Here is a 72,089-nt window from a genome sequence, read left to right as displayed (position 1 = left end):
AGTTGGTTTTGTCAGAGTAAGGAGAAATCAAAGAAATCTTAAAAGTGGTGATGGTCAAGAAAGCCTTCCATGAAAAAGTCAGGACATAAGCCAAACCCTGAAAAATTGGTACCATTTAGACAGATGGAAAGTAGTGGTTCTGGTATGCCAGGGTGGGCATACTCTGTCTAAAGACCTATATTTCACTATAGATGAGGTTTTTCCTTTCTGTTTCTCTTTCTGTGTGTCCACAAGTGTGTGCGGACACACACATTGTGGGGTTGTCAGTGGGAGAGAAAGCAAGGGTCATTATTTCTGTGCATGTCTGCTAAGTTGTTTCAGTCGTGTCTGACTCTTTGTGACCCCATGGATGGTAGCCAGCCAGGCTCCTCTGTCTGTGGGATTCTCCAGGCAAGAATACTGGAGTGGGTTGTGGTGCTTCCTCCAGGGGATCTTCCTCACCCAGGGATTGAACTTGCATCTTTTATGGTCTCCTGCATTGGCAAGCAGGTTCTTTACCACTAGCGCCACCTGGGAAGCCCATAATTGGTTCTAATGTCACTTAACGGCATCAGCCGTGTTCAAGACAGAATCCTGTCTTAGACTTTCAGACTCTTCCCTCTCTTTTCGTGCTTATATCTAATCAATTTTCATCTTGATTATATTTTAGATTTCAAATACTTCTCTTCTGTAATATTGTCCTTACTCTTCTTTAAGTCCCTAATTATTTCTTGAATATACTCTGCTATTTCCTACCTCTATGCCTGTGCTTCTGATGTTTGTTCTAGCTGGAATGCCTTCCTCACATTTTTTTTTTCCTCCTGGCTATGTTCATTTTTAAGACTTAAGTGAGGCATCATCCTCTCAGATATCTTCCTTGAGGGATAAATATTTATCTCTAGTCTTCTATGTTATTTTTATTTACCTTTGTCCTAGTAGTTAAAATAAAATCTTCAGATACTTATATTTTCTACTAGACTATAAACTTTTCTAGGGTAAAGGTTGTGTCTTATTCTATTGTGTAACCATAGAGATGACAGAGGCACAGAGTAGTTGTTCAACAAATGTTTGGTAATTTGGGTCATTGTAAAGTGATGAGGGAAATCAGTTCTGAATATTCATTGGAAGGACTGATGCTGAAGCTGAAACTCCAATACTTTGGCCACCTGATGCGAAGAGCTGACTCATTAGAAAAGACCCTGATGCTGGAAATGATTGAGGGCAAGAGGAGAAGCGGACGACAGAGGATGAGATGGTTGTAAATGGACATGGGTTTGGGTGGACTCCGGGAGTTGGTGATGGACAGGGAGGCCTGGTGTGCTGTGGTTCATGGGGTCGCAAAGATTCAGACACGACTGAGTGACTGAACTGAACTGAACTGAACTGAAAGTGATAAGAAGTTTGAATCTCAGTCTATAATTCCTATTGGGTCCAAGGATGAGTTCAGATATACAATGATCTAGGTGAAAATTTTTTTCATATTGCCTTCTGGAATTTTAAATACTTTCTTTGTTAAATTATTTTAATGGTATATTATCTTACTTAAACTATAATTTAACTCTAAACAAATATGTTATTGAATTCTTCAGTACACGATCAAGAACTACTAGTCATCAACTTTGCTAAGTTATGGTGTCTATGGTCTATGATTGCTTCCCATTAATACAATCTTAAATTTGTATTTTGGAGATTACATTATAGAGACCTGTCTGTATTTGTACTGGGCTTAGGGTGATGTTGAATGTGTCAAAACAATGTATAATTTAGTTTATGAATTCATTAGTTTTGCTTTTATCATTGCCTGTTATGGGGCACAAAAACCAAAGTACTTCTGTTACGGAGACTCATTCAATGGAAACATAAAGCCCCTGGAAACAATGAACACTTTACATTGGTCAGTGAAAAGCACAGAGAAAATAACATGTTTTGAAGAGGGTCTGATTTAAAGTCTACAATTTTACCAAGGCTAAAGTTTTCTTTAATCTACAGTCTTTTTAGATCTATCCTACAAATTTGCTTTGATAATGTCTAGTAAAAAGAAAATAACATAATGGGTAACTTTGGTGAATCCATTTCTCTTGGAAATGTGGAGCTTATTTATAATTTGGAGCAGAATGAGACCAGAATTAGTCTCTTTAAATGATATCATACACTTCAGAATTGCTTTTACATTTATTCTAATAATCTAAAGCAGGTAATGAGGGATATATTTTCTTTCAACATGTGACTGAGTAAAACTACCGGGTGGCTCAGTGGTAAAGAATCTGCCTGCCAAGCGGGAGACGTGGGTTTGATCCCTGGCCTGGGAAGATCCCCGGCCTGGGAAGATCCCCTGGGAGAAGGAAATGGTAACCCACTCCAGTATTCTTGCCTGGGAAATCTCATGGTATATGAGGAGTATATGAGAGGAGTATGGTGGGTTACAGTCCATGGGGTCACAAAAGAGTCAGACAAATGACTAAAACAAATAACAACAACAGATGTCTTAGTGATCAGAGTTTCGGATTTTCACATATTATGCATATGTAGATATTTTGTGGGCTTTTTTTTGAAATCACAAAGTTGACTTCTTCAAAATGGTTAAAGTTTGGTTAAAAAAAGTTCAGTTGGGAAAAAAATGTCATCTACTCTGCCTATAGAGGGAGTGCTTGTAATGCTTGTAAATACATCTGGTTTTATGGATTTGTTGAAGAATGATGTCCACTCTTCATTCTCCTCTAGCATACATGGCATCAGAAATTTTGAGAAGAATCTCAAAGAAGTCTCTGAATGTCCTCTACTTTAGAAGAGCCAGAATCTTGAATTAACATATCTTCAATTAGTGTTTCAGAAAATAGGGGCTTCTCCAGTGGTTCAGCAGGTAAAGAACCCACCTGCAGTGCAGGAGACACAGGAGACATGGGTTCAATCCCTGGGTCAGGAAGATCCCCTGGAGGGGCATGGCAGCCCACTCCAGTATTGTTTCCTGGAGAATCCCATGGACAGAGGAGCCTGGTGGGCTATAATCCAAAGGGCTGCAAAAAATTGGACATGTCTGAGCAACTAAGCACAAGTTGCAGAATAGAAATATGCCTTTAAAAATAACCATGTAATATGAAAATTCATGTAAAAGATATAATATGCAATAAGTATTTTTTAGTGTTTATTCTTTAAAATACATTTGTAAATAGCAAATAATATACATTTATCTGCATAATAAAATATATGCATGTCTTGAAATGTATTAATATATATGTCTTTAAAATAAATGAATATACGTATCATATAAATATATACCTTCATCTAAGAAGAGTAATTTGATTGTGACCAGCCACATGTGAGAATGCCTTGCTTCCTAAATCCTTGCCAACTTTGGGTATCATCACTGAAAAATATTTTCTGCTTTGATATGTGAGAAAAGCATATTATTATTATTACCATTAGTATTTCAGTTTTTAATTCCTTATTGTGATCAAATTTCTTTTTAATATCTTGATTTTTCTTTTGAAGGTGATTTTCCACATACATTGCCTATTTTAATATGGAAGAGTTTATCTTTTGCTTAATGTGTCTATACTCTTTATGTATGGTATGGATATTAAGCCTTTCTCAGTCACACATGTGAATTCTTTTTTGTTAGTCTCTTGTTTGTTTTTCAACTTTGTTTAAGATAATTTTTTGAAATATGGTCATTCAATAAACTAGTGAAAAAGTCCTAGTTACACTTTGAAATCGACTGGACCCTTAGAGAACTTTTAGAGAATCTGGTTCTTGGAAGAATATTAGTGTTTTCAGCTGCCTATCTCCCAAACTCCCTAATTTATAATCATTCTTTCTTGTGTCTATGACCAATAGTCCGAGGGTTCTATTGTCCATTTACAGATAGTGAAATAAAAGCAGAGTCCCAGCTCTTTTAGAAGTATAGTTTATCCTAGGCATGGAGTGTTTTTGCTGAAATCCTTAATATTAGAACATAGTTTAGTGAGCTGTATTCACCAACTTTAGCTGGTAATAAATGACAGATATCATCCAATTGCCTAGAGAGCAGCTTGATATTTTTTGAAAAAAAAAAAACACAAGATATTAAATGCCTTGTAGTATATTGATGAATGGCTCATCTGAAGCTAAACCATATCTGGAAAGTTCTTAGTTTTGAATCCTACTTGTGTCCACTATATGGCGCAGATTCTTAAGTGTGGCACAAATACTGAAGGAATGGGAAAGGGAGATTTTCCAGGCCAGAAAAACAAAGTGAAGACTGGATTCAACTTACCAGTTTGCTTGTGGAAAGAGAGTAGGGGCTTTTCAGTGGAATGTGAATTCTTCCTGGTGAGTGGGCCATCAAAGGTTTGATGATGTATATATGTAGGAATAAAGTGGAATGAATGCAAAACTTTCATCCTTTCACTTTTCTTTGAAGAAGTGACATTCTCTTTTTAAAAAAAAAAAAATTTATTTTTAATTGAAGGATTATTACCTTACAGTATCGTGTTGATTTCTACCAAACATCAACAGCCATAGGCTTACCTGTGTTTCCTTCCACTTGAACATCCCTCCCACCTCCCTCCCCATCCAACCCCTCTAGGTTGTTACTAAGCCCGGTTTGAGTTTCCTGAGTCAAGAGCAAATTTCCACTGGCTATCTATTTTACATATAGTAATGTAAGTTTCCATGTTACCCTCTCCATACATTGTACCCTCTCTTTCCTCCCCCGCAGCCGTGTCCGTAAGTCTGTTCTTTATGTCTATGTCTCCATTGCTGATCTGCAAATAGGTTCATCAGTACTCTTTATAAATTCCAAGGAAGTAATGTTCTCTTTGAAGTATCTCTTTTTAAGAACGCTCCTGCTGCTGCCAGTATTTAAGAGAAGAGTTCAGTTCAGTAACACAATAAACAGGCATCCTTAAAAATAGAGGTCTGCAAACTATTGGATCTAATGCCTGATGATCTGAGGTGGAGCTGATGTAATAACAATAGAAATAAAGTGCACAATAAATATGCTTGAATCATCCCAAAACCAACCCTCCCTCCCAGTCCGTGGAAAAATTGTCTTCCACGAAACCAGTGCATATTGTGTGCTGCTAAGTCACTTTGGTTGTGTTCGACTCTTTGTGACCCCATGGACTGTAGACTGACAGGCTCCTCTGTTCATGGGATTCTCCAGCCAAGAATACTGGAGTGGGTTGCCATTTCCTTTTCTAGGGGATCTTCCTGACCCAGGGATCAAACCCATGTCTCTTATGTCTCCTGCATTGGCAGGTGGGTTCTTTACCACTAGTGCCACCTGGGAAGCTTTAATGAAAGCAGTGCCGGGTGCCAAAAAGGTTGGGGACTGCTGCTTTAAAAAGTGGCAGCAGAGGGGTACTGGACAAAAACTGGCAAGGAAATGGGCAGTTACTGATGGAAAATTTAAAGGCATATTGTGTCAGATCCCAATCTAATGTGAGTTGTTGGAATCTTTTGTCCTTTTCCAGAATTGTGGGTCCTGATAATTGTGGGTCAGGAATAGCGACTCCTAGTCCCCAGAAAGAGTGATGGATTGGCGTTGATTTCTACTTGAGGATCACCATCTTAGGTCATCCTGCTCAGGCTGCTAGAATAATGAAAAGGCAAATGTCTTGGTTCTGTTGCTGTTTACTTTTCTTCAAGACACAGGCATGAGTATTATACTTTCCTCTAATTACAGGGCATTAAGTCAGAACTAGCAGTATACACATGACAAATGAATCTATGTAGCACATTTATCACCTACTTAATATCAAAAGTCAAAGTTTTATTATACTATATCACATTCCAGAGATTTTGTAAATTGAGATTTGGTAAAATCACCATTGTAAAATATACCATATAGATCAAATGGGAAGACCCAAGATACAACTTACTAAGATTATTTTTTAATAAAGAAGCTAGGCTTGAATAAGAATAGCTGTAATATGACAGCCGGTATATGGACACTAACTGATTTATAAAATCTTTTGGCTTATTAATAGATACTTAGGGAAAGAAGTGTTGCTTTAAATTTTAAAAAATGACATGCTGTTAGAATAAAAGCTGAGGTTTCACTGCACCCTTCGGAGAAGGCTATGGCACCCCACTCCAGTACTCTTGCCTGGAAAATCCCATAGATGGAGGAGCCTGGTAGGCTGCAGTCCATGGGGTTGCTAAGAGTCGGACATGACTGAGGGACTTCACTTTCACTTTTCACTTTCATGCATTGGAGAAGGAAATGGCAACCCACTCCAGTGTTCTTGTCTGGAGGATCCCAGGGACGGGGGAGCCTAGTGGGCTGCCGTCTATGGGGTCGCGCAGAGTTGGACACGACTGAAGTGACTTAGCAGTAGCATTAACATTAGAAGGATTTGGAGATGACCAATCAAAATTGATACTGTGCTGTTAATGTACATGCTAAAGAAATACTGGAATGGGGACTGGGAATAAGTGGGGAGAAGAGAGGAAAGTGCTTATTTTGGGTTAGTGGAATAAGGCTAATCACAACAAGTAAAAATTTCAGAAACTGATTTGTTAAATATTCACTTGACAGAAAAAGAACTATGTAGATTTTGATTTCCTCAGAAAAGGAATAGGGAAAAAGAAAGTAAAAGTGAAAGTCAATGAGTCGTGGCCAACTCCCCATCTTAGTTCCTTGACCAGGAAGTGAATCCATGATCTCTGAATTGGGAGCATGGGGTCCTCACCACAGGATCACTAGGGAAATCCCAAGAATATCTAGTTCAAACTGTAGCCTGACAGTCTCCTCTGTCCATGGAATTCTCCAGGCCAGAGTACTGAAGTGGATTGCCATACTCTTCTCCAGGGGATCATCCCAACCCAGGGATTGAACCCAGGTCTCCTGCATTGCAGGCAGATTCTTTACCAACTGAGCCATCAGGGAAGCCCAGGGAAAAAGAATATCTAGTTGATTTATTTATTTTTAAACATATTATTTTACTTTTATTGAATAAGATCTTTACTACCCTTTTTTGGTTCATTATAAGCCTTGTCCATTATTTTTTCCCAGCATATGGGATCTTGGTTCTCTGACCAGGGAGTGAATCCATGATCTCTGAATTGGGAGCATGGGGTCCTCACCACAGGATCACTAGGGAAATCCCAAGAACATGTAGTTCAAAAGATAGTAATAATAGTGATAATAACAATAAAACAACTAAGCATATAATATAGGTTATGGATTCTAGAAATGCATTTTTACAATGTTAAATCAATCAAATTATATTAGCAATTTCACCTAGTAGGAATATTTGGAAAAACTATTTTAATAAGCAAGCAAATTGAATTATATTTAACAGGTAATTTTTGTATAAATGGTGCTTTTAGCAACAAATTATTTTGTCTTACTCTTTCATTTATACTATGTATTGGTATAGATTAGTAAATGCTTAATAGATGCATGATTTTTGAGGGTAGTTAAAATATTTCCTCATAGCTCTTCATTAAGATTCTTTTCAGTCATCAAGTTTATATTGAGTACTTGCTGTGTTTCTGGCTTGGTATTAGGTATTTTGTAAATATATGAAAAACATAACTCACTTTCTAGTGAGTCAGAGGATTTTCTTTTACAGCTTTATTGAGGTATAGGTGACACGAAATAGACTTAACTTCTTTAAAGTGTTTAATTTGATAACATTTTACAGTAACATATATATGTGAAATAACCCCTACAACCCAGATAATGAGCAGTGCCCGTCACCTTCAAAAGTGTCCTGACCCTTTTGTAATCCTTCTTCTGTCCCTCTTTTTCCTGTCCTCAGGCGGCCATCAATTTGAGTTTTCCCCCTCTAGTCTAGTTGGCATTTTTTGGAATTATACACAAATGGGATAACATATTTGGTACTGTTTTGTCTCACATCTTTTACTCAGAGTGTTTATTTTGATATCCATTAATGTTGTTATGTATCAGTAGTAATTTCCTTCTGTTGCTGAGTAGTATTCCATGGTATGGGTATACCAGTTGTTTTATCTATTTACTCACTGATGGACATGAGTTGTTTTTTGTTTTGACTAGTCTAAGGCTACTATGAATATTTTCGTACATCCTTGTGTGGACACATGCAGTCATTTGTTTTGAGTAAATACGTAGTGAAGGAATAGCTAGGTCATACGGTAGGAATATGTGTAACTTTTAAAGAAACTTCCAAACTGTTTTCCAAAGTTGAACTATTTAAATTCCCACCAGCAGTGTATTAGAGTTCCAATCATTCCTCACACTCTCCAGCACCTGGCTTAGTCAGTTATTTTTAACTTTTGCCATTATTTCTTTAGTGAGCATGGGCTTGAGTTTATTAATCTGACCCACTTATTAAATAGCATTATCTTTGTCATAAACTAAAAATCAGGAAATCACTATCAGATGATGAGATTTAAATATTCATCAAATTTACAAAAAACCAAAGCAAATTTGAAAATTTGGTAACAGAGGCTTTAGGACTGTTGGAAGGACTGTTGCTGAAGTTGAAGCTCCAATACTTTCTGATGCGAAAGCCAACTCATTGGAAAGTATTAGATATACGTTAAAAAAATCATAATATCAACAGTTGTCTCTAATAGAATTTTTAATCATCTATTACAATCCGGACTGAATAAAATTTAAAAAAAAAGCTTTCTTCTAAACCTATCCCAAGCATTTAATTAAATGCACCAAATATAAATGGCAAATTTATTAATCTGGTCCCCCAAGAAAAAATGTCAGAAAAAGCCTTTTACTTTTTATTAATTAAAAGATTGGAGAAGGAAGTGGCAACCCACTCCAGTATTCTTGCCTGGGAAATCCCATGAACAGAGGAGTCTGGCAGGCTACAGTCTATGGGGTCGGATGTGACTTAGTGGCTAAACATCAACTCTATTAATTAAAAAATAAACAAATCTCTAGGAGAACAGAGAATTTTGGCTATTCTAATAGGTGTTATTATGGATTGTATTGTTTCTCCCCACAGAAGTCCTAAGCACCTTAGGATGTGACTTTATTTGGAAATAAGGTTGTTGCTATATTAATTAAGATGAAGTCATGCTGAAGTAGAATAGGCCCCAGAACCAATATGACTGATATCCTTATAAATAGGAAAGATTTTGGCATAGAGATTCACACACAAAAAGAACACAATGTAAGGACTGAAGTTCTGCTGCCGCAAGCCAAGGAATCAGCAGAAGTTAGGAGAGAGACCCAGAACACATCCTTCTCTGGTGTATGTTTAACTTTTTAAGAAAAACAAGTGTTTTCTAAATCAACAGTGCCATTTTACACTTCATTGGCACTACACAAGAGTTCCAGGTCCTCTGTAGTCTCATCAGTACTTGATATTTTCATTAAAAAATTTACTTTAGCCATTCTAATAGCTTTATAGTGGTACTGCACTGTGCCTAAATCTATTACATTTTGCTAATGTTGAATAATGTTGAGTATACTTTCAAATGCTTATTTGTCATCTTGTATCTTCTTTGATGAAGTAGCCATTCAAAGCTTTTATTCTTAGTGTGTCTGCTTATCTGTGAATGGACACCTGAATTGTTTCCACCTTTTTGCTACTGTGAATAATGCTGCTATGAACATTGATATACTACTTCAGTCCCTGCTTTGAGTACTTCAGGGTATATATCTAGAAATGGAATTGCGGGGTCATATGGTAATTCTGTCAGAGAAGGCAATGGCACTCCACTCCAGTACTCTTGCCTGGAAAATCCCATGGACGGAGGAGCCTGGTAGGGTGCAGTCCATGGGGTTGCTAAGAGTAGGACACGACTGAGCGACTTCACTTTCACTTTTCACTTTCATGCATTGGAGAAGGAAATGGTAACCCACTCCAGTGTTCTTGCCCGGAGAGTCCCAGGGACGGGGGAGCCTGGTGGGCTGCCGTTTATGGGGTCGCACAGAGTCGGACACGACTGAAGCGACTTAGCAGCAGCAGCAGCAGCAGCAGCATGGTAATTCTGTATTTAACTTTTTGTGTTTTTATATTTAAACAGGGCATTTGTGTAGTTGGAACTTGCTTAAATATCAATTTAGCATTTTATGTGTTATAATTGAGATGCTTTAATACTTTCCTGCTTGGTCCATAAAAAAGTTGATTCATAAAGAAGGCTCAACCTCAAATTGATGCTTTTGAGTTGTGGTACTGGAGAAGACCCTCGGGAGTCCCTTGGACTGGAATGAGATCAAACCAGTCAATCCTAAGGGAAATCAACTCTGAATATACATTGGAAGGACTGATGCTGAAGCTGAAGCTCCAATACTTTGGCCACCTGATATGAAAAGCTGACTTATTGGAAAAGACCTCGATGATGGGAAAGATTGAGGTCAGGAGGAGAAAGGGGCGACAGAGGATGAGATGGTTGGATGGCATTACTGAGCAAACTCCAGGAGACAGTGGAGGACTGAAGAATGTGGGGTACTACAGTCCACGAGGATGCAAAGAGTCAGATATGACTTAGCGACTAAAAAACAACAACAAAATTAGTTTTCTGGGAAAATCATAACAATGTGCCCATATATTGGTGGCTTAAAGCAACAAAATTTATTCTTTCACAGTGTGGAGAGTAGTAGTCCAAAAATCAAAATATTATCAGGGCCATGCTCCATCTGCTATCTCTGCAGGAGGGTCCTTCTTTGCCTCCCCCAGCTTCTGGTAGCCCCAGGTATTCTTTAACTTGTGCCTGCATAACTCTAATCTCTGCTGCTGTCTTTACATGGATTCTGCTTGTGTTATGTATAGATGTGAGAGTTGGACCATAAAGAAAGCTGAGTGCTGAAGAATTGATACTTCTGAACTGTAGTGTTGAAGAAGACTCTTGAGAGCCCCGGACGGCAAGGAGATCAAACCAGTCCATCCTAAAGGAAATAAGCCTGAATAGTCATTGGAAGGACTGATACTGAAACCGAAGCTCCAATCCTTCCGCCACCTGATGTGAAGAGCGATCTCACTGGAAAAGACCCTAATGCTGGGAAAGATTGAAGGCAGGAGGAGATGAGGGCAAAAGAGAATGGGATGGTTGGATGGCATTGCTGATTCTATGGACACGAGTTTGAGCAAACTCCAGGAGATAGGGACAGGAAAGCCTGTCATGTGTGGTATAGAACTTAATACATTCCCATTTCCTCCTTGGTTTTTTTAAATGTACATTTTATGTCATGTCACATATTTCACAATAGAGTTTTCTTATTTTTCTTCAAGCAGTCAGTTATTAAAGATATACAAATATAAGAAATAAATCTAAAATTGACACACATATTCTATTTTGGGGGTTTTTCGTTGTTTTGTGTAGATCTAAATTTCTATCTGGTGTTGTTTTCTTTCTATTAAATGATTTTCTTTGCTTTATAGTTCATTTTTATTGATTTTGAATTCTTTTAATTTTCACATGTCCTCTTTTTTAACAGTTTTATTTTGATATAACCATAAACTGCATAGAGTTGCAAAGAATAGTACAAAGAGGTTCCTTTTACCTTTCACCCAGGTTCTTTAAAAGGTAACATCTTTCATAAATATAGTACAATATTAAAAAAATTTAAATCTATTGTTTATTCTATTTTATTATTGGAGTATAGTTGCCTTTCTTTGGGACTGGAATGAAAACTGACTTTTTCCATTCCTGTGGCCATTACTGAGTTTTCCAAATTTGCTGGTGTATTGAGTGTAGCACTTTCACACCATCATCTTTTAGGATTTGAAATAGCTCAACTGAAATTCCATCACTTCCACTAGCTTTGTTCTTAGTGATGCTTCCTAAAGCCCACTTGACCTCACATTCCAGGATGTCTGGATCTAGGTGAGTGATCACACCATCATGATTATCTAGGTTGTGAAGATCTTTTATGTATAGTTCTTCTATGTGTTCTAGCCACCTCTTCCTAATATCTTCTGCTTCTGTTAGGTCCATATCATTTCTGTCCTTTATTGTGCCCATCTTTGCATGAAATGCTGCCTTGATATCTCTAATTTTTTTGAAGAGATCTCTAGTCTTTCCCATTCTGTTGTTTTCCTCTATTTCTTTGCATTGATCGCTGAGGAAGGCTTTCTTATCTCTCCTTGCTGTTCTTTGGAACTGTGCATTCAAATGGGTATATCTTTCCTTTTCTCCTTTGCCTTTCGCTTCTCTTCTTTTCATAGCTATTTGTAAGGCCTCCTCAAACAACCATTTTGCCTTTTTGCATTTCTTTTTCTTGGGAATGGTCTTGATCCCTGTCTCTTGTACAATGTCATGAACCTCCGTCCATAATTCTTCAGGCACTGTCTATCAGATCTAATCCCTCGAACCTATTTGTCACTTCCACTGTATAATCGTAAACAATTTGATTTAGGTCATACCTGAATGGTCTAGTGGTTTTCCCTACTTTCTTCAATTTAAATCTGAATTTGGCAATAAGGAATTCATGATCTGAGCCACAGTCAGCTCCTGGTCTTGTTTTTGTGGACTGTATAGAGAGCTTCTCCATCTTCGGCTGCAAAGAATATAACCAAACTGATTTTGGTGTTGATAATCTGGTGATGTCCATGTGTAGAGTCTTCTCCTGTGTTGTTGGAAGAGGATGTGCCATGACTAGTGCATTCTGTTGGCAAAACTCTGTTAGCTTTTGACCTGCTTCATTCTGTATGCCAAGGCCAAATTTGCCTGTTACTCCAAAAAGCAAGAGAGTTCCAGGAAAACATCTACTTCTGCTTTGTTGACTTTATATGCCAAAGCCGTTGACTGTGTGGATCACAACAAACTGTGGAAAATTCTTAAACAGATGGGAATACCAGATCACCTGACATGCCCCCTGAGAAATCTGTATGCAAGTCAAGAAGCAACAGTTAGAACCAGACATGGAACAACAGATTGGTTCCAAATCAGGAAAGGCATATGTCAAGGCTGTATATTGTCACCCTGCTTATTTAACTTATATGCAGAGTACATCATGAGACAGGCTGGACTGGATGAAGCACAAGCTGGAATCAAGATTGCCGGGAGAAATATCAATAACCTCAGATATGCAGATGACACCACCCTTATGCAGAAAGCAAAGAAGAACTAAAGAGCCTCTTGATGAAAGTGAAAGAGGAGAGTGAAAAAGTTGGCTTAAAACTCAATATTCAGAAAACTAAGATCATGGCATCTGGTCCCATCACTTCATGGTAAATAGATGGGGAAAACAATGGAAACAGTGAGAGACTTTATTTTCTTGGGCTCCAAAATCACTGCAGATGGTGACTGCTAGCCATGAAATTAAAAGACTCTTGCTCCTTGGAAGAAAAGTTATGACCATCCTAGACAGCATATTAAAAAGCAGAGACATTACTTTGCCAACAAAGGTCCGTCTAGTCAAAGCTATGGTTTTTCCAGTAGTCACGTATGGATGTGAGAGTTAGAATATGAAGAAAGCTGAGCGCCGAAGAATTGATGCTTTTGAACTGTGGTGTTGGAGAAGACTCTTGAGAATCCCTTGGACTGAAAGGAGATCCAACCAGTCCATCCTAAAGGATTTTCCAGGCAAGAATAGTGGAGTGGGTTGCCATTTCCTTCTCCAGGAGATCTTCCCATCCCTGGGATTGAACCTGGGTCTCCTGCATTGTAGGCAGACACTTTACCGTCTGAACCACCAGGGAAGTTCTAAAGGAAATCAGTCCTGACTCTTCATTGGAAGGATCGATGCTGAAGCTGAAACTCCAATACTTTGGCCACTTGATGCAAAGAGCTGACTCATTTGAAAAGATGCTGATAATAGGCTCCAGTTTCATCCACATCATTAGAACTGATTCAAATGTATTATTTTTAAAGGCTGAATAATACTCCATTGTGTATATGTACCACAGCTTTCTTATCCATTCATCTGCTGATGGACATCTAGGTTGCTTCCATGTCCTGGCTATTATAAACAGTGCTGCGATGAACATTTGGGGTACACGTGTCTTTTTCAATTCTGGCATTGAAACATGTGTAATATTATTTATGAAATGAGTCACCAGTCCAGGTTCGATGCACGATACTGGATGCTTGGGGCTGGTGCACTGGGATGACCCAGAGGGATGGTACAGGGAGGGAGGAGGATGGAGGGTTCAGGGTGGGGAACACGTGTATACCTGTGGCGGATTCATGTTGATATATGGCAAAACCAATACAATATTGTAAAGTTAAAAAAAAAAAGACACTGATGCTGGGAAAGATTGAAGGTGGGAGGAGAAGGGGACAACAGAGGATGAGATGGTTGGATAGCATCACCGACTCAATGGACATCAGCTTGAGTAAACTCTGGGAGTTGGTGATAGACAGGGAGTCCTGGCATGCTGCAGTCCATTGGGTGGCGAAGAGTTGGACTTGACTGAGCAACTGAACTGATACTGATAATTGCTTTACATCGCTGTATCAATTTCTGCTGTACAACAAAGTGAATCAGCCATGGACATGCATATATCCCCTCTTTTTGGAGTTCCTTCTCATTTAGGTCACCACAGAACACTGAGTAGAGTTTCCTGTGCTATACAGTAGGTTGTTAATCATTTTCTATTTTATACATAGTAGTCTATATATTGGAGAAGGCAATGGCACCCCACTCCGGTACTCTTGCCTGGAAAATCCCATGGACGGAGGAGCCTGGTAGGCTGCAGTCCATGGGGTCGCTAAGAATCGGACATGACTGAGCGACTTCACTTTCACTTTTCACTTTCATGCATTGGAGAAGGAAATGGCAGCCCACTCCAGTGTTCTTGCCTGGAGAATCCTAGGGACGAGGGAGCCTGGTGGGCTGCCGTCTGTGGGGTCACACAGAGTTGGACACGACTGAAGCGACTTAGCAGCAGCAGCAGCAGTGTATATATGTCAATCCCAATCTCCCAATTCATCCCACCTCGCCTTCCCCTTGGTATCCATACATTTATTCTCTATGTCTGTGTCTCTCTTAATGGCTTTGTAAGTAAGATTATCTATATAATTTTTCTAGATTCCACGTATACACACAGAAGTCGCTCAGTCGTGTCCGACTCTTTGCGACCCCATAGATTGTAGCCCACCAGGCTCCTTGGTCCATGGGATTTTCCAGGCATGAATACTGGAGTGGGTTGCCATTTCCACATATATATGTGTTAATATACAATATTTGTTTTTTCCTTTCTGACTTACTTCACTCTGTATGACATCTCTAGGCCCATCCACATCTCTGCAAATGACACAACTTTGTTCCTTTTAGTGGTGAGCAATATTCCGTTTTAAGTGTGTATATATATGTGTGTGTGTGTGTGTGTGTGTGTGTGTGTGTTAGTCACTCAGTCATCTGACTTTTTATGACCCCATGGATTGTAGCCCACCAGGCTCCTCTGTCCATGGAATTTTCCAGGCAAGAATACTGGAGTGAGTTGCCATTTCCTTCTCCAGGGATGTGTGTGTGTGTGTGTGTGTGTGTATAGCATCTTTTTTATCCACTCCTCTGTTGATGGACATTTGGGTTGCTTCCATACTGGCTATTGTGAATAGTGCTGCAAGGAACATTGGAGTGCATTTGTCTTTTGAATCAAGGTGTTCTTTGTGCATATGTTTGTGTGTTTAATGTTGTCCCGAAAGTCTCTGAAACTGTCCTCAATTCTTTTCATTCTTTTTTTTATTCTCTGCAGGAGTCATTTCCATCATTTTAGGTGCCCTCCTATTCTGCTATTTGACCCCTATAGTACAATATTAAAATCAGGAAATTGGCATTGATACAATCCATATACTTTACTAATATTTTCACTAGTTTTGCATGTACCTGTGTGAGTGTATTGTTCAATGCAGTTTTACCACACGTGTGTCCCATGTAACTGCAAAGACCCCTCCTGCTATTCCTATATAGTCACACATATGCCTCTAATCCATCCTGTCCCTAGCTAGAGGGAACTATTAAACTTTTCTCCATCTCTGTAGGTGTTGTTATCTTTTAATGATATTTTCAGAATTAAGAACTTAAAAAATCTTTCTCCACTGTGGGCTGGCTTGCATAGTTCCTGAGCAGTCTGTGTTATTCTTTGCTCGTTTTATGGAATGGTATCTTCCCTCTGTCTGCTTTTAATGTTTCTCTTTGTCACAATTCTAAGTGTTTTGATTTTGATGCCGCTTGTTGTAGTTTTATTCATGCCTGACATTTTTGGATATGTGAGTTAATAATTTTCATCAAATTAAAAAAAATCATCAGTCATTATCTCTTAAAACTTTTTTCGTCTCCCTTCTCTCTTCTCTCTTTATGTGTATATCAGGTTACTTGAAATGGTCCATACCTCTAGAGCTCTGTTTATTTAATTTTTTCTTTCTTTGTTTCATTTTGAATTGCTTTTATTACTATGTTTTTAATTTCACTGATCTCTTCTTGATATGCTGTTAGTTCATCCACTGTAACTTTCAACTCAGAAATATTTTTCATCATCCCAAGTTTGATGGGTAATTATTAGATAATCTATTTCCCTATTTAACATGATCAGTCTTTCCTTTTTTTTTTTTAATGCATGGAATGCAGTTATAATTATTTTTAAAGCCCTTGTCTGTTACTTTTATCATCTGTTTTATTTACAGGTCTATTGCAATTGAAGAATCATATTGTGTGACTTCTTTGCATCCTTTGTAATTTTTATATTGAATATCAGAACGTGCCTTTTATTGAATGTGAATTCACCTTGTTGCATACTGTATGTTTTGTAGTCTATGAATACTTTTGAGCTTTCTGGGACAAAATGAAGTTCCTTGGGAAGCATTTGATCTTTTTAAAGCTTGTTTTTACATTTTTCTTTTTCTTTTTTTGACTTCCCTGGTGGCTCAGACAGTAAAGAACCTGCCTGCAATTCGGGAGATCCAGGTTCAATCCCTGGGTTGGGAAGATCCCCTGGAGAAGGGCATAGCAATCCACTCCAGTATTCTTGCATGGAGAATTCCATGGACAGAGGAGCCTGATGGGCTACAGTCCATGGGCTTGCATAGAGTCAGACCCTACTGAATGACTAATACACACTTTACATTTTTTAGAGAAGATCATAAAGTTTTATTTTATGTCTTTTGTTGTTGTTGTTGTTGAACTGGGACAATTGCATCTGACTACTCTACCTGATGCCTAATGTATTATGAAGTTGTCTACCCTAACTGGTGAGAACATATAGCATTCCCAGCCTTGCGTGAGCCACAGGGATTCTCCTTCCACAGAGTTTATACAGATATACTGATCAGTTCTCCTTGAGGACTCAAAGAATGCCATTTGCAGATCTCTCAAGCCCTCTCTGTGCAGTTCCCTTCTCTGTGGTGCTCTACCCTGTCAACTCTAATTGCTTTGGCCTCCTAGGCTTCCAGCTCTGACTCTTTAACTCAAGGAGAGTCCTGGAATCCACTTGTATTCTAGCTCCCTCTGCCAATATTTGAAAAGTCTCTGAGTAGTCAAATGAGGTAATCATAGGGCTCACGTCATTGGTTTCCTTTTTCTCAAAAGTCACGGTCCTGAAATCTTGATGTCCAGTGCTTGAGTATCACTATTCCTTATATCTGTCCTTAGTTTTTGTGTTGAATTAAAATACAAAATGAAACAAGAACAGACTCACAGACAGAGAACAAACTGATGGTTGCAAGATGGGAGGTGGATGAGGGAACAGGCAACATAGGCGAAGGAGATTAAAAGGTCCAAACTTTCAGTTGTAAAAGTCAAGGAAGAACGTAATGTACATCACAGGGAATGTAGTCAGTAATACAGTAACTTTGTATGATATCAGTAGTAACTGAGCTTACTGTAATGATCATTTCATAATACATTTTGTCCTTTTTAAAATTAAGCTTTTAATTTCTTTCCCAGGTGGGAAGAAAAACCTGGTCCCTGATACTCAATCTTGACTGAAACAGACATCCCAATGCACACTTTTAAATTAATGTCAGTAGATTTACTCACTACATGTCACTTAACTCTGATTATTTCTTTCAAAGCTTTTACCACAATTTAAAATTATGCATTTATTTTTTGTTTACTTGGTTATTTTTTGTCTCTGTAACTATGCCATAAGTTCAAAGAAGTACAAACTATTTATTACTCACTAATATATATAACACAATGTTATTTCATTGTCTGCACTCAATATATTTATTGAATGAATGCATAAGTTAAAGATTCTTAGAGGAAGGTTTTTAGGCATAGGTAAGGTGTAGCCTACCTAGGACATAAATTATCAGAATTCAAGCATATGGAATAGTAATTATTGAAGTGATATAAGTATGAATTGACAGAGAAAATATGATAAAAATTATTATTATTTATTTCCAATGACTCACAGAGCAAACTTAACCTTTGAAGTAGTATATAGAAAATTACTTGCATAAAAAGAAAAAATTAAGTAAGCAGTAAGTGTAAGAAACTTGCTGGTTTTTTTCTATTAGATAGAAGTTTTCTTTTTGTCAGTGAAAATCTGTGTTTTTTCATTGCCACTAAGGCTGCAGAGCTGTGCCTCATTTAAATTTCCATCTATGTACATAAAATAGCACATTATCTGTATCAAGGTAAATTTATTATTTCATCAGTTCAGTTCAGTCGCTCAGTCATGTTCAACTCTTTGTGACCCCATAGACTAGCCTACCAGGCTCCTCCGTCCATGGGATTCTCCAGGCAAGAGTACTGGAGTGGGTTGCCATTAGCCTGTGAGATGAGTGCAATTGTGTGGTAGTTTGAGCATTCTTTGGCATTGCCTTTCTTTGGGATTGGAATGAAACTGACCTTTTCCAGTCCTGTGGCCACTGCTGAGTTTTCCAAATTTGCTGGCATATTGAGTGCAGCACTTTCACAGCATCATCTTTCAGGATTTGAAATAGCTCAACTGGAATTCCATCACCTCCACTAGCTTTGTTCGTAGTGATGCTTTCTAAGGCCCACTTGACTTCACATTCCAGGATGTCTGGCTCTAGGTCAGTGATCACACCATCGTGATTATCTGAGTCATGAAGATCTTTTTTGTACAGTTTTTCTGTGTATTCTTTCCACCTCTTAATATCTTCTGCTTCTGTTAGGTCCATACCATTTCTGTCCTTTATCAAGCCCATCTTTGCATGAAATGTTCCCTTGGTATCTCCAATTTTCTTGAAGAGATCTCTAGTCTTTCCCATTCTGTTGTTTTCCTCTATTTCTTTGCATTGATCGCTGAGGAAGGCTTTCTTATCTCTTCTTGCTATTCTTTGGAACTCTGCATTCAGATGCGGTATCTTTCCTTTTCTCCTTTGCTTTTCGCTTCTCTTCTTTTCACAGCTATTTTTAAGGCCTCCTCAGACAGCCATTTTGCTTTTTTGCATGTCTTTTCCATGGGGATGGTCTTGATCCCTGTCTCCTGTACAGTGTCACGAACCTCATTCCATATTTCATCAGGCACTCTTATTTATCAGATCTAGGCCCTTAAGTCTATTTCTCACTTCCACTGTATAATCATAAGGGATTTGATTTAGGTCTTACCTGAATGGTCTAGTGGTTTTCCCTACTTTCTTCAATTTTGTAAAAAAATCATATATAAAATTCATTTTTCTTTTTTCATTTGTTAACTTTAATACCTCTCTATTGGAAGGACTGATGTTGAAGCTGAAACTCCAGTACTTTGGCCACCTGATGCAAAGAGCTGACTCATTTGAAAAGACTCTGATGCTGGGAAAGATTGAAGGCAGGAGGAGAAGGGGACGACAGAGGATGAGATGGTTGGATGGCATCACCAACTCGATGGGCATGGGTTTGGGTGGACTCCAGGAGTTGGTGATGGATAGGGAGGCCTGACATGCTGTGGTTCATGGGGTCGCAGAGTCAGACATGACTGAGCAACTAAACTGAACTGAATACTTCTTTAAAGACAAACTTTCCTAATTAATTGTTTGTTACCCAGGGGAGCATTTCATACAGTAAAGGTGGGATAAATGCTTCATTCCCTTTATTTATTGGTTTTCAGATTGCCTCGGTGACTTCCTAGAATCCTGTGAAAGCAAAAGTATTAGTTGCTCAGTCCTGACCAACTCTTTGCGACCTCGTGGACTGTAGCCCATCAGGCTTCTCTCTTCATGGAATTCTCCTGGTAAGACTATTGAGTGGCCAGCCATTTCCTTCTCCAGGGGATCTTCTCAACCTAGGGATTAAACCTGGGTATCCCACATTACAGGCAGATTCTTTACCATGTGAGACACCAGGGAAGCCCTAACTGTGACCAATTAGTCTTTTAACAATGAGAGATTATTTTTCTAGAATAATAAAGCCATCTGGTTATCTCTAGTCTAACTCATTGATTCTTATAAGGGTTTTTGGATAACATTAATAACAGTAGAGAGGTAAAGAAACATAAAAACTAATATAAAAGAAGGCTTATGACGTACTGTGTATGCTAAATTGCCTCAGTTGTGCCCAACTCTTTGAGACCCTATGGACTGTAGCCTGCCAGGCTCTTCTCTCTATGGTATTCTCCAGGTAAGAATACTGGAGTGGGTTGCCATGCCCTCCTCCAGTTGATCTTCCAACCCAGGGATCGAACCTGGATCTTTTATGTCTCCTGCATTGGCAGGAGAATTCTTTACCACTAGTGCCACCTGGGAAGCACTATGATGTATTAAAAAATAAAATACATTAAAACAGATGGCACAATGACCTTTGGCCTCCCCTATCCCAGCTGATACACTAAACTAGAGCTGTAGCTTTACATTTGAAAACTTAAAAAAAATAATCTCCATTTTACTTAAAATGGCAAGATATATAACAAGTAGCTTGGAAAAAGTTTATGTTAAAAGTAAGTTGAGTACTCTGAAAATTATAGCAGAGTGGTCAGATATATAGATGCACAAGTCTTGTTGGTTTTTCTTCTGGCTCTTTGACTAGTTTTTTTTTGGCACTTGAGGCAGAGTAAAACCCACTGTTTGTATAAGTGGAAGGTGTCAGAAATCACTGTCTGTGAAATATGTCCAAAATATCACAGAATAATCTGTGAATAGCAGACCACGAGCCTTTAAGGTATTCCCACATCCAGTATTGAATTTGCAGATATATGGAATACTTGATGCATTATACACCTAAGTTATAAAATTCACACTAGTTAGCCTGTGTATTTCCTGGCTTCTTGTGAGTGCCTGCTCAGTTGGTCTGACTCTGTGACCCCATGGACTATAGCCCAGCAGACTCCTCTGTCCATGGGATTTTCCAGGCAAGAATACCAGAGTGGGTTGCCATTTCCTACTCAGGGGATCTTCACCACCCAGGGATCAAACCCATGTCTCCTTTAGCTGCTGTATTGGAAGGTGGATTCTTTACTACTACACCACCTGGGAAGCCCATGTTGCCTGGCATCCACCCTCAATTTCATGCCTTCCATTTTTATTGACAGGGGATTTAGGTTCCCTAGGAATGACAATGGAGAAGGCAATGGCAACCCACTCCAGTGCTCTTGCCTGGAAAATCCCAGGGACAGAGAAACCTGGTAGGCTGCAGTCCATGGAGTCACTAGGAGTCAGACACGACTGAGCGATTTCACTTTCACTTTTCACTTTCATGCATTGGAGAAGGAAATGGCAACTCACTCCAGTGTTCTTGCCTGGAGAATCCCAGGGACGGGGGAGCCTGGTGGGCTGTCGTCTATGGGGTTGCACAGAGGCGGACACGACTGAAGCGACTTAGCAGCAGCAGGATTGACAAGTTGCAGGCTCTAGTTACTGAATGAAATAATGAACACCTGACTTTTTGTGTCATGGGTTTTTAATTGCTATCAACATATGCATTGCCCAGGACACCAGAAAGTCTTCCACAGGAAACACTTCTTCCATCCCTATGGTTATCTATTGTTTTAGATAATAAAAACATCATTATAGCAATTATCAGTTCAATTTATTTGTGTTAGTGACAAGAACATGAGAAGTACATTAACCAACAACTGCCTAAATGGTACATAGCACAGAACTTATGCGCACTGTTAGTCTTACTTGGATGCCTTTTGTTCAGCTTGATTGGAGCTTTAGTTCTTGTGTTTGGAATTATATCCATCAGTTAAGCGCAGATGACCGTGTTCAAGTGGCAACATCAGACCAATTTCTGTCCAAGAAACTCAAGGATGATTGGTCCCGTTCTCACCCTTCATCATCAATATAATCATGGTCATAGCAAACACTTGCTGGGTGTTTACTGTGGATGAGGTTTTGTTCAAAGAGTTTCACATATATTCTGTTATTTAATCACTGCAAAAACTTTGTGAAGTTTATTTGTGTTGTCCGTGTGTGCTCAGTCGCTTAGTCATGTTTGACTGTTTGAGATGCTTCAGGCTGTAGCCCTCCAGGTTCCTCTGTCCGTGAGATTCTCCAGGCAAGAATGCTAGAGTGGGCTGCCGTGTTCTCCTTCAGGGGATCTTCCTGACCCAGGGATTGAACTGACATCTCCTGTATGTCTCCTGCCTTAGCAGATATATTCTTTTATCACTGAGCCACCTGGGAAGCCCCCCAGTTTTGTTTGTGGACCAGACAGTGTATAATCAGCCCCTCACCTCACTATGAACTAATCTGTCTCTTCCAAACTGTGGGAGATCACTGTGCTTCAGTTTCTTGATCTTGAAACAGGATAATAATATATCAGCCTAAAAGGATTGTTTATATGCAAAATGCAGAGAATTGTGAATACTCTGTAATTATTAGCTGTTGTGGAACTACTGGACACAAAAACAATATAAATAATGGACAGTTAGTTTTGACTAAAAAGGAACTTGGCATTATAAGAGTATTCTCCGTGTTATTAAACTTGACTTTGTACAAGCTGTAGCATGCGGTCTCCTATTCCCTTGGCATTGACACCTTGTCACCTGTGGTTCAGCCTCTGTAGCCCCTGGAATTGCAGCAGCTAAAAAAGGGAATTGGGGTTGGTGCTTTAGGTGAGGTGACAAAAAAATATTTATAGTCTCTGCCTCCTGGAATTCAAAGAGTATCTTTATTTGGATCATTTTAATAATTTTCTATAGTACTGAGAGCCACTCTGTATTAGTCAGTAGAAGCCGGATTATTCTTCAGTAACAAAGCAAGCCTGAAATTGCTGTGGCTTAGCGCCAAAAGATTTATTCCCATTGGATTATTTCCAGTCACCAAGGCAGAGAAAAGTGCATGAACTTTTTACTATTGTAGCTCAGAAGTGATGCATGTTCACATTTAATTTTCTGGAACGAGAATATGTTTTTTTGCCCAACTATAAAAGGGCCAGGAAATGTAGAGGAGAAAATGGAATATTTAGCCTTGCCTTTTCTGCACACACTTCAAATGGCTCCTGAATACTTATTGACTATAGGTCTAAGCATCTGCTCTGAGTGACCCTGAAGTTGTCCATAAGCAAGGAGAGATAGGGCAAACCACCTGTTGGGTGGACTTCATGCTGTCCATCTAGGAGTTGGTAATGGCAGTAACTCTCACTCACTGATTGGATCACAAATGGTGATACTGATACTGATAACAAATGATTATTTTCTAAAGAAAAGAAAGGGTTTTTGTGTTTTGCTGAAACATTTTCCTATCATTTAGACTTGAACTTTGGTCAAGAACTGTGCTGTCCTTAGTCTTTCAGTTGTGTCTGACTCTGTGACCCCATGGACTGTAGCTCGTCAGGCTTCTGTGTCCATGGGGATTCTCCAGACAAGAATACTGGAGTGGGTTGCCATGCCCTCCTCCAGGGGATCTTCCCAACTCAGGGATCAAACCCAGGTCTCCTGCATTGCAGGCAGATTCTTTAGAACTAAGGCATTGTTTTTTCTTTTCACAAAACATAATTAAAAAATTCTACTTGAATGTGCTATTCCAGCATCTCACGGTGGCAAGTTCCAGGATGATGTTTGTCCAGTTATTATATTTGTTGTATAGAAAATATAGTGAAGTTCAGAGACATGAAGCAACTTGTCCAAAATCCACAGCTAAGAAATGTCAAAAAATTTGAACCCAGATCTGTCCGACTCTAACATGTTTTTTCTCTATCATCTTACACTGCACTTCCCTTGCTTGGCACTTTCTCCTCTCTTTTTCTTTTAAGTATTTTGTTTTTTTTTTGTTGCAATATCTCTTTTGCTAGAATGTTATATTTCTCATTCTTCATGTCCTATACCAAATATACAACTTTACTTAATATAAAGTTCAAAAGGTCTGACTTACAATATTATAAGAAGAAAAATCTAATTTAGGGTTAAGCCTTAAAAGCTAATTAAAGTTTTGCATTATGAGCCCCAGAAAATACTAGGATGTAAAATTGTGTGACGGAAGTTGCTGTGTATATGGTATCTACCCTGTTGAACAGGCCACTCCTCATGCAAAATTCACTCATGAATGGTTGCCTATACACAAGGCTGGTTGCCTCTATCATGCAACATTGCCCCACCCACGGCTGATTTGACAAAGAGGTGGCGTGAATGTGAGGGTAGTCAGTCAGTGACCTAAACTCTGTAATTAGTCCTGATGTGACTCTTTGACCAATGGAAACTTGATATTTATGCAGAAAATCAATAAGTGATTTGGTGGCAGTTTTATTGTGGGGCTTGATATTTGAAGAGGAGGCAGCACAAAATCAGATGGGAAGTCCAAGTAGCAACTGTGAAGGACCGGAAGCCAGCAAAGAGAGTATGGAAAGAAGTGCATAGTCTCAGGGGCTGCAGGAACAGAAATGGAGAAGGCAGTTGAATCATATTCTCTGTTGTGATATATGAAAAAAAGCTCAATAAATACTATGTGTTTAGGGATGGTAGGATAACCCTTTTGTTGAAGCTATGTTGGATTCCAAGTGACTACTCACTTCCTACACTGGGGTCTAATTCTTTCTATAAAATCTGGTGGTCAGATTTGTACTAACATGGGTGGACCTAGAGATTATTATACTAAGTGAAGTAAGTCAGACAGAGAAAAGCAAATACTGTACGATATCATGTATATGTGGAAGCTAAAATATGACCCAAATGAACTTGCTTACAAAACAGAAATAGATTCACAGACAGAGAAAACAAAATTAAGGTTATAAAAAAGGAAAGGAGTGGGGAGGGATAAATTAGGAATTTGGAATTAGCAGACACAAACTACTATACATTATTAAAACAGAGAAAAAAACCAAGAACCTACTGTATAGCACAGGGAATTATATTCAGTATCTTGTAATAAACTATAATGGAAAAGAACATGAAAAAGATTATATCTATAACTGAATCACTTTGCTCTACACCAGAAATGAACACATTGTAAATTAACTCTTACTGTATAAAGAAAAAAAGCTAGTGGTGGGACTTTTCTGGGCTAATGTAAGGCTGGCTGTGTGGTTGGCATTTCTGTCTGTCTGATTTCCATGTGATGTTACTTGTTTCTACAGAGAACTACACTACTTCTTATAAACAGAGCCTAATATTGCTCCCACAATTATACCCCCTATGACTCTGAAAGCAGGGTAGTTTTGCAATTTGGCAGCTTATCTTTATATTTACTTGCTATAACTGAATTTAGGGAGGGCAGGGATGTGGGTCAAGTCAATGAAAGTATCAGATTTATGTCTAGGCGATTTCTGAATGGAAATCAACAATTCTTTTTTCAAAAAGCAGAAACTAATTCTTTAGTTTTTTCCATCAGTTCAACTGAATGTTTCTCATTGAGCTTTCAATATGTTTTGCTTCTGGTGTGTTTTCCCCTTAAGCATCTATTGACAAAGAAAATCTTTACCTATCTTTTCTCCCACTTGTATTTTCCCAGTTGTATCCCTCTTCACCAATACTATACTTTTCTTTATATTTTTAAATGATTTATAAAGAATTCCTTTCCATTACTTCAGAGATCCTTCCTGTAAATGAAAAGCAGACCTAACTATACCAGAAAGTGAGTGTTAATACTTCAACTGGTATTAATAGAATAGGATTTTAGCTTATCTTGTTGACATTAAGCAACACATTGGCTTGGAGCTAAAGAAAAGAAGTCCTTCTACATTTTTTAAAATTTTAACTCTGGTATGCAGAAGAATCTTTGGTTGAAATAATTTTATTCATATTTTGTAGGAGAACTTTACTGTTATAGGGGATTCTGGCCAGGGAAATGAAGGTTCTGAGGAATACCAACATTCTCTTACATCTGATGGGCGGTGTGTGATGCTCTGAAAAAATTGATCTTCACCTGGATGTCATTGAGTTTGCACTTTTCTAGTGAGCAATTGATCACTATGTGCAGAATTCTTTTATTGAGTTTACATTTTTACTAAGTCTGACAGAATTATGAGCGATATTTCGGCTACTTATTTATCTACTCATGTCAAAAGAATACTCAAAAATGTCTTTAAAGATTACCCCCAAGTCTCTCTCCAAGGCTATAAACAACTAGGGCAATGCTTTTGGTGACACCCTTTGATGTGAGATGTGTCATGTTCAGCGGAATAAATGCAGATATTTCCATTGAAAAGGAACTTGAAGACCATGACCTATGGATACATCTTTTCTTGTCCTTCTGAATTTTTATTTTGTATTTATTACAACCTTTTTTCAGACTTCTAGTTCTGACATACTTTTGTCAACTACAAATTGGCACTTGCCAGCAGCATTTGCCAGCGTCTGAACAACAACAGCGAGAGCCTTTGCCTCCTGCCTGTGCTGCTGCAGCTGCTGACTTTTGACACCCTTGGAAAGGACTTCAGGGTGGAGAGTGAGGCACTCTGTGTCTCAGGGAAACTGGTGGAGCAGGTCTTTAGACAGATATTTTTAGGAACTGATTTCATGATCCTAATCCTGCCATCTCTTCATACCTAGAAAAGCACTAAATCCCTTTATCATGACATCAGCTCCTCATGACTAGCAGGAAACATTTTGCAAAGTAAACACTTGATTACATTGAACTCCTCCTTCACCAAAATCTTATATGTTGACGTTCCCCCACTACCTCTTTGAAGGAGTCTCTCAGAGTTATCTGAGGTGCTCTCTCTGGGGGCTGCAGTCCTCATTTCAGTTCAGTTCAGTTCAGTCCCTCAGTCATGTCTGATTCTTTCCGACCCCATGGACTGCAGCATGCCAGGCTTCCCTGTCCATCACCAACTCCTGGAGCTTGCTCAAACTCACGTCCATCTAGTCGGTGATGCCATCCAACCATCTCATTCTCTGTCATCCCCTTCTCCTCCTGCCTTCAAATTTTCCCAGAATCAGGGTCTTTTCCAATGAGTCAGTTCTTCGCATCAGGTAGCCAAAGTATTGGAGTTTCAGCTTCAGCATCAGTCTTTCCAATGAATATCCCGGACTGATTTCCTTTAGGATTGACTGGTTGGATCTCCTTGCAGTCCAGGGGACTTTCAAGAGTCTTCTCCAACACCACAGTTCAAAAACATCAATTCTTTGGCGCTCAGCTTTCTTATAGACCAACTCTCACATCCTCATTTTGCCCCCAGTAAAACTTGGCTCACAACTCTCATGTTATGCATTTTTAGTTGACACTTTAAATACAGAAAAAAATACACTATTACTGGAAGAAACTGGTCAAGATTTCTATGATAGTGACAACTACATCTCTTAAGATCCTCCTGATTTCAGAAATATTTAAATACTCACCACCTTATTTATGAGGCAGAACAATTCCCAATGCTATTAAAACTCTTGTATATACAACTCTGATGACACCTTCCTCCTTTCTAGAGATAACTGTGTTCCTTTAATTTTGCCAAGTATGTACTTTAAATAATTTGGTCTTGCCTTGGAAAAATTTTTTATTTATTTTATTTTTGGCCATATGGCATGTGGGATCTTAGTTCATTAATCAGGGATCAAAGCTGCGTTCCCTGCATTGGAAGCACAGAGTCTTAACCACTGGACAGCCAGAGAAGTCTTGGTCTTGCTTTTGAACTATTCTATAAACAAGTATAATACGCATATTATGTGACTTAATACTCAACAGCATGATGCATCCATGCCAGCGTAGCTGCCATTGTTGCATGGTACCCCACTGTATGCTGTAATTTATCAATTTCCAGTTGGTGGACTGACTTTCTGTGACTCAGTGGATTGTAGCCCACCAGGCTCCTCTGTCTATGGGATTTCCCAGGCAAGAATACTGAAGGTTGCCTTCCCTTTGTCCAGGGAGGTCTTCTGAACCTGGGGACTGAAATGGTGTCTTATATCTCCTGCACTGGCAGGTGGGTTCTTTACCACTAGCGCCACCTGGAAAGCCAACCCAATATATACTTAAAAGTATACTTTTTACTCCAGGGTATATTCCCAAAAGTGGAGTTGTCAGGTCTAGATGGTGGCCTTTCCTATTCTGATTGCCAGCAAATTCTGCTGTGCCCTCTTCCCATCCCTGAATATCTGGAGGGTATGTGAATCCTGTTTGTGCTTAATGATGAGCTAGAATTAATTTTATAATTCAGGGGCCCTCAGAGGAAAGAAGAAGAATAGGAAAGGAAGATGGTAGTGCTTTCCAGGCTATAGATTGACTTTCAGACATAGCCTGGGGGAAACTGAGGCAGACTGTAGTTGAGACAGATGAAGCACTCCATTGGCCCTGCTCTCCTGAGACTGTCAGGCTGTAGCAAAGATGATGTCAGAGATGATGTCACAGACCCTCTGTGAGGTTACCACTGTGCTATGCAATATGGAAATTTGAACAGGTAGCATTTCATTCCCAGACTGTGTGGCTTGATTTATTTCAGACTCAAGAAGCTGATAGCATCACCAATTCAATAGACATGAACTTGGGCGAACTCCGAGAGATGGTGAGGGACAGGGAGGCCTGGTGTGCTGCAGTCCATGGGACTGCAAAGAGTTGGATACAACTGAGTGACTGAACAACAACCAAGAAGCTGAGTTGGAAATAGCTGGGTCCCTGTGATCTGGCTCCTGTTGATGGACTTCAAAGTTTCCTGTCTCCTTGGTCTCAGATATCACGGTACTAGTGATCCTTGTCCCTTGTCAGGCTCTGCTGACTGCATGTGGCCTCTTTGCTACTTCCATAATCTCAGATATAACTTCCACCTCTGAATCATGTACGGCAAGCTTTGAGTATGGCAATCAAGTGTGGCAGCTTTGAGGTTTTATAACAGAGTCAATCCTGCTGTGTATCTTGTCTTTGGGGCCTGGGGAGACTGTGGTTAAGTGGGCTTTGAGGGTCTTCTGGGGCTATTGGAAGACCCTAAACTAATTTAGATGGTCTCCTCCCCAATTTTTGAGATAACTGCCAGGCGCCTCTGCCTCAAACACAGGTGTATCCATTATGGCCCCAGATGGGATGGATGACTTGGGTACCGGTGTAACCTGCCACTGGTGAGCTCAGGAAGTAAACAAGTTTTTTTTTTTTTTTTTTCTTCAATAAACGAAAAGATCTCTCGCATATAAACGGATAAACAGCTGAAGGTAGAAGAACAACCAGTAATAAGCTCAAGGCAGATCTGTTTTTCATGGTCATGAATGGATATCTTTACAGACTTCTAGAGAAGCAGCTCTATGGTCTCCATAGGTTCACAGCCTTTCTCTGGATGCTCTTTTCCAGCTCACAGCTGGGGGACCAGAGCATGACCCCTGTGGTGGGAGTCAGAGCAGGTGCATGTGACAACCACAGTCATCAGTCACACTTGGTGTGCACTTTGCTCACTTCTCTTTCCCTGATGAGGGTGAATTGCTCTCAAACCTGGGTGATATTTGAATATAGCATACTCTCCCTACAGAGTGTACTCTCACCTACAAAGCGTACTCTCACCTACAAAGGTGGTCGTGGTTTCCCCATGGTGATAATAAATATGCCCCATGCTATTAATGGCTCTTATTAAGACAACTCCTGAGGCTCCTCAATACTTGTAAGAACAGATTGCAGGGCATCTCAGGCTGGCAGGCGTAGAACATGGTCTTTCTGCAGGTCCTCTTTTTTTTTTTTTTGCCTCTGGAATCTCCAGGAGGGAAGGGCCAACCAGAGTGACTAAATACAGGGTGGGAACATGCGTGCTAGGTCGCTTCAGTTGTGTTTGACCCTGTGGACCTCAGCCTGCCCGGCTCCCTTGTCTATGGGATTCTCCAGGCAAGAATACTGGAGTGGGTTATCATGTCCTTCTCCAGGGCATCTTCCTGACCCAGTGATGAAGCTTGAGTCTCCTATGTCTTCTGCATTGGCAGGCAGGTTCTTTACCACTAATGCCACCTGGGAAGCCCAAAGATAAGGTAGGGGATCCCATTTGCAGACCCCTCAGCTTTTTGTGCCATGAATACTCTGGTTGCCTGGATCCAGAAGGGATTGTGCCCAGGGCAAGGTGAGCTGGGGAGTGGCCTCCCCTGGGGGACACACCCACCTACTCACCACTGTTTCTACATTTTGGGATCGCAGGGCTAGCAGCCAATTGCCAATCTGAAATTGTTCATCTCTCCCCAGAACCTCCAACTCTGCCTAAATCACCTCATGTGGCCACTTTCATCCTTTCCAGCCCACTGTGACCTGTGGGCCCACCCTTCCCTTTGTCCTTGTCCTCACTTGGCTGATCTCATGAGCAGGGACACTGTTCCCCCTCCTTCCAACAAGCCTCAAATCAGGTGACCCTGCCTTTAGTTCAGGCTAAGTCCAGATCCCCCTTTTTTGAATGATCTCTTGCCTCTTGGAAATATTGTGTGGAATAAAAATGAAATCAAATTCTAAAGACTGACTTCCTTTCAGAGGGTGTGAAATAGTTGGTATATTAATCAACTGCTAGTTGGTAATTGGGTATTTGATCTGTTAATAATGGGACTTATAATAAAGCTAAGGATAAAGAGTGAATAGTAAGCAGATTTTATGAATGAAAAATTTGACAGTGTGAAAGTATATGATATTCTCCCCAGAGGCAGATTCTTTGTGAAGCTTAGCAGCTCAGTCTCTAAGACTTGCTTAAGCTTCTTCCAAGAACCTAGGAGGGACCCTAGCAATTGTTACATACTGTACATTCTTTTTTAATTTGCAAAAGTATGCTTTTTAAACACAATCAGAGCTGCTGTTCAATTCTACTAAACTTCCCCCCCATTTATGATGGGTGGTAGCAGAGCACCCAAAGAAAGCATTTTGGTGGTTCAGTGGTCAAAAATCCGCCTGCCAATGCAGGAGATGTGGGAAGATCCCCTGGAGAAGGAAATGACAACCCACTCCAGTATTCTTGCCTGGAAAATCTCATGGACGGGGAGCCTGGCAGGCTACAGTCCATGGGGCTGCCAAAGAGTCGGACACGACATAGTGACTAAATAACAGTAATAACTTTAATGGGGCACAGATTTGAATTTAGTGGGGGGTTATTTAGGTGCTTTTCATTCTTCTACACATGTCACAGTTATCCATGAGTATTCCGGTTTGATGTGACTTCCAGAAGTACTCCCAGAACCTTTTGGGCTAGTTCACCTGGATCTTAAAAAAATTGCAGTACCAGAGGTTGCATTATGATCTATCATGTTCTATTATGTCTGGGCATGGGATGTATAGAGGAAAATAAATTTTGAAATATATGGGGCTAGACATTCATCTAGAAAGTCTTCTGATCATCAGATGTATACAAGTAGAGATGGAGGATTTAGTGCTCAGATATGCCCAGGAAAAACAGGAAGTCCACTCTTCAGGAATTTGCAGTCTTTGCATAAAAGTATCTTTTATTTCTATCCTTTATTTGATGGGAGTCATGTGAAGTAGAATTTACCAGAATTCTTGTTTCTAAGGCACAGATTTTTATGATCACAATGTACCTCTATATGTAAAGTTGCATGTCTTATGTATTCTGATGCATTCAACTATGTCTTAAGTGTATTCATGCATCTTATCAAGATGAAATCTGGCAGTTCTAGATAAAACCACACTCAGCAAAATGGCCTAAAGGAACTAGTATTCAAGAGACAACACACCGATGTGTATTTGTTGACAAAGCAATGCATGTTGAATATGAGCAATTTGATCATGACATTTTGTGGCTTAATACAGTGTAATGGTGATTTTGAAATTAATTTGAATTGCTTTTATGCAGGTCTGAATTCTAATTACTTTTGCTACTTTTTCTAGAATTATTAATCTGGTTAAAATTCATATAAAATGGGAAAATATTGTGGAAATAGAAACTGAAATAAGTCTGGCAGAAACTACAAGGTGTCAAAAACTCTTCAATTATATCAGAGTGGAAGTGAAACGTTTGATGATTGGAATCATGAAGATTAAGAAAAAAAAACATGACGATCCCAGAAGTAGATAATGAAAAGGAAAAAGAGGACTTGTATCAGTACTTGGTTTTACACCTAAATTTGTATTTGGAATTTTTATCTCATTTTGTTTGTTTTTTTTTTTTCATAACTGAAGTCTCCTAAATTATATAAACTCTAAATATGGGAAGGTGGACCTGCTGAGTCTCTCCTCTTTGGAGATGGAGACAGGTAAGTGGATAAGAGCTGCCTGAGAAAGAAATTGATGTGGGAGCCATACAGAATGTCAAGTTTTATATATCTGAATATAAACATATATGGCATTTATAAAACATAAAAGTGTTATATATATAAAATATATCACCTGGATGGCCAACATTTAAATTGTTGATATCATAAATCAATATTGCATTATGTACTTATGCTTTTATTTCTGTAGTATGCATTCATAAAAGTAGGATTGCTGGGTCAAAGGCTATATACATTAAAATATTAATTTCTTTGACCAAATGACTTTTATCAACAATGTAAGCAAGTATTCCTTAAGTTATGTTCTTAATATTCTGGATGTTGTCAGTTATTTGAAGTGAAAGTCACTTAGTTGTGTCTGACTCTTTGCGACCCTATGGACTATACAGTGCATGGAATTCTCCAGGCCAGAATACTGGGGTGGGTAGCCTTTCCCTTCTCCAGGGGATCTTCCCAACTCAGGGTTTCAACCCAGGTTTCCCCTTGATGGCTAAAAATATTTTGCTACTATTCTCTGATTTTTGGTAATATTGAACATCCTTTTCATGTATTCGTTGTTGTTCAGTTGCTAAGTCATGTCTGACTCTTTGTGAATCTGTGGACTGCAGCACACCAGTCTTCCCTGTCCTTCACTATCTCCCCGAGTTTATTCAAACTCACCTTGATTGAGTCTGTGATGCCATCCAACCATCTCATCCTCTGTCACTGCCTTCTCTTCCTGCCCTCAATCTTTCCCAGAATCAGGATCTTTTCCAACAAGTCGACTCTTTGTATCAGGTGGCCAAAGTTTTGGAGCTTCGTAGATTTTCATATTTGCTCCTAGGCAAATTGCTTATTTATATAATTTGTCCTTTTAAAAATTTGATTGATTTTTTTCTTAACAATGTATAGGATCTTACCCCATTACAACTAAAATTGTTACCTTTTGAATTTGTTCAGGTTTTCTCCCTTCAATACTGAAATTAAACAAATATTTACATAATCAGATCTGTCAATTTTTTCCTTATAGCTATGTATTTTATATGCTGTTTTGGATGGTCATCTTAATCATATTATTATAAGACTATTCTTCAATATTTTCTTCTAATACTTTAACTTTTACATGTATATATTCAAACTTAAGTTGAAAATTATTTATGGTGTTATATGTAATTTTTTTCTTCCATATGGTTAGCAACTTTTCCCAGCACTGTTAATTGAATAGTTAATTTTTCTCTCAAGGAATTGACAATCCACCTTTTTCATAAATAAGGTTTTTTCAAACACCTGTATTTGTTTCTTGACTTTTGAATTTGCTCCACTGATGTTTATGTCTATTTATCTACTCTTGTGTTTTTATCACACTGTAGCTTCACAGTGAGTTTTGATAATATACAGAATATACATCCAGCCACTAATCTTCATCATTGAAAATTTATTGACAGACTTCATATTTTTATTTTTCCGTACAAATATTTGATACATTTCATCTAGTTAAGAAAAGCTAGTGGGATTTTGCTTGTAATTATATTAAATTTATATATTATTTGGGGAAGAATTGTTTTTATTTTGCCTTATTTACTCATGTTTTACACTGTCCATTTATAAACTATTATGCTTTTAAAAATATAGATTATTTTGATTTTGCTTATCCTTGGGTATGTTATAAATTTTTTTGCCATGAATTAATGTTTCACCCCCCTTATTTTTATACTAATGTCTAGTGCTAATTAGCTTGGTATTTAAAAAAAAATTCTTAAGTATATTTGTGACTTTTCCAAGCTTCCCAGGTAAGCCCTAATATTTTTTATTGAGATACAATGGACATATAACATTGTGTAAGTTGAAGTTGTACTTGTTTGACTGGATACATTTATTTATTGCGATATGTTCACTGTTGTAGTTTTAGCTTATACCTCTATCACATCAAGTAATTATTATATATTTTTTTGTGTTGAAGACAATTTAGATCTAGTCTCTAGTATTTTTAAAATAGAATTTCCTTTACTGGGAGGGAAAAAGGGAAATAAACTTGTGATTAGGCTGTCATTTCTCATCCCCTTCCACTCCCCAACATAGGGAAGGAGAGTCTCAAGCCCAGAGGAGATAAGTGAATTGCTCAGGATCACAAGACTAGTAAATGGGATTAGGAATTTAAAAATATACTAAATGACTGAAGAAATGTAGTAGACATAGAGGTACTTATTATTGATTCAAATTTACCGAAGTGCAATGCTCTAACCATCACTGAAAAACAGGTGGCTGTAAGAGTCACCTTCAACTTCAGGAGCAATTTGATCAGGGTTCACATATGGTCCACTTTTCAACATTAAAAGGACTTCCCATGGTGAAAATCCTCTGGGCTCGCATATAATGATGTCAACTTAATAGAACACATTTTCCTAATGAAGAATGAGGGATATCAAGTTGACTTGAACCACTCTGTAGGTGAGTAGCTGTTATAGGCTGAAGCAATCAGCATTAAATTTATTAGTGACAATTAGTATGCACAGCTTCCTCATCATTTTCAATTTGCACCTTAACGTATTTGGATTATATTAAGTGAGAGATGATCTTTTAGTATAATTAGGAAGTGAAGTGGGAAAAAATGTCATCTGAGACTTTCACTACGAGGACCCTGTTAATTTGCTGAAATAACATGAACTTCTAGATATTTGGTTGATTTCCCTTACGAAAGCTAGGAATATCTAATGGAACTGTTTGTAATGATGGAAATATTCTGATGTCCAAGATGGTAGCTGCTGCTGCTAAGTCCCTTCAGTTGTGTCCGACTCTGTGCGACCCCATAGACGGCAGCCCACCAGGCTCCCCCGTCCCTGGGATGGTAGCTACTAGCCACATATAACTAGTGGGCACTTTAAATAAGGCTAGTGTTGAAGAGCTGAAGTTTTATTTTAATTAGATTAAATAGCCTCACGTAATAACATGATGCTGCTAAATCACTTCAGTCGCATCCGACTCTGTGCGACCCCATAGACGGCAGCCCACCAGGCTCCTCTGTCCCTGGGATCCTCCAGGCAAGAACACTGAAGTGGGTTGCCATTTCCTTCTCCAATGCATGAAAGTGAAAAGTGAAAGTGAAGCCACTCAGTCATATCTGACTCTTAGCGACCCCATGGACTGTTACCCACCAGGCTCCTCCATCCATGAGATTTTCCAGGGAAGAGTACTGGAGTGGGGTGCCATTGCCTTCTCCACACGTAATAGCATAGACTACCTTCAGATCTTTCGAGCTGCCAAAGTAAACCATTCCTCTTGTGTGAGGAGGAAGATAACTTTTTTTGGACAGTATTTTATACTGACACAATGTTTTAAAATTCATAAAATCTTCACAGTGACCCTGTGAAATAAATATTATTTTAACTCTGTAGTTGATGAAATAAAAAGATAACTTTACAAAGCCATTCCATTAAGTGTATTTTTACTTTGAGTTTTATTATTGATTTCTAGTTTTATTGCATTATCAGAGAATTCTGCCTGTATTCTTTTAACATTTTCAAATCAGTTATGATTTTCATTGTGGCCTAATATAAGGACCATTTTTTATGACTCTTCTATGAAAAAATGAGTTGTAGTTTTTATATCAGGGAATAGAATTTGATCTATATTAATTAGCCTATTTTTATATCATTTAATTTTTTATATTATTTCTTACTTTTTCCTTCTTGATGTGTCAGGGACTAAGAGAGATGAATAAAATTCTACTATTTTGTGTTTTTCTTTATAATTCCTATAGTTTTTGCTTAGTGAATATTGATGCTATATCTCTGGTGCATTGCCAGTCTTTTTTTTTTTAAGTCTTCATTGTGAATATCTACTTTTAACATTATATAGTGACCTTTTTGTCTATTTAATATTTTATAACATGAATTCAACCTGGCATGATACTAAGGTTGCAACCTGTTCTTCCTCTTTCTTCCTTCTTTTCTTGCTTTTCCCCTCCCTTCCTTCATTCCTCTTCTTCTCCTCTCTCTTTCCCTTCCTCCTTTCTCCTTCCCCTTTCCCCCTGAGTTCTTTCTCTTTCTTCATTTGCCTTGTATACCTTATTTATCCTTTTATCTTATTTCTTTTCTTAAAGATATAAATTTAACTTGTTTATATTTATTGATATGATAGGTATATTTGAATCTAATTATATTTCTTTGAAATTATACTTTATGATTTTGCTATTTTCAAAAATCACATTTAGTTCATAGTTTAAACTTTACTTCTACTATGTAATTTCTAAATAATGTGGTATTTAAGAAGGTTTATATTTGTGTTCCAGTGACTAATTTTAGAACTATTAAGGTATATAATTTCCTTAGTTATTTAATACTTGAGACATTATCTTTTACTTTCTTCCTCTGAACAATCATGAAACTAAACTAGTGTATTTTTTTCTTTTATCCTTTCCTCCACCATCTAATTTTTCATTCTTAGTACTCTTCTTCACAATAATATTTATTTTTTTGTTATTTCCGTTGAGGGCTTTAATGACATCTTGAATTCTAGCTGTTACAGATAAATTTCATGGCAATATTTAGAACTTTCAAATATTTCAAAAATTTTTAATATTTAATAGATGTAAAACCTTTTTTTTTCCTCTTAAGAAAAATTATCATCACATAAAATAGATCTAGAACTGTGTTTAAATGAGAGTGTGAAAGGGTGACATTATGGAAAAGCCAGAAACCTGTCCACTCTCCCGACTCCTGATGTTATCCTTCAGTTATCCCTGAAGAATCCTAGGGCTCAGAAAAATATGGTTATACAACCCTCAGAATGTTAAAGATACCAGTATGTTGAGCAAGCAGATTTACAAATTATTCTTCTAGTACTTAGGTGGTGCAGTGGTAAAGAATCTGCCTGACAATGCAGGAGATGCAGAGACTTGGGTTCAATCTTGGGTCAGAAAGATCCCTTGGAGGAAGAAATGGCCACCTGCTCCAGTTTTCTTGCCTGAAAAATTCCATGGATAGAGGAACCTGCCTGTTTACAGTCCATGGGGTTGTGAAGAGTCAGACGCCACTGAGTAATGGAGCATGCGTGCACGTACTACTAGAACTTACTGCTCAGGTAGCACCTGAATCTTTGTAAGTGGGATATTTTATGTTCCTAAATAGCTTTTTAATTTTTATTTTAATATCTTGAGATGCTTGAAAATGATGAAAGATTCATATAAGATCAAATAATTACTTAATGCATCAGACAATATTTTTGAGAGTTAAAAATAATTAATATATATGTGCCTTTACAAGGTTTTTGGTTCAGAAAGCTTTTTGAGATTAAAATAAGCAAACAGAACCTCCGTGCTGATAGAAATCCTAATTGACTAACCCAGAAATCTAGTCTGGAAAGAATACTAATTGGAAACATTTTTTCTCCTCCACACCATCCATCCATGGAATCATACATTTGTTCACACTATTTCCCCTATTTACTTTATATTACTGTTAAGGTATTTTAATATTTGGCCAATTTTATTGTAGATTGAAGTTCTTCCTAATGGTTAATGTTCAGTTAAACCCCAGTAGTCCCATGGGACCTAAATACTTATAATCTACGTAGATTTAGTAAAACTATTGAAATTAGTATCTAACATTTGTTGAGAACTTGCCAAGTGCTAGTCCATGAGCTAAATTTTGTGCATATATTAGCTCATTAAATTCTTACATGATATATCCCCATTTTATTCAGGAAGAACCTGAGGCACAAAGACATTAAGTTGATGAAGGTTAAGTTGGAAGGGCTACGACTGAGCAACTAACACACGCCCTCTTGTGAAATACACTATCTAGCTGATAAGACTTTGGCTCATTTGTCCTGCTCTTTATTTTTAAAATTATTTATTTATTTATTTTTGGCTGTTCTGGGTCTTTGTTGCTGAGAGGGCTTTTCTCTAGTTGTGGCAACAGGAGAGTACTCTCTAGTTGTGGTGCACGGGCTTCTCATTGAAGGGGTTTCTGTTGTTGCTGAGCATGACTTTAGGGGCTTCAGCAGTTGTGGTGCAAGGGCTCAGGGGTTGTGGTTCCTGGGCTCTAGAGCACAGGCTTAGTTGGTCTTCAGCATGTGGGATCTTCCTGGACCAGGGATTGAACCCATGTCTCCTGTTGGCAGGTGGATTCCTTACCGCTGAGTTACCAGAGAAACCCTGTCTTGCTCTTTAAATGTAACCCTTCCATATATACATCGTGCCATTACTTTTTTCTCCGTTTAGAACATACTGAGGTCTGCTTCTTAATTAAATGCCCCAACACATTGATTGCAAAACCAATGAACCTCTGGACTGTGAAGATCAGAAGAATTATTCAGCTATAGGGAATTCTGAGAATTGGTGTGTATCTGAGTAGTTGCAGTTGAGAACTTAGTTCCATTAGCTTAAAAGAAAACTTGTTTCTTATACAGAGGTGAACACATACCTGGCAAGCCGGATAGCATGTTGAACATTTGTTCAGCCTATTCTAGTTTGAACCTGTTTGCCTATGTTATCACACTTTAGCTTCAGACATCTCTGAAAGTACAACAGCCAAAGTTTGCAATTTCAGGATAGCCATGCTGTCATAATCAGGAAGGACATAGACCTTTCATTCATGTGCTTAACCGCTTGTTGGCTTTCAGAATATTTTACAACTTTGCTAATTACAGACATCTGCAGGGCACTCAGCCTCTGGCAATTAAACTCGAAGTAATTTGGTAGAACTCTGATGTTGAAAATGCATTTAACTTTCTGAGTATTTTTTTTGACTAGAATTTATAATATGCTCTAGTGGCATGCTAGAGTGTCACAGCAATGCTAGAAATACTTGTGAGGAATTCTGGGTGGAAAGTGCTTTGCTAGTGATACCATTTTCATGCTTTAATTTTTTTTCTAAATATTTTCTAAATAAAGCCCCAAACACAGAGATCAGTCTCTTGAAATTTGTATCTGAGAGTCAGCAGAAGTAATTATTTTCTATACTTCCCAATCCTTGACCTATTTTTTTGATTCTCCAAGTTTTACCATAGGAATGTATAATGTTCTAATTTATAAGGCAGAATATTTATTTTATTCCAAATGCATGCCACATTGCACTGTCATTATAAATATGATCTGCAATACATATTTAGTAGTTTTGGGATAACTTTGGCCAGATTGATATTTTTACTGAGCCAAAAAGAGAATGTTTTTAACTTCATGGTTTAACTTCATGGTAGGGTTGTGCTGATGAGCTCATTTAACTCAGAATCTACAAAAAAAAATCTTCTTTATGACTCTCAATGTTATAAATATGTTTGGATCAATATTTTACTGATCTTACAAAATTTTCCTAGTTTAGGTTTCAATGTACATGTAGCTCTCCATCATCTGACAAAATGACACCAACCTTTTATATTTCTTCAATGCTAACCCATTATATGTTTTGAGTTTTCTAAAAGTTTCTTTAGAAATGAGAGGGTTCAGAATCCCCAACATAAAAGATCCATGGAGAATGGAAGACTGGAAAAAACGTCTGCAAGCCTCCCAGGGGTTAGTTTGATTGGGTCTGCTTGGTAGTCATGGAATTTAAAAAATAGATTCCTTTGACTCAGTTTTTTTAGTTCAGTTCAGTTCAGTCGCTCAGTCGTGTCCTACTCTTTGCGACCCCATGAATCGCAGCACGCCAGGCCTCCCTGTCCATCACCAACTCCAGGAGTTCACTCAGACTCATGTCTATTGAGTCAGTGATGCCATCCAGCCATCTCATCCTCTGTCGTCCCCTTCTCCTCCTGCCCCCAATCCCTCCCAGCATTAGAATTCTCAATTTTTCTTTTTGAAGCCTTATTATTATTATTTCTTGGCTATGCCATGTGGCTCTCAGGATTAGTTCCCCAACCCAGGCCCTCAGCAGTAAAAGCTTGAAGTCCTAACCACTGAACAACCAGGGAATTTCCCAGAAGCCTTATTTTTGAGACATATAAAGTCTGAGTTATCAGCAAATCAATTGAAGGGAAGAGCATGATCAGAGGAGGTGAGAGAGCAAGACAGAAGGCGGGTGATGATGCTGCTGGTTACTCTGGTCCAGCCAGGAATCCTGAGAGTGTAGAACAGAGATCTGGGAAGTAGCGTAATAACTCCTGAGACTTATCAGGTAAACTCCTACTATATTCCATAGATAATTTTGATATGTGTTTTTAGTCAGTCAGATAGAATATTTTGGGCTTACCCAAGGGCTCGGCAGGTAAAGAATTTGCCTGCAATACAGGAGACACAGGAGACTTGGATTTGATCTGTGGGTCAGGAGGATCCCCTGGTGGAGGAAATGATACCCTACTCCAGTATTCTTGCCTGAAAAATCCTTGGCTACTGTCCAAAGGGTCACAAAGAGTTGGACATGACTGAGTGAAGTAGGCAGGCATAGAATATCTTGCAAATGTAACATCTAATTGGATATCTCTCTTTCTGAAAATGATTTTGTATGTGTGTATGGTTGTGTTTCCATTTGGGGTGAAAGAATGAAATAAAAAAACAAGAAATATTATGAAGTCCCTGTATATGTATTTTCCCCCTTTTTTGACCAGATGAGGACCATCTGGGAAGAAGAGTCAGACTACCTATTTAAATTTTATATCCAGGTTTCCCCAAACGTATTCATTTTCTGATTGGAAGTTTGTCCCTTTGATTAACATCTCTCCAGTTAAGCTGGCCTCAGCCCCTGGTAACCACCATTCTATTCTGTTTCTATGAATCCTTCTTTTTCAGATTCTATATACAGGTGATATCATAAATTATTTGTTTTTCTCTGGCTGGATTATTTAAGACAGCACAATTCTTAGCATAATTTTCTCAAGGTCTATCCATGTTGTTCAAATGGCAAGATTTCCTTCTTTCTCGTGGCTTTGAGAAATCTTGACACTGCTTTCCATAGTGGCTTTACTTATTTGTATTCCCACCAATGGTGCACAAGTGTTCTCATCTCTCCAAATCTTCACCAACACTTGTTACCCTTTATTTTTTTGATGATAGCTATTCTAACAGGGATTACATGGACACAACTGAGCATGCGTGCATCATTTATTGTGCAATCAGCATTGTTTGCAAATTAAAGGATTGTTGCTGTTGTTTAGTTGCTTTATCCAACTCTTTTGCCATACCATAGACTATATAGCTCACTAGGCTTCTCTGTCCATGGGGATTATCCAAACAAGAATACTGGAGTGGGTTGCCATTTCCTTCTCCAGGGGATCTTCCCAGCCCAGGGATTGAACTTGTGTCTCCTGCATTGGCAGGTGGATTCTTTACCACTGAGCCATCAGGGAAGCCCAAATTAAAGGATATCAATATTTTAAAAGTAAATTAACTGAAGATGCCCACAACTCCTGAAAACAACACATTTTTGTGTGTTTCCATCCTTCTTCACATTTATATATATATATATATATTTTTTCTTAATATAGAAGCATTTTCTATTTGTATTGTTCTACTAGTATTTGATATTATATCAACAGTCTATTTTTCTTTGAAATTATTATTTTTAATAACTACATAAGAGTTCACTGCCTTTTCTCAACCATTCTCTGGTCATCATATAACTTGTCAGTTTTTTGGTGAGTAAAAAAATTATGAAATAAAACCCCTCATACTTATAACTCTTTTATACTTTTAATGTAATTCTTAGGAAAAATTCACAGCAATGGGATCACTGAATGGTCAGATATGAATTTTTATTTCTCTTGATAGGCATTGCCAAATGGCTCTCCAAAAGCATTGTACCAATTTATATTGCTATTTTAGTAATGAATGAGTTTGACCTTAACTATGCTGACATTAACTTTCCATTATCTTTATCTACCTCTCTTGTTTTCATCTGTACTCATATGTGATAGATTTTAGGCCATGTTTGTCTCTGAAAAGCTCATGCATATCAATGAATTTTAAAGAAAACATAAACAGCATAAAAGAAATATAGCATGGAAATTTTATCTGTAAATGAATTAATCTAAATTTATATAACAGGTTCTATGTAATTCCCTTGATGTTGAGTCCTTCTCAAGTTGTCTTCTTCAGAAGGAAGTTTGTAGCTATAGCTTAGCTTCCCCCTCCTCACCCCCCACCTCCATACCTCTTGGTATGGAACTGTGCACTTAATCCTTTCTTATTATTATTTGCATTTGTTTATTTAATATTATTTTATTTATTATTTGACAAAGGTGGACAGAATTTGCTTAACTCCCCCTTTATTGAATTTGTACTAAGAGCATTAGTCTCCTGTTTTAAATTCAAGAAATGCTGACTTGTGTAGAGAAGAGTTGACCTTGCATATATCAGATTCCAGGAAGCAATATAATTAACTCATAAATACTCCAAATAAAAATTAAATTATTGATTCGTAGAGACAAAGAATTCAGGTTCAAATAACTGACTAGTCTCTTCCAAGGGACATGAGGTTCTTATGAGGGCATACATTTAACTTTCTTCTTCTATCTGGGAAATTTGACCTCATTTTCTTAACTTGTCACTTTAGGAGGGTATTGTGAGAGAGAGAAAGAGTATCTCTTTAAGTATCCATATCAACCCAAATAAAACCAGAAACCATTATTGTTACAGATGTCATAGCTTGATAATCCTAACATGTTGTGGTCATTTATTGTTGTTTAGCAAATTACCCCAAAACTCAGAGGCAAAAGCAAACCATGAATTCTATGGGTCAGTAATTTGGAGAAGGCATAATGAGACCAACATGTCTGTGCTCCACAGTGTCTGAGGTCTTAGCTGGAAGACTTGAAGGCTGGAATCTGGTATCATCCAAATGCTCTTTTACCCACTTGTTTGGTGTTAGATGCTGGGTTTTGGCTGGCTCAGTCCTCAAGAGCCAACATCCAAAAAGAAAAGCCCTGTGGATGATGCATATCTTCTTGTTGACCTAGCCTTGAAGTCATATGACACCACTTAAATCATACTTTACTGGTCAGAGCAAGCACAAGCCCTACCTAGATTCAAGATGATATAAGACATGAATGACAGTTCTTGGTTGGAGGGGTGCTAACGTCATTTCGGAAAAAACCAAAAGGGATGGGAAAGATGTTGTGGTCACTTAGGAAAACAAAGTCTGCCACATAAATGATATGAAAAATAGATTTGACATATACTATTTTTTTTCTGAGAGCTTCCTAGGTGGCTCAGTGGTAAAGAATCTGCCTGACAATGCAGGAGACGCAGGACACGTGGGTTTGATCCCTGGATTGGGATGATCTTCCAGAGGAGGAAGTGGCAAGCCATTCTAGTATTTTTTGCCTTAAAGGATCCATGAATAGAGGAGCAGTCCATGAGATCGCAAAGAACTGGACATGACTGAGCACACATGCACATTTTTTTCTGAGCCCTTAAAAAATTTCATTTTGGAAATGGGTGCATATTCAAGAATGGCAAAGCAGTCCCTATTGGCCCAACGTTCCTACAGATAACAGTTATAAAAGTTAAATAGTTAAAAGTATAAAAAATACAACCATTTAAAGAAGGGAATGACACTGGTTGGGCCTTTGCCTAAGTTAGACTCCTGTTAGTGTCAAGTAGGATGGCTGACACTGGCAGGCCTATGCAGTCTTGCTGACTTGAAAGACCAGAGGATAGGGATTGGATTGACCACAACAAATACAAAATAATGGGAATTTTAATCCCAGGAGGAGGAGAATTGGAGAGCAGAAGTCCTACATTCTACACGTGAACTGTTTTCAAATCTCTGGCTCACCTCTGAACTATGTATGTGGATGCCAAGCAACCTAGATAAGGGTGAAAAACTTAGAGATTTCAGCTTCTACCCTTCAAAGCAGAGACAAATTTGGGGATTTTAGTCCAGTTAAGCTATCTACTAAAACAGACCAATCAACAAACTACTACCATTACTATAATTACGATTTTTGAGAAAAGTAACCCAGAGTCCAGAAAGTCCATAGGTTGGGGTTTCATACCTTTTGAAATGCAGACATAGCCCTCTGGAGTTGGGTCAATCATCTTAGCTGTACAGGTTTAATTACTTTATAATGACTAAATCTTAGTCATACTAAATGACTTACTTTTAACTGAGGTACCAAGTTTCAGCAAAATTTGATCAGAAAGCTCCAAGTGTCAGAAAAACAAATATATATTTTCTACACCTTGTGGTTATGCTGTATGATTCCATCATATGACTTTCTAGAAGTGGCAAGCTGAGTTTTTGATAAAATACTCATAGGAGTGGTTGCCTTCAGAGTTGGTGATATGAACTAGGGCTCCCCATCCCCTTTGTTAGGAACTGGGCCACACAGCAGGTGAGTGGTGAATGAATGAATGAAACTTCATCTGTATTTACAGCCACTCCCCACCACTCGCATTACAGTCTGAGTGCTGCCTCCTGTTCGATCAGTGGCAGCATTAGGTTCACATAAGAGTGTGAACTCTACTGTGAACTGTGCTTGTGAGAGATCTAGATTGTGTGCTCCTTGTAAGAATCATCCTGAAACCATTCCTCTCCCACCCCATCCGTGGAAAAATTGTCTTCCACAAAATCAGTCCCTGGTGCCAAAAAAGTTGGGGACCAGTTGTGTAAACCAATTGGGAAGGATCATGCGGGAAGTTTCTGAGGGTAGATTGTTATATGTCTTGACAGAGGTTTGTGTTAAATAGATGCACATATTTTTTAAGTAACTTACTAAAAACATCCACTGAAGATCTGTACATTTTACTGTATATAATTTTATTTCAAAATTGTTGAACTCTTAAAAAAAATTGTTGAACTCTTGTTAATAAAATGAAGTGTTCACAGATGAGATACACTTTAAAATATATTAAAAATTAAGATGAATTGTTGGGCATATATAAATGTGAAAAAACAGAGTAAATTTAATGGTGGTATCTGGGTAGTGAATGTGTTTGGGGCTGGGACCAGGGACAGGCAAGAAAGGCACCCAGAGCATAAACTTTAAGGAGAGGCTCACTCTAGACGCAGGCAAGTGCAGGGCTGGTGCCTGAAAGCAAGTACCTCTTTGAATTTTGCATTCTGGTTGCCTCTTATTAGTACCAGGCCTGTTAATATTCTATACAGGATCTAGTCACCTTACCCCATTGTTAACATGGGAAAACTTATGGAGATCTAATGCATATGGCGGCCATGGAGGAGTGCTGCTCAGATGTCACAAGAGAGAACTCGGTGTGGGGAGTGCAGTTAGCTAACAATCCCTGATACAGTTGTCCTCAGGATCTTCCATTTGAAAAAAACTACGAGACAGCAAAAGAGACACTGATGTATAGAACAGTCTTATGGACTCTGTGGGAGAGGGAGAGGGTGGGAAGACTTGGGAGAATGACATTGAAACATGTAAAATATCATGTAAGAAACGAGTTGCCAGTCCAGGTTCGATACACGATACTGGATGCTTGGGGCTAGTGCACTGGGACGACCCAGAGGGATGGTATGGGGAGGGAGGAGGGAGGAGGGTTCAGGATGGGGAACACATGTATACCTGTGGCGGATTCATTTTGATATTTGGCAAAACTAATACAATTATGTAAATTTTAAAAATAAAATAAAAACAAATATTATTGTGGTAAAAGTCACACAACACTCTAATGGCAGAAGGTGAAGAGGAACTAAAGAGCCTCTTGATCAAGATAAAAAAATGGAGAGTGTAAAAGCTGGCTTAAAACTCAGCATTCAAAAAAATAAGATCGTGGCATCTGGTTCTATCATTTCATGGCAAACAGATGGGGAAAATGTGGAAACAGTGTCAGATTTTATCTTCATGGGCTCCAAAATCACTGTGGACGGTGACTGCAGCCATGAAATTAGTAGATGCTTGCCCCTTGAAAGGAAAGCTATGACAATCCTAGACAGCATATTAAAAAGCAGAGACATCACTTTGCTGACAAGGCCCATATAGTCAAAGCTCTTGTTTTTCCAGTAGTCATGTACGGATGTGAGATTGGACCATAAAGTCTGAGTGCCAAAGAATTGATGCTTTCAAATTGTGGTGCTGGAGAAGACTCTTGAGAATTCCTTGGACTGTGAGGAGATCAAATCAGTCAATCTTAAAGGAAATCAACCCTGAATATTCACTGGAAGGTCTGGTGCTGAAGCTGAAGTGCCAATACTTTGGCCACCTGATGTAAAGAGCCAGCTCATTGGAAAAGACCCTGATGCTGGGAAAGACTGAAGGCAAAAGAGAAGAGGGCAGTAGAGGATGAGATGGTTAGACAGCATCATTGACTCAATGAACATAAATCTGAGCAAACTCCAGGAGATAGTGAAGGACTGGGAGATCCTAGTATGCTGCAGCCCATGGGGTCACAAAGAGTTGGACATGACTTAGCAACTGAACAACAACAAGTCACACAATATAAAACATACTATTTTAACCATGTTTAACCGCACAGCTCAATGGCACTAAGGACATTCACATTGTTGTGCAACTCTCACCATCATCCATCTCCTTAATTATTCACCTTCCTAAACCGAAACAGTCTCCATTAAACAATAACACCCCATCGGCTCTTCCCAGGCCCTCAACCCTCGGCCCCTGTCATCTACCAATGTACTTTCTGACTCTATGCATTTGACTATTCTAGGTGCCTCATACAAATGGGACCAAACATTACCTAGTTTATATCCAAGAGATGGTGATGGACATGGAGACCTGGCATGCTGCAGTCCATGTGGTTGCAGAGTCAGACACGACTGGGTGAATGAAATAGCAACAGCTTGTATTTAAATTGGAATGAATTTCTAAGGTTAACAATATACGTCCTAGAGCCAGATTGTACCTTCTTTTTTCCCCTGTGCTATACAGTAGGTTTTCATTAGTCATCTGTTTTATACTTAGTAGCGTATATGCGTCAATCCCAATCTCCCAACCTATTTCACTTCCTTTCCCCCACTTGGTGCCCATGTGTTTGTTCTCTACATTTGTGTCTTTGTCTGCTTTTGAGTTGTGTCTTGTGCTTCCCTGGTGGCTCAGATGGTAAAGAATCTGCCAGCAATGCATGAGATCCAAGTTTGATCTGTGGGTCAGGAGGATCCCCTGGAGAAGGGAATGGCTACCCACTCCAGTATTCTTGCCTGGAGAATCCTATGGATAGAGAAGCATGGCAGGCTATATAGTCCATGGGATTGCAAAGAGTTGGACACGACTGAGTGACTAACACTACTACTTTTTTTTTTTTTTTAACACTACTACTTTCAAGGTAGCCCTCAGCTAATGACTGAGCATGGTGATGTTAAAGGGGTTTTCTGTTTATGGCTTGTGATGGACACCTCCCTGGACAGCCACTGGGCTAGTTGAGACTTTCATGAAACTAAATCACGGAGTCTCTTCTTGCCAATCCTCCTTTCCCCTTTTCTGTCACTTGTGTCAGACATGCATCTGGCTTCATCTGGTCTGAGATTTTTTTCTTCCTGTCCAGCTCCCTTTCTCCTTTATATTTCACAGCCTTTAGTCCCAAGTGTATACACTGAAGTCCGTCTTAGTTTCTGCATTCCAGAGGACCCAATCAGTGCAGCGTAATCACTGCCCAATTTCTGTGTACCTGTCTAGTTCTAGGTCTCTGCCTTTTTGCCTATATATTGTTCACACTTTTAAATTGTTCACACTATTGCTACAATAGTTTACACTTTTAAAATGAGCATTAGTCCTCTGGCTTACTACATGGATCCTCAGGCAAGTTCCTCCAGAACTGGATTGCCTTTTTTTTTTAAACAGACCAGCTCCAGCACCTATCCTTTGGCAAATTTCTTTGCCATTGTCAGGCTGCATTGCTCTCTGTACTTCCTGCTTCTGCACCCATTATAATCACATTTTTCCCTTTTAATAATTCATTGCTTTTCACTAGGTAAGTGACTCTTTGTATTCAAATTTCCCTTCTCTAATTTCTGTATGGATTCTGTTTCCTGACTGGGTATGAACAGATATAGGATTGATGATGAGAGTAGTCCTGGAAGAAAGACCTTTAAAGATGGGATATTGAGGGGATTGGTCTGATCATGTCCTTGGGCTTTGGTGCAGTGCTGAGGTTTTAAAGACACAGGATGATAATCCATGACATGCTGTGGCATAACAAGTAATACAGTCATCATCTGTCATTGTGATGAAGTGCCACTTTGAACCAAATGCCTTGGGAGCCCAAATGGCTGCTGCACTTGACTGTTCCAGTAACAGTGATGACTGCAAGAGCTATCGTACTTTTAAATTTAATTAAAGCATTTGCAGGAAGAGAAATCATAAGCTCAGGTCCTTAAATTCTCTGCTCATGTCATGATCTTGGAACCAGAGGAATTTCATGGCTGAAAATCAAACACAAAATTTAATTGCAAGCATTACAGAATTATAATATCAGTTGAACCAATGTCTCATGAAAGCTGTGAGGACATCTGGTTGGAATCAGATGAAACAGAATATTGAGCTTCCCCAAGTCCATCTGAGTCTCTCTTGACAGTGGAACTGGCTTTCCCTCCTGTGTCTGAGGATATAAGGGTTTCTTTGCTGGAAAACTCTTGATAAAGGGCTTGCAAGGGGGATGTACATGTTCTCTCATATCTACCTGCTGTTGTCACTTGACGTAATTGGGGCCAAGTCTCGGTATGCTTCAGGGAATCAGGTACAGAGTATTACTATCTATGAATTTGGAAGTGGGTTCTAATGGTCAGAGGAGCCTGCCAGACTACAGTCCATGGGGTTATAAAGAGTCAGACGTGGCTGAGTGACTAATATACTTTCTAAGGGTGTTATACCAAGGAGGATGGTCTAGAAAAGCTGGGCCAAATGCATCAATATGGGTGCAGTTACTGAACATTATGGATTTAATATACTAGCTCATGGAGTCGGTGGTGCTTCTAATAACTTACTTGGATGGTTGACCAAACCTTGAAGTCAGTGGCGGCCTATTTTAATGAGGCTGAGATCCAGAGTTTATATAATATGATGTGGAAGAAGGAATTAAAAAGCTCAGAATTCAATCCCTTCACCAGAGAAGATGTGGATGCATATATTGAGGGGACCAACTGCATCCCTGAAAAGGTCTGGGTTGCTCTCCTTTGTATCCAGGTATCATGGTCAGTAACACCACTATTTATTTGAGTTCTTTTATTTTAATAGAGAAAATGGGATGCCAGAGTATGAGGTCAAGCAGCCAACTGACAAAGTAGGCACGTTTACTAGAAAGGCCAGCAGGCTATCAGTTCACTTTAGTCTATAGGATCCATTGACTGTAATTGATCACAGTGTCCCTAGGAATAAAATAGACAGGAAATCTGTAAAAACATTGCCTGAATTATAACAGAAAATCCTCTGGTATTGGTGATTATGTGCTTGAGGAGAGTTGTGGGCTTTCTGTAGGTTTCTAGACCTAAGCCCGATCATAGTCCCGGAGTTCCTCGGGTTTGTTGAAGGAGAAGGGAAGGTCAGTTTTCCTTAAGTGGAAAGTAAAATTCTCTTGTGGAGGAACCCTGAAGCATTGCCGTAAGTATATACTGTGAATCTGTCTTTAAGTCTGCATAAATTTACCAGAATGACTGTGCACTGGGGAAAAACAGCCAGACCTTTGTTGTTGTTGTTGAGTCACTCAGTTGTGTCTGACTCTTTTGCAACCCCATAGATAGTAGCCTGCCATGGTCCTCTACCCATGAGATTTTACAGGCAAGAATACCAGAGTAGGTTGCCATTTCCTCCTCCAGGAGATTTTTCTGACCCAGGAATCAAACCCAAGTCTCCAAGGGTACTGCATTGCAGGCAGGTTCTTTTATCACTGACTCACTGGGAAAGCCCGACCCAGACCTTTGGAGATTATTAAATACTGATTCTGGATCATTGCCAATTTCTGATGACCCAAAATATCACAGTAGCTGTGGTTACATGATATACACAGAGTCAACCCAGATGTGACTCACTGAGTACCCAGTTAGTTCATAGGCACTGTGTTGATGTTTCACTAGTTTCTGAATGTGTAATCGGTTTAGAAATACTTGGCACCTGGAAGAATCACACACCAGAATTACCCCTTTGACCTGTGGGTTTCAGTCATTATGGTGGGAAGGGCAAATGGAAACTTCCGAATTTTTCTGCTCCCCACCAAGATAGTAAACCAGAAGCAATGCCACATTTCTAGGGAGGTGTTCAGATATTAGTGACAGCATCAAAGACTTAAAAAATGAGAGATGGTGATAGGTATCATATTGCTCCTTAACCTGCCAATTTGTCCTGTGCAGAGATTTGTCCTGTGACGATTTCAGAGAATGGCTGTAGATCCTTGTAAACTTTATCAGGTGGAGGTCTGCAGTATTTAGATGTAGTCTTTTTACTGAAGAAAATTAGCATAGCTTGGGTACTTGATATGCAATTATGACCTGTTAAGGCTTTTTTCTCCATATTGTAAGGACCACCAGAAGTTGCTGTTTTACCTGGCAGAGACAACATTGTAAGGGTACCATGTTGCCTGTCAATCTCTCGGCTCTTTTTACCAAAACAGAGACTCCAGAGACCATGACTGCACTGATATTTGACAAATTCTAATGATCCACTACATTGGGTGATTATGCCTACTGGATATAATATGCACAGAGTGGTGGAGTGTGTTTCATGCCTTAGCAAGACCTACGTGAACCAGAGGGTGGGAGAAAAGCCCCACAGAATTTCAGAAGACTGCCGTCTTAGTGAAGTTTTTAGAAACCCAATGGTCAGGAGCGTGTTGAGACATCTTTTGCAACGTGGAGGACAAGTTGTAGTACTTTGCATAACCTATAAAGAAAAAATAAAAGGTGTATTTGGTGGGCTTTTTCATTTTTCAATTTAAGTTTTAGATTTATACAAAGCGTGAACAGACGATACAGAGAATTCGCATATATTCCCTGCCCTCCACTCCCGCATCCAGTTCCCCTTGTTATTAATGACTTGCATTACTGTGGTACACTTGCTACAGTTAATGAACCAATCCTGATACATTATTATTAACTAATGTCCATCATTTATTCAGATTGCCTTAGTTAACCTCATGTCCTCTCTTTGTTTCAGGATCCCAGTCAGTATAACACATTACGCTTCATTGTCATGTCTCCTTAGGATTCTCCTGATTGTGAAAGTTTCTCATATTTCCTTTGTTTCCAATGATGTTGACAATGTTGTGGAGTATCATTTAGATATTTTGCATAATAATCCTAATTGCGATTTGTTCAATAATTTTTAAACTAGACTAGGGTTATGGGTTTTGGAGAGGAAAACTGCAGAGGTAAAATGCCATTCTTATCACATCATATCAAGGGACAATGCTGTCAATATGACTTATTGCTGTTGCTGTTGACCTTGATCACCTGGCTAAGGTAGTGTTGTCAGATTTCTCCACTGTAAAGTTTCTTCCTGATGTTGTGAAAAAAAAAAAATCCTCTTTGTTCCCTCTTTTGCTTTCTTGTCTGTACTTCTGGAAAGGACAAGCATCCTTCTTGAGGGTAAATTATCTAAGTAAATTATTTGGAATCCTTCTACAGAGATTTGTTTATTCTCTCCTATTCATTCTTTTTATTAAGATTTTTTTAAAAATATGGACCATTTTTAAAGTCTTTAGTGAATTTGTTACAATATCACTTTAGTTTTATGTTTTTTTTTTCATCATTTTTTTCTTTTTTTTTTTTAACTTTTATTTTATTTTTAAACTTTACAATATTGTATTAGTTTTGCCAAATATCAAAATGAATCTGCCACAGGTATACTCGTGTTCCCCATCCTGAACCCTCCTCCCTCCTCCCTCCCCTACCCTCCCTCTGGGTCGTCCCAGTGCACCAGCCCCAAGCATCCAGTACCGTGCATCGAACCTGGACTGGCGACTCGTTTCATACATGATATTATACATGTTTAGTCTTATGGACTCTGTGGGAGAGGGAGAGGGTGGGGAGATTTGGGAGAATAGTTTTATGTTTTTTGAATTTTTGGCCGCAAGGCATGTGGGATCCTAGCTCCTCGATCAGGGATGAAACTGCACCCCTTGCATTGGAATACAGAGTTTTAATCACTGGACTGCCAGGGAAGATCCTCCCCGATTCATTCTTAAATTGGTTAATTAAATAATTTCAGTCTGGATTTATAGCTATTTATTTTGTACTATGGATTATAATCCAGTTCTGCTTCATTTATCTTGCTGCGTAGATTGTTCTATCTTTGGTCGTTGCGAATTCTTTCATTTGGGTCCTTTGTTCCTTTAATGTTCCCTCATCATTGTGCTTTGTTTGCTTGTTTGAGTACCATACTTCCTTACCTTCTGGCTTTATAAGATGCTCCAGGCTGATTTTGTGTTTATTTTCACTTAAATCAGTACTTTTAAGAATGTGATTGCCTAATCCCAGTTGATATTTTAGTTAAAATATATAGTAAACACTTCCTATGTGCTAAGCTCTTTGTTGTGTGCTGGGTGTAATATTATCTATTTTTATCTGTAAGCAGGTAATGATCATCCTCTTGATGATTGCTTACATTTTTAAGCTCCTTTGCATTTTACAAAGCTTTCCCCTTCAATACATTAGCTCATATTTTAACCTCACACAATTTTTCTATGATAGGTATGGTAGGAATTAATTATGATATCTATTTCACAGATGAAGAATCTTATCTAGACTTTCAACAGATTTTGTTTTTAAAGAAGAAATGAAATCCTAGTTTACTATAGGGAGTGCAGCCTCTTCTGAATGTATGGGGCCATTTGTTCATATTCCCTCTCAATAAATTTACAGAGAGTTTTCCTGATTATGGCAAATTTATGACCACAATGAACTTATGTTTTGTTCTCTTACAGATTAATTCTTCATTCCCCTTCCCATGAAAATAATAGAAAAATTTAGTTACATAGAGCCTTGGCCTATTTCAGCTTACTTCAGAATATAATGATGTAAATTGAAGAAAACAATATGGAATATATTGCAATTGCTCCATATCCCCTTTTAAGCATAAAATTTTATAAGTAAAACAAAATTCCCTTATCACAATATATAAAACATCTGGTATCAACTAAGAATGTCCATAAAATTGTGAATTTTGGCTCCAAGTATTTTTTGGCACACACAATTGTGTAAAGGCTTTAAAGATTTGTATGGCTCTTGTAAAATATGACTGCATCACTTTATGCTGAACTGATGATGTTTCAGTGATCTCCTTTCAAATGTCTTACTTTGGAAAGAGCTTGATTTAGTTCTTTGTCTTGTTTTTTGAATACAGGTCTGATAACCTCTTGCATAGCTCTGTTTGATGGACTTTGAAATTACAGATCATGATCTTTTTAAATAGAGGGAAAGCAGGTGGCACAATGGTAAAGAATCTGCCTGCCAATGCAGGAGACACAAGAGACGCGGGTTTGACCCCTGGGTATAGAAGATCCTCTGGAGAAGGAAATGGCAACCCACTTCAGTGCTCTTGCCTGGACAATTCCATGGACAGAGAAGCCTGGTGGGTTAGGGTCCGTGGAGTCGCAAAGAATCAGACACGACTGAGCACAGCACAAAGCCTCTTTGCACTGCACTGTACTTTATAGTGTTTACTTCTTGGTGTCCAGCAAGCACTCTGAGGTGTGGGTTTAACTACGGTGACTCGTACAATTAATAACTTCAGAGAAACATTATGGAATATTTTGGGAAGAACGCACAGATGAACTCTACAGGCCCCAGTTGAGCTGTCCCATTGAGCTATGGATAACAGATGACCACATTTATACACTTTGATTGAACTGCTTTTGATTTTCTCCAGGTTTTATGGGGAAAGGATCTTTATTCTCAGAAGTAAAAACTATGCTGTCACCATGTTGTCAGAATTCTGGAATTGAGTTTTATCTCAAGTGGAAATATTTTGAACTACACTTAAAAGCTTGGTATGTTTGTCACTTCAGATAGTCTTCTGGAACCACTATCTATTGGAGACTCCATTCACTTTTCCTGCTAGTCATTGACCTGATCTAAGGTGAATGGCAATATATGGACATCTACCCTTCCATTATCATGGCTCTTCTTTGGAGCATGATAGATACGTGTGAGGTGGTACTTCACAGTGACACACTATTTGGAATAAAGCTGATACCTTATGCTAGGAACAATTTTCTACTGAATAATCTGTGACATGTTTGTAGAAACTAATCTGGTGAAAAGCAGAGTAGGATTCACAGTTCAGGTTTTATCAACACAGTGAACTGGGTGATTTTTTTTTGACATGTGACAAACTCATTTATGGTTTGTCCAGGAAACAATCTGATATTTTCCCAGGGATCTTATTTGCATTTTAAATATATAAATAATATACAGCCAGAGCATTCATTGTCAGTAGTTGCAGAAAACTAATCAATTTGGAGGTAGCATCTAATCTATTTAAGGGATTTAATTCATCAAAGTTTCTTGATCTCCAGTTATGTGCCATATGTCTTCCATGAGATAGAGGATATGAATAATGTGTTTTCAAAGGGCTGAGAGTCTTTTCATAAAAAGTATTTAAATAATAATTTAAGGGAGATAATTACAACAATAATAAACAAAGTAAATCTATCAGAAGAGTGACTATATATTTCCAACTGGGAATCAAGATGGCTTCATGGAGGAGAGAAAGCATTATTTATAAAGTCCTAGCTTTACATAGTTCCACATAACAATGGTATCATGCTGGTCTGATCCCCATTTTACATGAAAGAAAATAAACCTCAGAAATGTTAAGTATTTGCCTAATATAAAATAATGATGATATTTAAAAGGGAGTTGAGGTTAAATAATGGGTACATGAAGGTGCATTGTATCTTCCTCTGCATAATTCCAAACCTTTCTCATTTCCATTCACCATTATTTAAGGTTCAAAAATAGAGATAGCAAACCAACCTATAAAATTTCTGTTATTTTATCCCTTTCACATATGAGAAAACGGGGGCTTAAAATGTGTTAAGTGACTTGATTAATATTAATTAGACAACAAATGCTGGATCTGTACATAGGTCTTTTAAAATCTTTTTATTATGAATATTTTTTTGCTGTTTTTTAAAAAATTGTGTAATGAACACTTAACATGAGATCACCCTCTTAATAAATTTTTAAGTGCACAATAGAGTATTAACTATGGGCACAATGTTGTATGGCAAATTTCTAGAAATTTTGTGCCTGGTTTAACTGAAATTTTATGCCTGGTGATGGTCAATTCCCTATTGCTTCCTCTCTGAAGTCACTGGCCACCATCATTCCAGTTGGTTTCCATGAATCTGACAATTTTAGAGACCTCGTATGAGTGAGATCTTTCATCACCTTCTGTGACTGGCTTATTTCAATTAGCATGATGACCTTCAGGTTCATGCATACTGTTGCATATAGCAGGACTTCCTTCTTCTTTAAAGTTGAATAATACTCCATTGTATGTGTGTGGCACATTTTCTTTATTCATCCATAAACAGACTTTTAGGTTGTTTCCACATTTTGTCTATTGTGAATACTGTTGCAATGAATGTGGGAGTGCATATATATCTTTGAGACCCTGATTTTAATTATTTTGGATAAATACCCAAAAGTAGGGTTGCTGGATCATGCTGTTCTATTTTTAATATTTTTAAGGAAACGCCATACTGTTTCCATAACAACTGCATCATTTTACATTCCCACCAGCAGTACATTGTGGGTAATTTTAAGCATTCACTGTAGACAAAAAGGTCTAGCACATCTGCATGTACCAGTTATTCAACCCAACACTCATTAGCTCACAGCCACGTGTGTGCGTGCTAAGTCACTTCAGCTGTGTCCAACTCTTTGTGACTCTGTTGACTGAAGCCCGCCAGACTCTGTCCATGGGATTCTCCAAGCAAGAATATTGGAGTGGGTAGCCATTTCCTTCTCCAGGGGATCTTCCTGACCCAGGGATGGAAGCCACGTCTCCTGTGTCTCCTGCATTGAAAGCAGATTCTTTACTGCTGAGCCCACTGGGGAAGCCCAGCTCACAGCCACACTTGCATTTAATCAACCTCCCTTTACATCTCTCCCTACAAAATTGTTTTGAAGCAAATTATAGACATAATGTTTCAAGGGCAAATATTTGATTATTAATATATATCTCTGAAAGAAAAAAAATCTTGTTAAAGAACCCAGTCATAGTGCTGTGTTCATACATAAGAAAATCTAGTCATGCCTTACATCATCAAATATCTAGTCAGTGTTTTCTCATACATTTTTAAAATTTATTTTTGTTTATTTATAGATATTACATTGCTGGTTTGTTCAAATTGGGATCCCAACAGGGTGCACCACTTTACTCTGTTTGTAAGTCTTATATATTTTTTATTTCACAGGCTACCTTAATTTAAAAATTAAAAAATTTTTGAAATTGATTTGTTGAAAAAGTTGAGTAATTTGTCTTGTGAACTTTCCTGCTTTCTGGATTTTGCTGACTGCAGTCTCAGTTTTTAAAGAAAACCTGTGTCCTCTATTCCCTCCCTGTATATTTCCTGTACTGGTGGCTAGATCAAGAATTTGATCCATATTTAGGTTATATTTTTGGCAAGGCTGCTTCATAAATGGTGCTCTAAACTTTCTTCAAGAGAGTCATAATGCCCAGTTGTCTACTGCTGCGATGTTAGGTGCTATTGAGAGATTGGTGCTATTGTCCAGGTCCAGACTTTACTTAGGGGTTTGCAAAGTGGTAGTATTTCAATTATTTAATTACATCTTTATATGCTAGTTGGAATACATCCACAGAGAGAATTTTTTCTCCCCAACTTTTGAATATCCTCAAGTACAGTTCTTACTGGAAAACCAAGTTATCTGTATGATTCTTTCCCTTTATCAGTTTTAAGAGTAATGAGTTGGTTTCCTAGCATCCTCCAAGGGCAATTTTTTTTAAAGATCAATGAATTCCTCAATTTTTAACATATTTGATTGATTTTAACCCACTGAGGTTATAATTCTGAGTGGTGCTGAGAATGACTCATCTTTGTGCAGTGGGAACCATTTCAAGATGTTTCATGAGTCCTTTGACAGTATTCCAAAATTTTTCGATAAATTCCTTGCTTTCTGAAATGAAAAGTTTTTCAGATTTGTCTTAGAAATTTCCTGCTCCGACTTTCATATCTGTCTTCCTTACATGTTAATTGTCATCACATGTAAGTAATAATTTTTTTAATTATAGCCTAATCTTCCATTGTATATGCATGTATACACACACACATACACACACTCCCTTTCTTAGATAAATGGTTATACAGTGTATATATGCTTATTGCTTCCATGATTGTTTTCATTTAACAATATATCCTGGAGATCACATGTGAGAAAGCAGTCATTTTTTTTGTAACCAGCTATATGGTGTTCTATTGTAACTATTTTAAATTTATTAGTCTTGTATTGATGAACATTTAAGTTTGTTTCTGGTCTTTACCATTTTAAATCATGCAATAAATATCCATGTGTATATGTGTTTTCATGGTTATCTTTTAATAGATTCCTAGAGAAGCAGAAAACATGAAAACATATGTAAAATCATTAAATAATGTCAAATTACTCTTCATAGGGTTTGTAAAATTTTTCATTCTTTTTAGTCATGCACATGAGTCTGTTTTCTCTTGGTTTTACCAGTTAAATATGTGGTCACACTCTTGCTTTTTTTGTCAATGCAATAAATAAGATATTGTATATCTATGTAATATTTTTGTATTTCTCTTATTATGAGCTATTCTTTCAATTATAAGATTCATATATTAAAGAGTTCTAAACATATGAGGAACTATATTGCCTTTATTGCCTTTTATGGAAACTATCTAGTCATGTCTCCAGTCTGTTATTTAAATAGTGCTGTTGATATTTTAGTTTTGCATATGAAGTTATGTTTTCCATGTGTGATTAACCTCTATATAGTCAAATTTATTATTAATTTTCCCTATTGCTTCAAGATTTTGAGTGGGAAGAGAGTTTTCCTCACTTCTTGGTTATAGAGAAATTCAGAAATATTTGTACTTGTATAAGTTCATTTTTTAGTTTTAATTTCTAATTCTTTTAGAATTTTCACTGATTTTTGGTGTCAGAAATGAATTCAGTTTCTATCATTTTCATGTTATTATTCAGTTATCCCAGCATCATTTATTAAAGTACCCACATTTCCCCCTTAATTTGTTGTTTTTGTTCAGTTGCTGAGTCGTGTCTGACTCTGTGAGGACATAGACTATAGCATGCCAGGCTCCTCTGTTCTCCACTGACACCAGGAGTGTGCTCAGATTCATGTCCATTGAGTCAGTGATGTGATCTAACCATCTTATCCTCTGCCACCCTTTTTTCCTTTTGCCTTCAATCTTTTTTATCATCAAGGTCTTTTCCAATGAGTGGGCTTGATTTGAAGTCCACCTTTGTTGAATACTACATGCAATTGCTGTATTTCTGGATTCTCTGTTCTTTCTTATTGATCTGCCTATGCGTATGCTGACATAACACTAATTATGGAGGCCTTAGATTGACATATATACACTATCGTGTATGAAATAGTTAGTGGGAAGTTGCTAAATAACACAGGGAGCCCAGCTCATGCTCTGTGATGACCTAGAGGAGTGGGGTTGGGGGAAGGGAAGGAGGGGAGGGAGGGAAGGGATATATATGTATTGTATGGATATACGGATGTATCTTAGTATGAAGTCAGTCAGTCGTGTCTGACTCTTTGCAACCCCATGGACTGTAGCCCACCAGGCTCCTTGGTCCATGGGATTTCCCAGGCATGAATACTGGAGTGGGTTGCCATTTCCTTCTCCAGGGTATCTTCCTGACCCAGGGATCGAACCCAGGTCTCCTGCATTGTATGCGGACGCTTTACTGTATGAGCTACCAGGGAAGCCTATGTATATATATCCCAGGTGGCGCTAGTGGTAAAGAACCCGCCTGCCAATGCAAGAGACATAAGGGACACAGGTTTGATCCCTGAGTCAGGAAGATCCCCTGGGAGAGGGCATGGCAACCCACTCCAGTATTCTTGCCTGGAGAATCTCACAGATAGAGAAGCCTGGCGTGCTAAGGTCCATAGGTTCGCAAAGAGTAGGACATGACTGAAACGACTTAGCACGCACGCATGCATGCATGTACACACACACACACACACACACACACACACACACACGTATATATAATTACGACTGATTCCCATGACTCACATTGTTGTATGACAGAAACCAACACAAAATTGTAAAGCAGTTTCCCACCAATTAAAAAAATAAATACAATTTAAAAAAAGGCATGGCATGGCAAAAAAAAATTATGGAGACCTTGCTGCTGCTGCTAAGTCGCTTCAGTCGTGTCCGACTCTGTGTGACCCCATAGACGGCAGCCCACCAGGCTCCCCCATCCCTGGGATTCTCCAGGCAAGAACACCGGAGTGGGTTGCCATTTCCTTCTCCAATGCATGAAAGTGAAAAGTGAAAGTGAAGTCGCTCAGTCGTGTTGGACTCCTAGCGACCCCATGGACTGCAGCCTACCAGGCTCCTCCATCCCTGGGATTTTCCAGGCAAGAGTACTGGAGTGGGGTGCCATTGCCCTCTCTGATGGAGACCTTAGGATATGCTTATATTTCTGAATGAGCCAGCAACCTCCTTCCCCCACTGTTGCTCTTCCTTTTCAAGTGAATGAAGGTCTTTGAACACAGAATTCAATTCACTGTCATTTTAGTAGACTCTATTTAGTAGATTCTACTTAGTAGGGTGTCCCAAAAGCAGAATGTTTAGACTCTTTTAAATAAGAAAATAGGAAAGTAGACCTATGAAAGAATCTCATGGACAAACAAGGTCAAGAATAATTTTGTTATGTTATTTGTTTTAATTAAAAGACTAAGAAGACCTAAGCATAAATCGAGTCCATTTAGCTTAAGGACTTAGAGAAGTTCTTAGAGAAGTGATGGATTATCCTGATTTAGTAATTGAAATTTCCATCATGTGGATCCCTTGATTATCCCTGATAGAATACAGAGAGATACTTTTTGCTTGAAAACAGTTGAAGAATTAATATTTATTAGAGTTAACACCCTTTATGACCAACCTAGATAGCATATTCAAAAGCAGAGACTTTACTTTGCCAACAAAGGTCCATCTAGTCAAGGCTATGGTTTTTCCTGTGGTCATGTATGGATGTGAGAGTTGGACTGTGAAGAAAGCTGAGCGCCAAAGAATTGATGCTTTTGAACTGTGGTGTTGGAGAAGACTCTTGAGAGTCCCTTGGACTGCAAGGAGATCCAACCAGTCCATTCTGAAGGAGATCAGCCCTGGGATTTCTTTGGAAGGAATGCTGCTAAAGCTGAAACTCCAGTACTTTGGCCACCTCATGCGAAGAGTTGACTCATTGGAAAAGACTCTGATGCTGGGAGGGATTGGGGGCAGGAGGAAAAGGGGACGACAGAGGATGAGATGGCTGCATGGCATCACCGACTCGATGGACGTGAGTCTCAGTGAACTCCAGGAGTTGGTGATGGACAGAGAGGCCTGGCGTGCTGCGATTCATGGGGTTGCAAAGAGTCGGACACGACTGAGCGACTGAACTGAACTGAACTGAACACCTGATGCTAAACCCCTGGATATTTCTGTGTAAGATCCAAAGCATGGTGACATGGTTGCTGTGTTGGAATGTGTTAGAGTGTGTGTGTGTGTGTACACATATTCTTCACCGCTATTCACTAGAATATAGTGAGGTTTACTTCTTGTCAGTCTCAAAAATTCAATACTATTTCTTAACATGGTAATCTGAGAGAAGAAAATAGTAATTATAATGTGAAGAGATCCTAAAGTCTGACAGTTTTAGCTGCAAAGAATTATGCTAAGGAACTACTGGGTTTTCAGATTGACCATTACTGTAATAGGTGATCCTGTTTTTAAAAGCTTGATTGTACTTGAGTGTAATATCTGTCTGATATCACTATTTTTGTAATGAGCGGGAGGAAGTATCCTTACAGGTTAAAAACAAAAACAATAACTATATCACTTGATGAGAAAAAAGTAACACATCTCTTATTATTTTGGACTGGGATGTTGAAGCACAGAAGTAGTATCATAATTTTGGCATTTTACCAAAGATTTTGTGATACTAAAAACTGATTATTAAGTACACTTATCATATGCCAAGTGCTGCATAGGTTTTTATGGATCTACATCAAAGTAAGTTAAGGAGACAGAGACAGGTAATGAACAAGACTCTGGAGAGGTGATGCTGTGCAAGTGCAGTATAGACGGACATCGCGCAAGGGCAGGATAGCCATGCTTGATGGAGGGAGGGCATCAAAGTAGATGCGAATGCCCAGCTTGAAACTTCTGAGGCATTTAATTTTGAAATTTCTTGCATTTTAGAGGCATCACTAACTTGAGTCAACTTGTGCTATTCTAGCATGACTTCTATTTTTTAAAATTGTGAGATTCTTTCCATCTTTCTCAAAATTATGGTCACATCTCTTTTTTTAAGTCAATTATTGTAACACCAGAAGTTGATTTTTTTCCCCAAAAGGAGTTAATTTACTCTTACCTCATCTGCTCCTTCCCTCTACTTGCTTTCTCAATTAACAGAAAAGCCATTTATAATGAGGTCTAAACAGATACCACAAATTGAAACCATAGCTAATACTCCTACATTCAAAGACCTTGAAGTTTTGCTAATTGTCTGTGGAATATTTATTCAATATGTGCCTTGCTTTCAACTTCAATGACCACTGCTTTGGTTTAGACTCTTGTATTTCTTCTGTATTATTGCAGTCCATTGAACTGGTCACATGACTTTGTTCCTGCCAGAAATACCCATCAAAATTGAGTTGGGATCAAATCATTCCACAGCCTGAACCCTTTTGCACAAGTTCCAGTAACATCCTTCAAAACCTAGCCAGTCTCCAGCCACTTAGCAACACTTCATGGTGGCCTCATGGTTCTAATCTTAGTGCTATGTTCTACTTACCCCAAATAACTTTGCTGTTTACTAAACATGCTGTGTATCTTCAGGTCATCATGACTTTTAAACATTCTCTTCTATGCCTCAAATGCCACTTTCTTATAATTCTGCCTCTTAAATTTCTCCTTTTATTTGTGGCCACACTAAAAGATTTTCCTGATTATCCTTGACATCTCTTTATGACTGTCCTCCACCCCCAAAAATAAGTTAGAGTGTAAATCTTTGTGTACTTTGCACATACATATACCATATTTATTTTGGAGAAGGAAATGGCAACCCACTCCAGTGTTCTTGCCTGGAGAATCCCAGGGACGGGGAGCCTGGTGGGCTGCCGTCTATGGGGTCACACAGAGTCGGACACGACTGAAGTGACTTAGCAACAGCAGCATACCATATTTATTACACGTGATTATCATTATGGTTTGTAGATTTAACTCCTTGGGAAGACCGATGTCTTTGAAGAAAAGGACTGTGATCCACATATGTACACACAAAGTTATATATATATAATGTGTATGTATATATATATATATACAATTATTTTCCTTGCCCTTTGCACTTAGCCTACTGTTTAGTGCATAGTAAGGACTTAATAAAAATTGTAAAATGAACATTGACCCAGTTGGCTACAGGGCACTATATTGATCCAAAGGGGTACATTACTCAGGGTCCAGGGGGAAACAGAGGTGCACTTGGATGAAATTTTGATGAATATTTAGAGATGGGACTATTTACAAAGTATAGATAAGCAAACCAATGAAGGGTGTTTAGGCTCTCAGTTCAGTTCAGTTCAGTTGCTCAGTCGTGTCCGACTCTTTGCGACCCCATGAATCGCAGCACGCCAGGCCTCCCTATCCATCAACAACTCCCGAAGTTCACTGAAACTCACGTCCTTTGAGTCGGTAACGCCATCCAGCCATCTCATCCTCTGTCGTCCCCTTCTCCTCCTGCCCCAAATCCCTCCCAGCATCAGAGTCTTTTCCAGTGAGTCAACTCTTCGCATGAGGTGGCCAAAGTACTGGAGTTTCAGCTTTAGCATCATTCCTTCCAAAGAAAACCCAGGGCTGATCTCCTTCAGAATGGACTGGTTGGATCTCCTTGCAGTCCAAGGGACTCTCAAGAGTCTTCTCTAACACCACAGTTCAAAAGCATCAATTCTTCGGCACTCAGCTTTCTTCACAGTCCAACTCTCACATCCATATATGACCACTGGAAAAACCATAGCCTTGACTAGACAGACCTTTGTTGGCAATGTCTCTGCTTTTTAATATGCTGTCTAGGTTGGTCATAACTTTCCTTCCAAGGAGTAAGCGTCTTTTAATTTCATGGCTGCAATCACCATCTGCAGTGATTTGGTGCCCCAAAAAATAAAGTCTGACACTGTTTCCACTGTTTCCCCATCTATTTGCCATGAAGTGATGGGACCGGATGCCATGATCTTCATTTTATTAATGTTGAGCTTTAAGCCAACTTTTTCACTCTCCACTTTCACTTTCATCAAGAGGCTTTTGAGTTCCTCTTCACTTTCTGCCATAAGGGTGGTGTCATCTGCATATCTGAGGTTATTGATATTTCTCCTGGCAATCTTGATTCCAGCTTGTGCTTCTTCCAGCCCAGTGTTTCTCATGATGTTCTCTGCATAGAAGTTAAATAAGCAGGGTAACAATATATAGCCTTGACGTACTCCTTTTCCTATTTGGAACCAGTCTGTTGTTCCATGTCCAGTTCTAACTGTTGCTTCCTGACCTGCATACAAATTTCTCAAGAGGCAGGTCAGGTGGTCTGGTATTCCCATCTCTTTCAGAATTTTCTGCAGTTTATTGTTATCCACACAATCAAAGGCTTTGGCATAGTCAATAAAGCAGAAATAGATGTTTTTCTGGAACTCTCTTGCTTTTTCAATGATCCAGCAGATGTTGGCAATTTGATCTCTGGTTCCTCTGCCTTTTCTAAAACCAGCCTGAACATCTGGAATTTCATGGTTCACATATTGCTGAAGCCTAGCTTGGAGAATTTTGAGCATTACTTTACTAGTGTGTGAGATGAGTGCAATTGTGTGGTAGTTTAAGCATTTATTGGCATTGCCTTTCTTTGGGATTGGAATGAAAACTGACCTTTAGGCTCTGCTGCTAAGTCGCTTCAGTCGTGTCCGACTCTGTGTGACCCCATAGACAGCAGCCCACTAGGCTCCTCTGTCCCTGGGATTCTCCAGGCAAGAACACTGGAGTGGGTTGCCATTTCCTTCTGCAATGCATGAAAGTGAAAAGTGAAAGTGAAGTCGCTCAGTCGTGCGCGACTCTTAGTGACCCCATGGACTGGAGCCTACGAGGCTCCTCCGTCCATGGGATTTTCCAGGCAAGAGTACTGGAGTGGGGTGCCATTGCCTTAGGCTCTAGGTACTAGCAATACGAGGCGCAAACAACCCTCCTAGACCTGAAGGGGTGAGGGGAGAAAGTAGAGCTGTTAAGAGAGGCCAGTGAAAGCTGGAGGTGTGAAGGGACCTCCTGGGTAGCTGCAGTGACGTTTGACCCCTGCCAGAATTGTGGCCCAGAAGCAGGGTGAAGTGAGGGAGACATTTCTGACCTACCTTCTCTCACACTCAGATTTCCATTGACTGAGCCCAACCAGAAGCCAGAGAACAGGAGAGCTCAGAGGATAGCCTGTGTGGGACAGTGGCTCAGGACACAAAACAGCTAGGAAGGGCGGAGAACAGAAAGGGCAATACCATCAGAGAATAAACAGGATAGGAAACTTGCTCAAACCTTAATATTAAATAATAGGTGCCAACCAGTCTCTGGAGCAAAATGCTTATGACACAGCCTCCAGGAAACTAAGTTGCCTGGGAACACATACCTTCATTAAAATCTCAGAATATTTCTCTTATCCACACCCTGCAACAACAACAGCAAAAACGACAATAGCAGCAATAACAATTACCACTCACTATGTACCAGACTCTGCGCTAAACACTTCACACAGTTTGTCGTTTATGCCTCATAACAGTCCCCATTTTTACATTTTGCAAATGTAAAATAGTCACGGAAGCCAAGTAATTTGCCAGAGGTGCAACTAGTTCCTAGAGGAGCTGAAGTTGGAAACCAGGTTAATCTGACTCCAAAGCCTCTTAATTCCTAAACTGTGTCGGTGCAGGGAGACTCAATATTCTGTTCAATAAGAAGCCACAGCCTCTTTTAGTAGAATCGTGCGTGGTGAAATTCTCCCCTGAGGCAATCGGCAGGAAATTGTGACTAGTGTCTGTGCAAAGGAGACCTAGGGAGGAGGCTGCTATTTTTGACTTAAGTGCCAAGATAGGTTATTTTACTTTCAATGAGAAAAAGAGAGATAAAAATGTTGAGCATCAGTTACCTGGGAGAGTTTTAATTAGAAAGTCTCAGTGAAAGTGCCTAATGAAACAGTAGTACTATAACTGAATATAGAGATATGTTGGTAATTAACTGATAATGTAGAATAAATCCTTCACTTAATAAGTTTAATTCTGTTTGTACATTATGCATTAACGGAGTTCCCGTTCTCCCTCATATATTAGCGTATAGCAGAGATACAATGATTTACATAAAAGATGTATATAGTCAAAGCTATGGTTTTTCCAGTAGTCATACATGAATGTGAGAGTTGGATCATTTTAAACTGTGATGCTAGATAAGACTGTTGAGAGTCCCTTGGACTGCAAAGAGATCAAGCCAGTCAATGCTAAAGGAAATCAACCCTGAAAATTCATTGGAAGGACTGATGCTGAAGCTGAAACTCCAATACTTTGGCCACCTGTTGGGAAGAACTGACTCATTGGAAAATATCTTGATGTTGGGAAAGATTGAGGGCAGGAGGAGAAAGAGGTGATAGAGGATGGGATGATTGGATGGCATCACCTACTCGATGGACATGAGTTTCAATAAACTTCAGGATACAGTGAATGACAGGGAAGCCTGGCATACTGCAGCTCATGGGGTTGCAAAGAGTCAGACATGACTTAGTTACTGAGTGACAGCACCCACTAAAGCTTGATTTGGTGCCATGGGATGGTGCCCTTCCTTTCCTTTGCTGCCTCATGAACTAGAGCTATTTAGGTGTGTTTCGTCTCATCAGTTATGGCAATCAAAGCAAAATCAGACATATTTTCTCTCCTTTCTTCTTCAGCTCATATAGTTTGAATATATGTTTTGTTTTCATAGAGGAAACTGGGCCTCATAGTGCCTGGACTGGTCCATCCAGGTCTGTGCTTCATCCATGTCCTTTTGGAGGAGCGGAGAGGAAGAGGACGGAGAGAAGCCTGTGATGTTGGGTCATTTGTGCAGGACTCAGGGTGGCTTTGTGACAACCAAATCACTGAAACGGTAGCCCTAACTCACTGAACAGGCCTCTATGACACACCCACATCTCTGTCTTACTTTGGTCTTGAGCATTCTGGCTATCCAAGGTCTCAGGTTAAATTTTTTTTTTTAATAATGTTTCCTTAGTACTTCCAATTCTTGAAGGAGCTGGAAGAAACTGTTAAACTTACTGCTTAATTATTTTTCCAGGAAGTAAAAGGCATGGATCATTGCTTAGGATGATTGCCAGACAACCAAACAGATGTTTTGCCAGCTTCTGAATTTTGCAGGGGAACATTTGTAGATTCAGGCTATTTGTTTGCAGCCTAGCCCGTACTTTCCCACTTAGATTCTTTTTTGTTATTATACAGCATGTTCACTTCCATGTCTTATTAAAAATCTGCGGATAGAGCGATAATTCTTAGCTCTATTGGTGCTTAAGTTGTTAAAGATGTTAGAATTATTAGTTTAAAAACACAATTTTTTTTAAAAGGAACTTAAAGGAAAAATACCTTTGAATCAAGGATACTATTTTGGCTTTTATCCTCAGCATAATGCTCCACTAATTATTTTAGTGTGGAAAGCTCCGGTGAACTTTATTATAATTGACAAAATTTTCAAGGAGGAGATGAATAATTCAGACATCCTGGAATTGTAAGAGCACCATTTCTTGCTCTCTGACTGTCAAATCATTTTCATTTAATATCCTTTTATAATCTTTTTTCCATTTTTTTTTTTTGGTATGGTACAGATTCCTTGTCTTAAGTCTCCTTAGGTGATGTTGAATTTCTAATGGAAACCGTTTCCTTTTATACTTATTTGTTTGGAAGCTGGAATAAGGAATGCAGATTCATCATCATCACTCGTCATGCTCCCTTGATCCTGTTGTGTGTACAATCCAACCTCTTCATCTTTCTCCCTGTCAGAAAATGTGGGCTACCTTTAGCATTTTGGTCCTTAATTATTTTATAGTCTGGTATAGCTGGAGGCTCAAACAGTTAAGAAGAAAGTCATTTCAGTGTCTAAATCATTTTTTACTTAAGCTAAAATTTAGACAAATGGTGAAACTTACAAAATGGTCTCCTGCATTCAACAGACTGTTTCAGACACACTGTTATTTCAGCCACGCTGGTGACCACATTTGGAAGCAGTGGAGGAGAGAGTTATCATGATGACAGAGCAATAGCAAAATCAGCGACCATGTAGGGTACATTCTGCAGCAAGAAACTCTAAAATACAGAGAATTTCACTAAGAAGATACCCTGATGCATGACAATGCCTACAATATCCTGATACTGCTCTTTTACAAAGTTAATTAATTAATTACTTTGGTTGCATTGGGTCTTGGTTGCAACACACAGGATCTTCCTTGCATCATGCAGGAACTTTTGTTTCACCAAACAGATTCTCTAGCTGTGGTGTCTGGGCTCAGTTGTGCTCCATGGCATGTAGGACCTTAGTTCCCCCACCAGGGATTGAAGCGACATCCCCTACACTGCAAGGCAGATTCTTGAACACTGACCCACCAAGGAAGTCCCCTGAAGCAGCTATTGAGGGAAAAATAAATCATTTTTTAAAAAGTAAAAATAAAGCATTTAAAAGATTTTTTTCTTTTCCTAGGATAATAGCATTCCAGATACTTGGAAAAAAATCTAGAAGGTTTGTTAGTAGTTGAATAACTAATTCGTTCATTCCTTATCAGGGTGTTTTGGTTTCATAAAGACCATGAAGATGAATAAACTAAATTTCATGGTTTCTGTTCCTAAGGTAGGCAGTTCACTTTTAAAAGAAGTTCTTTAAAAAATATCATCTTAATTTTAATGAAAGAGGAAGCTTTGAGGATGAGATCTGATCAGTTGCTCAGTCGTGTCTGACTCTTTGCGACCCCATGAATCGCAGCACGCCAGGCCTCTCTTTCCATCACCAACTCCCGGAGTTCACTCAGACTCACGTTCATCGAGTCAGTGATGCCATCCAGCCATCTCATCCTCTGTCATCCCCTTCTCCTGCCCCCAATCCCTCCCAGCATCAGGGTCTTTTCCAATGAGTCAACTCTTCGCATGAGGTGGACAAAGTACTGGAGTTTCAGCTTTAGCATTATTCCTTCCAAAGAAATCCCAGGGCAGATTTCCTTCAGAATGGACTGGTTGGATCTCCTTGCAGTCCAAGGGACTCTCAAGAGTCTTCTCTAACACCACAGTTCAAAAGCATCAATTCTTCGGCACCTAGCCTTCTTCACAGTCCAACTCTCACATGCATACATGACCACAGGAAAAACCATAGCCTTGACTAGACAGACTTTTGTTGGCAAAGTAATGTCTCTGCTTTTGAATATGCTATCTAGGTTGGTCATAACTTTCCTTCCAAGGAGTAAGCGTCTTTTAATTTCATGGCTGCAGTCACCATCTGCAGTGATTTTGAAGCCCAGAAAATTAAAGTCTGACACTTTCCACTGTTTCCCCATCTATTTGCCATGAAGTGATGGGACCGGATGCCATGATCTTCGTTTTCTGAATGTTGAGCTTTTTCACTCTCCACTTTCACTTTCATCAAGAGGCTTTTTAGTTCCTCTTCACTTTCTGCCATAAGGGTGGTGTCATCTGCATATCTTAGGTTATTGATATTTCTCTTGGCAATCTTGATTCCAGCTTGTGTTTCTTCCAATCCAGCGTTTCTCATGATGTACTCTGCATAGAAGTTAAATAGGAAGGGTGACAATATACAGCCTTGACGTACTCCTTTTCCTATTTGCGACCAGTCTGTTGTTCCATGTCCAGTTCTAACTGTTGCTTCCTGACCTGCATACAAATTTCTCAAGAGGCAGATCAGGTGGTCTGGTATTCCCATCTCTTTCAGAATTTTCCACAGTCTATTGTGATCCACACAGTCAAAGGCTTTGGCATAATCAAAAAGCAGAAATAGATGTTTCTCTGGAACTCTCTTGCTTTTTCCATGATCCAGCGGATGTTGGCAATTTTATCTCTGGTTCCTCTGCCTTTTCTAAAACCAGCTTGAACATTAGGAATTTCACGGTTCACATATTGCTGAAGCCTGGCTTGGAGAATTTGGAGCGTTACTTTACTAGCATGTGAGATGAGTGCAATTGTGCAGTACTTTGAGCATTCTTTGGCATTGCCTTTCTTTGGGATTGGAATGAAAATTGACCTTTTCCAGTCCTGTGGCCACTGCTGAGTTTTCCAAATTTGCTGGCATATTGAGTGCAGCACTTTCACAGCATCATCTTTCAGGATTGGGAATAGCTCAACTGGAATTCCATCACCTCCACTAGCTTTGTTCGTAGTGATGCTTTCTAAGGCCCACTTGACTTCACATTCCAGGATGTCTGGCTCTAGGTCAGTGATCACACCATGGTGATTATCTGGGTCGTGAAGATCTTTTTTGTACAGTTCTTCTGTGTATTCTTGCCATCTCTTCTTAATATCTTCTGCTTCTGTTAGGTCCATACCATTTCTGTCCTTTATCGAGCCCATCTTTGCATGAAATGTTCCCTTGGTAGCTCTGATTTTCTTGAAGAGATCTCTAGTCTTTCCCATTCTGTTGTTTTCCTCTATTTCTTTGCTAAATTTTCTTCTGTGGTCTTTCTAATCTAAAAGGAAATTAGTTAATTTGAATAAAAGTATGGTGAATCTGTGAGGCCTAAGAAAATATCTAGGAATTGAATTGGTGGGTATTTTAGAAGACAAATTTTGGGGTTTTTCAAGTTCTTCCATTTAAACCATTCCAAAGCTAAATGATGGCAATAGACTACAGTTCTAGGTTGGCCTGTTTGGATGTTTGACTGTCCTTTATCAAAAGAAGGGAGGGGGAAGGATAAATTAGGAGTTTGGGATTAACATACACACACTGCTATATATAAAATAGATAACTGATAAGATCTTCAGTTCAGCTCAGTTCAATTCAGTCGCTTAATCGTGTCCGACTCTTTGTGACCCCATGAATTGCAGCACGCCAGGCCTCCCTGTTCATCTCCAACTCCCGAAGTTCACTCAAACTCATGTCCATCGAGTTGGTGATGCCATCCAGCCATCTCATCCTCTGTTGTCCCCTTCTCCGCCTGCCCCCAATCCCTCCCAGCATCAGAGTCTTTTCCAATGAGTCAACTCTTCGCATGAGGTGGCCAAAGTACTGGAGTTTCAGCTTGAGCATCATTCCTTCCAAAGGACACCCAGGGCTGATCTCCTTCAGAATGGACTGGTTGGATCTCCTTGCAGTCCAAGGGGCTCTCAAGAGTCTTCTCTAACACCACAGTTTAAAAGCATCAATTCTTCAGCGCTCAGCTTTCTTCACAGTCCAACTCTCACACCCATACATGACCACTGGAAAAACCATAGCCTTGACTAGACGGAACTTTGTTGGCAAAGTAATGTCTCTGCTTTTTAATATGCTATCTAGGTTGGTCATAACTTTCCTTCCAAGGAGTAAGCATCTTTTAATTTCATGGCTGCAATCACCATCTGTAGTGATTTGGTGCCAAAAAAAAAAATAAAGTCTGACACTCTTTCCACTGTTTCCCCATCTATTTCCCATGAAGTGATTACTGCATAGTAAATACAGGTATACCTATCATTTTGTAATAATCTTTTATGGGAAGAGAGTTTGAAGAATATATGTATTTGTGTGTGTGTGTGATGCAACTTGGGACACTTCTAACTGAGATGTTAGGGCAAAGAATTTTTGGTCAGTGACATTTCAGGTGGCATAAGAACTAAAAAGTTGTGAGATCTGAGGTTTTCTCAATTTTGTATTCTGCTTTTTGGCTTTTTTGAAACTAGTTTCAAGCAATTTAATGTTGCTTGATACTTCAAATGGTATATCTAAACAGTGACCATGGCATAAATACAAATTTTAAGTTTTATTTTGCAAAGTAGGAAAATGGGAGTAGGTTTGTTGAGATTTTAGGGGCTATTCTGAAACTAGTAGAGACAAGGACTTCTGATAGGCAGATCTATATTTATTTCTAGGATAAAATATTTCTTTCTTCTTCCCAATTCTATTTCTTCTTCCTTATTTGGCCTGACTGGCATGTTAAAACTGGTCTCAAATTTGAAATTTTATTATACTTGAGTACTTTCCACCCCATGGTATCCATTTCTCACCCTTACTTCTGTTTAAAAATATATCAAGCAGTAAGGTTGTATTATTGAGGCATTTTAAGACATTTTAGAAAAAAAGTTGATTTGGCCCCAAATTTCTGGAGATAGGTTAAATATTCCTAAGAAGGTAAACATTGTTCCTTGATTTGTTGGGTTAGTTTAGGGACAATTGATGTTTAAGAATTGTGCTGAATTAATGAAGCTCTTTTCCCTCAAGTCTGCTCTCCTGGGAAGGAACACCATGCTGGTTAGTAGGACACAACTGCACTTACTTAATTTACCTTTTTAAAGCAGGAAGAGCCAGAAAGATGTAATGCATTTAAAACTGCAGGGGGTGTGAAGGCTATAAGAATGTAATTTCCCCTGTCACCGTTTGGCCATTTCTAATCGTATGAAAACTGCCAGAGGATCCTTCATGGGCATTAATGGATAGAGCTCTGCATTTCATATGCTTCACAAGACTGGGCTTGTCTCAGTAGAGGGTAAGGACCAGGCATGCCTAAGAGGGCTTCTTAGTGATTTTAA

This window comes from Bos indicus, chromosome 14 (genome assembly GCF_029378745.1).
Source record: "Bos indicus isolate NIAB-ARS_2022 breed Sahiwal x Tharparkar chromosome 14, NIAB-ARS_B.indTharparkar_mat_pri_1.0, whole genome shotgun sequence".
Taxonomy (NCBI): Eukaryota; Metazoa; Chordata; class Mammalia; order Artiodactyla; family Bovidae; genus Bos; species Bos indicus.
Note: the sequence above shows the minus strand (reverse complement) of the source record.